The 72,089-nt window shown below is 43.5% G+C and overlaps 1 protein-coding gene across 3 annotated transcripts; it reads left to right on the top strand.

The window, feature by feature from the left end:
• Positions 1-36,440: 36,440 nt before the first annotated feature.
• BCL2L11 (BCL2 like 11) lies at positions 36,441-64,498 on the top strand. 3 transcript variants are annotated; one of them, XM_056853130.1, is made up of 4 exons: positions 36,441-36,513; positions 37,385-37,534; positions 53,308-53,420; positions 64,217-64,498. In XM_056853130.1, the coding sequence occupies exons 2-4, from the start codon at positions 37,402-37,404 to the stop codon at positions 64,304-64,306; spliced, it is 336 nt and encodes a 111-aa protein (XP_056709108.1). In that variant the 5' UTR covers positions 36,441-36,513; positions 37,385-37,401; the 3' UTR covers positions 64,307-64,498. The 3 variants fall into 3 exon arrangements, with proteins under 3 accessions (XP_056709108.1, XP_056709107.1, XP_056709105.1); XM_056853129.1 differs by having other exon boundaries at positions 37,385-37,792; XM_056853127.1 differs by having other exon boundaries at positions 37,385-37,810.
• The last annotated feature ends 7,591 nt before the right edge of the window (positions 64,499-72,089 follow it).

Genomic DNA, 72,089 nt, shown 5'->3' with positions numbered 1-72,089 from the left:
GCACACCCTAATCTCAGGTCCCTTCTAAATTCAATTTAACCATTGTAGATAACATTTATTTGGGGGGGGGGGTTGGCTGTGTTTGCCTCCTACAGCTTTTAATTCTGTTTCACCACACCCTTCATCCTCTTTTCTTTCGGAGTCTGCAGAAGGTGATGTTTGCTGTGCCTTGAGCATTTTTCACTGGAGTATGGGCTTTGTATGATCTAGGAGTAAACACTCAGCAACAATCCACTTTTACCCATGTTTTGCCACCAGGAACTTGAACATCTTCCTTGATGTGTAAGAAGCACAATCCGCAAGACCCTCTGCTGTCACCCTGGTTTTGTTTCAGTCGTATGTGTGATTTGCTTAGAAAATGTTTGTGCCACCTCTCCAGGGAGCTTGCCTGAGGCAGCTTACAAACAATAACAACAAAACATTCAAAGTTCATTTAAAATCCAACATTAAAAACGCAGCCACAGCATGTCTGAGTTTCAGCAAATTTACGAAAGTGGCTGTCAAGTTGGCCCACCACTGGCAATCCTGGTTTGTTTGTTTGTTTGTTTGTTTGTTTTGCAAAATATAATCCAGAACGAAGCTTTCCCAGTTCCAGTGATGCTGTCCTGTAGTTTGCTGATGCAAGATTTGGATCTATGTGTAAGTCGAAGACCCATGTTTGACAACCTATTTGGTATTTTGGCCTTGAAGTAATAGAATCATAGTTCCTGGAATCCCTATTTTTGAATTATGGGCCATAATAGCTCTTGAGAATCTGTGACATCTCATGCCTGGAAAAGATAGCTTTCAAATTAATAATTACATGCTGTGATGTGGCACTCTGTAGCTTGGCTCCCTCGGGGTAATTTGAAGAGTAGCTTGTACCACTTGAACCTTTTAACAGTTTGGGAAGGGGCTTATGGGCTGAGCACTGTACTAATGATGCATCAGAACACAAAGACCATGCCCCCCCTCCACTCACACATGCTGTCCATATGGAGAAATGTTCCATCGCGCAACTCTGCTCCCACCTGCAGGATGAAGATTTGCAATTTGGGAACAGTTTCAGTGGCTGTTGGCCATGTTGTCAGGCACCAAATATGGCAGCTCTGTCAGCCTCTGAGGCAGGACATTGCCAGGAAGATGCCAACTCAACATTTGGCATAATCTGTTTTAAATTAAATAAATAAACACTTTCATTTTGTGGGGGATCCACACTGTGTCAATGTGAGACTAATTGCTGAGCCATTTTTTAATTAACAAAGCATTAAAGTAAGAAAATGAAGCATCACATGGTTTATACTATAAAGACTTATTTTTCTTTATATATTTATATTTATTAGCAACAAGAAGTGACAGAAACCTGTTTTGCTTAAGTTATGGCTCAACAAGTGATGATACCTTGGCCAAATCTGCCCCAAACCAATTATCATGTGCTGCCCCCAGAGGAAAACCAGAAATGTGCCTAAGGAGCATCTGTGCCAATGAGGCTTGGTCACCCAATAGAAAGGTCATTTGGGGTGGTGGAACATAGAGTCTTGGTCAACTACCCACCATTTAATTCACTTTTCAAAGTAGCCTAGTGGCAGCAACAATGGTTCCTCAGTGGAACAGGGTTCCTCAGGAGTGATGAGCTCTTCTTCCCTGGAGGTTTTTAAACAGAGGCTAAATGGCCATCTGTCAGCAAATGCTGATTCTATGACCTTAGGCAGATCATGAAAGGGAAGGCAGGAAGGTTTGCATCAGTGTTTGGCTCACGTGGCCCTTTCTTGCATGCCCAGGGTAGTGCCAATTGCCACTTTGGGGTCAGGAAGCAATTTTCCTCCGGGCCAGATTGGCCAGGGATCCTTGTTTTTTTTTTTTTTTGCCATCTTCTGGGCATGGAGGAGGGGTCACTGGGTGTGTGGAGGGAGATAGTTGTGAATTTCCTGCATTGTGCAGGGGATTGGACTAGATGACCCTGGTGGTCCCCTCCAACTCTGATTCTCTGATATCTTCTACAAATAAAACTCTGTGGCCCTTGCATTCATAGTCCTTGGTCATGATCAGTTTCATATTTAGTTCCCTGAACTTCCAGGAAACAGGCCTCTCTGTACCCTTAGAGTCCTTGCTTTGTGGTATTGCTGAAACTAGAATGAGGCCTTTAACTTTTTCAGTTAGACTTGCCAGATATGATCATCTAACAGTTCATTTTGGGCCATGGAAGTCTATGAGCTAGAAAACCCTGTCAGGATTGGGTCAAGATATACCTAAGAAGCCAACTATGATGTTCCTACTCATTCAACCAGAAATCCTCCAGGAACATCTCACGGTCCACCTTGTTACTAAATAGAAACAATGGGGCTTTTTTGTCACGTTGGTTAACGCTTGGTTTCAGTCACGTGGCTCCTGAGATGCCATTTCAAAATAAACACTTGACTTCATATCTGAACTAGTTTCCAACAGGGATGAGGACGACATCAGAATGGATTTGTTCCAAGAGAATAGTTACCGTGAGTCACCATGGAAGAATGTGGCTAGAGAATGAGAAGTTTAAACAGATGAGTGGTTTGACTCCTTACAAATGGGTTGCAGATGTGAGGAAAGCCAGTGACCCCCATCGCACAGTTTCTGCTCCTAAATTCAGAGTGCAGTGAAAGTCTGCAACCATCAGAGTTACCAGCTCCATCTCTGAGAAGGCAAAGGCATTGTTCTTGCTAAGATGCTAAAAGTGTAATTGGGCGGGATGACTTCAGAGTGCAAGGAGGGTTCATGTGATGGACTGCTTCTCCAAATAAAAAATAATGGTCAGGCAGATGGGCTGTAGTCAGCCTTTCTATGCACTGGAAATTTATTTTTTTCCCGTGGAAGAACATGGAGTGTGGGAGGAAAGCGCTGCAATCACCTTTAGACCATGACATGTCTTTATATGAATGGACATCAGAAACCACAACATTCAGAAACCATTGGGGGGTCATTTTAACCTTCCTGGACATTCAGTTGCTGATTTAAGAGTAGCAGTTTTCTTACAAAGGGAGATTAGAAAGAGAGACTGCTGAATTACAACTAATAGTGAAGCTCAAGACTATGCATTCTCCAAGACTTAATAGAGATCTGGGATTCCTGTCTCATTACCAATGCTGATTTCTCCATGCCTACTATCCCTCTGCATATCATACCTAATCCAATCATGCCTGCTAATGCCATTTACTTGTTTTTAAAATTTACATTGCCATTGTGTGTCTAATTCACTCGTCTCTACTTAAGGACAGATGGAATCACATTCTAGCTGTATCTGAAGAAGTGAGCTGTGGCTCACGAAAGCTCATACCCTGCCAGAAATTTTGTTAGTTTTTAAGGTGCTACTGGACTCTTGCTCTTTTCTACATATCTTTGGGTTCTTAAATATAGGTGCTTTTTGCATGGACTGTTTGCTGCACTGTCCCTTCCCAACTACAGTGAGCTTTTGTTGTGATCTTTTTGCTTCACAGGGTGTCGTCTTGCAGGGCTTTCCCTGTTGGGCCAGAGCACACATGCACACAAAACCCTCACCTTCTTTGCTACAGCTGCAAGGGGAAGCATCAGGGTGGCTGCAGGCTAAGGGCCTGATCCAGAGAGCTGGGTAGAGCTGAGTTCCGATTTCCCCCCTTTAGCCCTTTAAGAGTGGTTTTAATTTGAGCCACAGATCAGCTGTGCAATGAAAGGGACAGTGTGGGTTGGCAGGAACAGGAAATTGCGTGGGTATGGGGCATGCAGATGCTGTCCCTGTACACCCCCCTCCTGCTGGCTTCTGATTGCACTGTGGGGGCTACTTCTCCTACCCCGTATGGAAGCAGCCATGGTGTAACATTATTTTTTTGCATCTCCCTAATGCTATCTATCCTGGAAGATTCAAAGAGCCAGTGAGGATGGACCAAGGATGGGAAATGCAAATCCATAAAAGTTCATCCTCAAGGGCCACTTCCAAACATTGCATTTCTTCAGTGGCACACCTAAGAATTTTTTTTATTTGTTTTTGCATTTTATACCTAAAAATGTAATGTGTGAGTACAAGAAACATGTATATCACCATGAATTCATAACTGGCTGCAGTTCTCTGTTGAATGTGCATTCGGAGTCAGACCCAGCTTTGCTTCTGCGTAATGTGAGAATTGCCCTGCAGAGAAAGGAGGGGGGGACACACCATCATATATTGAATCTAGCAGCTAAGTTTGAAAAACCAGTCAATAGCTCTAATTAAAAAAAAAAACACTGTACTTGTACCTTTGTATCATTGCTTCATATAGAATCACAATTCAATACTACTGTGTAGGCAGGTTAAAGAGTAGCCGTTGACAATATAGTTAAAATGCAAATTTTAAATTTCAGCTTGCAAAGGACAACCTGTTCTATACTCAGAAAACATTTACCCCATAACATTTTGGCTCACATGAACCACCCACACAGAAACCAAAATAAGCTGCATGGGAAAAATAGAAAGAGTATTTGACTGCTGTCCCTTTTAAATTTTAAGAAGAAAAAAAAGCTTATTTGCACTGTCTTGCAAGATTTGGAAAGAAAAACAGGTTTAGGAAATGCTAGAAAATGTTGCTGTCATATAGACATTCTCAGTCTGAACCAGTCTTTTCTCGTACCTCAAAGGCGGTAGATTTCAGTTCATTGAATTAATCTGTAGCCCCCTTGATGAATCTAAATAGATAGGAACCTGATCGCTGTCTTGGATGGGAGACCAGCAGAATCCTCACGTAAGAGCAGGCAGTATATATTTTTACAAGGGGGCAATTTTACAGGCTGGGTCTCCCAGAGAGATGGCCCTATTACTTTCTGTGACCCTGAGGATCTCTCATTACATGTACAGAGCATTCTTTAGCTCACAGAAGATTCCACGGATGTTTTCACCACGGTCTTGCCTATTGCATACCTGGGGACAAGCCCCCACTGGGCTGTGGCTAGAATCTGCATTTGATGAGTCAAGAAAAACACTTGAGTTTACTAAGTGGTCAAATATTGGTAAATTATTTAAAGCATTCATTTAAAAGAACCTTGTGCCAGATCACCATGAGGTCCCCCACAGAAAATGCACCACACCACATCATAGCTCTGATTCCTGGTCTGCTAGGGTTGCCAACCTCCAGGTGGTGGCTGGAGATCTCCTGCTATTATAACTGTTCTCCAGGCAACAGAGATCAGTTCCTCTGGAGAAAATGGCTGCTTTGGCAATTGGACTCTATGGCATTAAAGTCCCTCTCCTCTCCAAACCCTGCCCTCCTCAGGCTCCACCTCCGAAATCTCCAGGTATTTCCCAACCCGTAGCTGACAACCCTACTTACTGCACATAGCAAGTAGAAGCTAGGCCCCATAGCTTCAATAGGAGAGGCCAGAACAAGCCCTCTAAAGGGATTTTCAGGCCATTCGATTCCATGATGTAAATAAAAAAGTTAGGGTGCTTTGTACACAAGGGCATTCTGGGCTATATGGAAAATTTGGCAAAATGACTGTGCTGGAATGGGCCAGTCAATTGGCCTGTCAACAGGCAATGTTTGACTGGTTAACTGACCAACATTCCAATTGTAACTGCATCTGTGTGTCCACAAGTATTCTTCCTTGTGTCCGTGGTCATTTTGCACCACATGTGGTCCTTACTACTTGATCTCTGTCAAAATATTACCAGATTTTTCTCAGGCCCACTAGTTGTTGCTTCCTTCTGTCCTGGAACTTAATAGTATAAGAACATGAGTGAAAGAACACCAGACAGGGGTCCCAGAGGGTCACCTTTGCAGACACTGTTCATATCTGGACCTGCTTACTTTTACTAAGCTTACTATATTGTGTGCCTTCCAACCCATCCACATGCTTGTTGCTTTCTTGTTGAGAATTTTTAAATTGGATGCAAAGTATTTATCCAAAACAGCAAGCTAGAATTTTAATAAATGGATCTTTAACAAAAAAAATTGAAACAGCAAAAGGAACATGACAAGGATGTCCAATATCACTAATATTATTTATTCTAGCAATGGAAATATTAGCTACAAAAATCAGACAAGATATAAAAATCTGTGGAATTAAAAAAAGATAATGAGTATAAAATGAAGAGTTATGCAAATGATGTCATGTTCTCAGTCCCAAAAAAACAAGTATCTGTATATGCACACCCAGAATATGATTAGTTTGTCTTATGTTAGAATAAGGAAGTATTTTGTATTGTAATGTCTTGTATTCTATTATGTTGTATGGTATGTTTGTATTGTTTTGTATTGTACTGTAAGTAAATGGAAAATAAAAACATATTTTAAAAAGCAACAAACCAAGTATCTCCTTAAAAAGTACAATGGAACAAATAAATAGATTTGGAACCTATTCTGGATATAAATTTAAATAAGAAAGAGACAATGATAATGTTATTAATGGCATCAACAGAAGAGGAAGACAAGATAGAAAAAATAACAGAATGTATTGTTATAAAAAAAATCAATAAAATATCTGGGTTAGGGTTGCCAACCTCCAGGTAGTAGCTGGAGTTCTCCTGCTATTACAACTGATCTCCTTCCAATAGAGATCAGTTCACCTGGAGAAAATGGCCGCTTTGGCAATAGGACCCTATGGCATTGAAGTCCCTCCCCTCCCCAAACCCTGCCCTCCTCAGGCTCTGCCCCAAAAACCTCCTGCCGGTGGCAAAGAAGGATCTGGCAACCCTAATTTGGGTATATATGTAACTGGATAAAATTATATTCCTTTGTAAAGATAAGTTTCAAAGAGTCTGGATACTTATTCCAGAAGATATTCAATGATGGGGAAAGTTGAAAAATGTCATGGCTAGGAAGAATCTCGGCAATCAAAATGAATATATTACAAAGGCTGGTTTTTATATTCCAGATGTTACCAATATATACAAATGTAAAGGCTCTGAAAAAATGGCAGAGAACAATAAATAATTTCATTTGGAGTTGAAGAAAGCCAAGAGTATTACAAGATTTAAAAAGCAGAGAAGGACTAGTTGTTCCAAACATCAAATTGTACCATCAAGCTGCAGCACTGGTTTGGATAGCCGATTGGATTATCGATCCAAAAAGGAGAAGCATAGAATTTGAGATAATGGATGCTAAAGAAGGAATTCATAACTATATGTGGAGTAAGAAGTGATTAAGAACAATTAAACCCAAGATGGACGACATATTTTGAGAGATGATTTACTAAGAATATTGTTTCAATGTAGAATCAGAATAACAGTGCATTCCTAAGGAGAGTTATTCCGGTGTAAGTCCATTCATTTTGATGAGCTTAGACTGTAGTAACTCTCCTTAGGAACGCACTTTAAGTCCCTCAAATTTCACCATTGACATCTCCAGTTGATGCTCATTGTGAGAGCAACACATGGCTGAAACGGACTATATAACTTATGAGAACATGATGGACAAACAAGGGAAAATAAAAACTTAGGAAACAGTTAAAGAGAAAGGGAAGAATATTCCATGGTTACCTTATCATCATATGGCTTCAAAACTGAGAGAACAAATAACAAAAGAAGGTGGACATTTAAGAAAAAAAGATGACTTTTGAACAACTAATTGCTGGAAAGTTAAGACATTTATTAGGACAAATTTATAAATTATTATTACAACACAATACAGAAATGGATCAAGTCAAAGATTGTATGATAAAGTGGATGCAAAACTTTGGAGGAAATATGCATATGAGTTTGTGGAAGAATGTTTGGACAAAAGAAATCATGTTTACAGAGTGTCAAGTATTAAGAGAGAATTGATACAAAATATTTTTCAGATGGTAAATCACACCTAAAGATATAGCAAAAGCCAACACAGACTTTAATGGCAATGTTGGAAATGTCATAACACAGATGCAAACATTTTATCATATGTGGTGGACGTGTAGGAAAGCAAGAAAATATTGGATAATGATACATGATGAAATGCAAAAGATATTGGAAATTAAGTGTGTTGGATCCGAAAGACATGTTATTAAATATTTTGCCAAGCAACATTTCAAAAACCCGTAACGAACTATTTAAGTACTCCTCCACATGAGTGGTGGACTCTAATCTGGTGAACCAGGTTGCCTTCACCACTCTTCCACATGAAGCTTGCTGGGTGACCTTGGGCTAGTCACAGTTCTCTTACAGCTCTCAGCCTCACCTACCTCACAAAGTGTCTGTTGTGGGGAGAGGAAGGGAAGGAGATTATAAAGCAATTTGATTCTCCTTAAAAGGTAGAGAAAGTCAGCATATAAAAACCAACTCTTCTTCTTCTACAACATGATTTACTGTGTCTTCTAGGAAATAGTGTAGCTGGCTAACTTGTTTTAGTTGGAAAAAAGTGCACAAGGCCACAGCTAGGGCTGTTGAAATTTTTGGGGGGTAAAATTCTGATTCGGCAAAATTCAGCCCGTTTTGATTCAGGAAATGCCAAAGTCCAAACTCCCCCAATTCGGATCCATGCAATTCAACGTGAGATTCGGAGTTTGGGGGAAAATTCGACCATTTAAAGCCATTAAAAACACATTCGCGCCATTCCGTGGCTCCGGGGGGGGCATATTTGGAGGTAGAGGTCCCAAACTTTCAGAGTAGCTTGAGGGGACCCTTCTTGCAAGAACCCCCAAGCTTTGTGAATATTGGGTCAGGGCCCCCCGGGATATGGGGCCCGGAAGGGGTCCCCCCATCTGCCCATTGCAAAAAAGCCATTAAAAACACATTCACGCCTTTCCACGGCTCCGGGGGGGGGGGCATGTTTGAAGGTAGAGGTCACAAACTTTCAGTGTAGCTTGAGGGGACCCTTCTTGCAAGAACCCCCAAGTTTGGTGACAATTGGGGCAGGGGGTCCCAAGTTATGGGGCTTGGAAAGGGTTCCCCCCTCCGCCTATTGGAATGAATAGAAATAAATAGCCGTTTGGACTCAGAGTTTGCAAAACCATGCAAAGCAACACGTGACTCGACCTTGGGAGTTTGCAAACCATGGAAAGGTACAGAGGTGCGCTAGCTATGCATAAGGAACAGGTGGGGGTGGAATTTCCCCTTTTGCATCGAACTCGGGAGTCGGGACCGGGCAAATGCATTCTTTAAGTCACAATTTGAAAACCAGGCTGGGGGCTACCCAACAACTGTTTACCTAGTTGTAATCTACTTAAAAGTCAATATCCCTTGCCTTTTTAAAGACCTAGCTGAGCCTAGTTTTTGAGAAGCTGACCCGCTCTACAGCGAGGGTTTAAATGCGAGGGCCCTAGGCCAGACGCTGCCTAACCAATCTTATGAATGAGGGAAAACCTGAGCACACACAACTGAAGCCCCCCCTCAAACCAGGGAGAGAGAGACACGAGCGGGCACACACACACCCAGGCAGAACGGGCGAAACCCCCCCCTCTCAAAACCAGTATGGCTCGGCCCCAAACAGAGAAAAAACCAAGGAGGAGGAGGAGCGGGTGTCGAGCGGCGCCGGGGAGAGACTCACGCAAGCCGCACTGTCGCACTCAACCCCAGGCTAGGGGCAAAAAACAAAAGCAGAGCATAGCACACACTCCCGCAGAGGCGAGTGGGCACACACCCTCTGCAGAATGGGCGAAGCCCCCCCCCTCAAACCAGTACGGCTCGGCTCAACCCCAAACGGAAAAAAACCAAGGAGGAGGAGGCGCGGCCCGGGTGCCGAGCAGAGAGAGAACACACCTCCCGCAGAGGCGAGCGGGCACACACCCCTTGGCAGAATGTGCGAAAGCCCCCTTTGGCTTCCCCATCACACCCACAGAAACTGCTCCCCCCCCACACACAGAGACTCTGCTTTCCCCCCACACACACACACACACAGGAAAAAAGGTACAGAGAAAAAAACCCAAAATCAAACTGTGTGGATGTCTTCCAGCAGGAGCACGGAGGAGAAGTAAATCCAATCCTATTCCGGTAAGCACCAGCAGCTTGGCCCAGTCAGGAATCGGATCTCTCAGCAGCACCGCCACCAAATTGGAAGGCAATGAATACAGTCGGGACGGGAGGGGAGGGACAGGAGTTTTTAGACTCTTCTCCTGGCCATTTCAAAAGTGAGAATCCCTGCTCTGATTGGCCAGGAGAAGACCCAGATTGGCCACCATTGGCCGCGGGAGAATGCTGCTTACTAACTGACGGTTATGCTGCTGATTCCGAGCCCCCAAATTTGCCGAATTTATTCAGCATGCCCCAAACTTGCCGAATTCGGCTCATCGTTTTCCCGCGTTTTTTAAATTTGGTTCCATTCGAACTGAAAACCGCCGAATCGGGGAAAATTCGGCTGTTTTTCGGTTTGGGACAAACCGAATCAACAGCCCTAGCCACAGCTGTGACTCGGACATCCAGAAGCAATGCCATATCCAAGAGAACCCTCCAAGCAGCACATCAGCGGTGTTGCAAATTAATAAAATGTGATTTGAGCACACTTTAAAAAATACTGGTGGGGAAATACAAATTATTTTAGTAAATCAGCTTGCTTGTCTTGCACACCCCTCTTCACATCACAACATCCCAAGGCAATAGGAAGCTGGTGCCTTAATGTCAAACCACAAAGCTAGTCAGCTAAGATAACCAAATGACAAATATCCATAGTTGGGGTTTTGTTTTGCCTCTTCACATCAAACATACACACCAGCAATACACTCAAATGTGGTTTAATCCTCTTTAGGATTAAAGGTGCACGTCAGGGTTTAGAGTCATCAATGAGACTTTAACAAAATTAGATTATCATAAAAAATGTCCCCCCCTAAAATTGCAAAAGCAATATTGTTGCAAAATGGTGCTGCTATTATCAGAAGCGATGAGGTTGCCCCTTCTCCCTTGTCTGCATCTCTGCTAATGGACAGAAAGTGGGATCTTATCCTTTCCCCCTCCTTACCGCAGCCCCCTATTCAATTTCCCCATGGGTCCCGCAATCCTGGAAATTAATTTTCTAGTGATTGGAAGAGGCTGATGGGGGAGGGGGAATACCAATAATTTGATATTAGTCAACATCTTCTGTAGATGGATTGCTGGATCCAACCCCACACAAGTATTTATTAACATGGGTTTCGGTAGCCTCAAAGATCCTGAAGAAAGATGGCCATCTTTGACTGTCCCTTTCAGTTTCTTCTTTAACTCCCACAATTTTTTTAGGCATTTCTTCTTTTGAAATCAAACATGACCCATGTTGGATTTTCTGGGCAACACACACAGAACTTCTACATGTTAGCCTCAATTTATTCCCTAAGAGCCAGAGTTTCATTGCATTGAGTTCACACTAGGGCTGCCAGTCCAAGGCTGGCACCAAGTGGGAGACTTACAGGTGTATGTGGGCGGCTCCCCAGCAACATCACTTCCAGTGTGACTCAGAAATGACCTCATTGCATGGGGTGAAGCTATAGCATTCGCCCACAACTCTATGGTTTAACCATAGAGTTTTGGGCTAATGCTAGAACATCTCCCTACATGGTGACATCACTTCCTGGTTGTACCAGAAATGATGTCACCACATTGCCAACAATTTCTCCCCAGCTGGCCTACTGAGCAGCAGCAGGGGAAGAGGACTGCTGGCAGGAGGTCTAATCCAGTAGACCTGACAGCCCTAGACTTCACACCCTGAAATGTTGCCCTGCACAATAACTCTATGGTCCTTTCTCACAATGATGAATTCCCACCCCCCCCCTGTATTTTAGTCAGAGCCCTCTACATCAAAAGTCTGTGGGAATATAATTTGGAATAGTTTGACCAATAGTATAAAATAGGGCAGGTTGGGTAGTTTAAGGATACAAAGGTAGCAGGAAGCAACAAGCACATATCTATTTACACTCCAGTCCAAAGTACCATGGTCCCAATCCATGATAGCTCACTTGCAGCAGTGGACTGTGGAAGCCTTGCCAAATGTAAGGATCTCTTTTGCCCAATGAATGGGCAGTGTTGTCAGCTTTACAAGCACTGATCATGGCGGGTGTGTGTGTGTTGCTGGAATCAATCCATGGTACAGTGAAGTGGGTTTAAAGTCATGTTACAAAGCAATGCTAGCAGTTGTGCCGATTTTGCACATATGCCCACTAACAAAGCACTTGTCAATACAATGAGCTACAGTTTCATTCTCTCATTTAAAACAGCATATTCGGCCTTGAAGCCCTCTGCTTATCCTGCCTCTCTGGATACCATTGGCTGTTTTTTCTCAGATATACGTTGGGCCTCAGCAGAGAGAGGTGATTCAGCTGCTCTGTCATTGGCTTTGGTGCTCTGATGTCATCAGAGGGCTGGCCATCCTAGTGCTAGGCAGAGAAGAGCGGGGAGGATTTTGAATACTTCAGGATTACAAGGCCCCTGAGCAACTCATGTTCAATTAAACTGCATGCATACACAGTCTGAATGCCGAAGTTCGTCTTTAAATGATACCTGGATACAAATCAGGCAAGCAGTTTCAGAACATTTCAGTGGAAAGCCGTTGGTGCAGAAGCAGACAGATTTGATTTGCTGCTTACACAGTGCATTGTGTTTAAGAATAGCACTTCATTCTGTTTAGCTGTCTCCAAACTATGCTCATTGGCAGGAAAGAAAAGAAGATCCAGAGCTGCAGCCGCACACATTATTAATGAAGGGATGTTACTCGAATTAAACAGCTCCTTCTGGGATAGCAACACTTTTAATTGCTCTTAGGGTGAAACTGGACTTGTAGCAAGAAAGCCCATTTATCATTGCTGAATTCTTCCCCTCTGCAGGGATAATCTTGTCATCGGTGAGTAGGAGGGTGGCTGGTTAATGAGCACCACGGCTGTCTCACGCATTTGGGTATGACAGGAAAGTGGGTGTCAACAAGGACTCGCAGGGAATGCAGCTAATTCTCAAGAGAGATCAGCTGGTTCTCTTATTTAGACTTCTCTGTTGGTGCTTAGTTACTGAGCAGAGCTCATGCTTCACTGGGTCTCCCAGGGTAGCCATTCTGAGGATCAAGCTAGCAGGTCACACAGTAGCCGTTTGGAACACTAACTGAATGGCCACTGCCATACCCTCAAGCATCCCCGGGGATGGGATGATGCGCGCCAGAAAAATAGCTCCCCTCAAGCCATTGTCCCTCCCTCTGTAGGGTACCAGAGATGTGCTCGTGAGATAATTAGTGATCTTGATTATGTGATAATGACAGGAAGGGCTAGGACAATCAGTGCCTGTGGAAAGGGTGGAACACCCCCCCCCCCGCTGTTCTGCAGCACATCCTGGGGAAGCTTTGGTGTGAAGACATTTTTTGCATGCAGAAGATCCCTGGTTCAGCTCTTGCCATGTCCTTTTAAAAGCATCTCAGCACTAGCCCAATCTTGCCAGATCCTGGTAGCTAACCAGCGTCAGCCCTGGTTAGTACTTGGATGGGAGACCACCAAGGAACTCCAGGGTTGCTATGCAGAAGCAGGCAATGGCAAACCACTTCTGAATGTCTCTTGCCTTGAAAACGCTATGGGGTTGCCATAAGTCAGCTGCGACTTGGTGGCGCTTTCCACTAGGTAACAGTGCTGGGGGTGGGGGTGGGGGACTGCAAGACATCCTGGAGAGCTGCTGGCAGCAGAAGGGCCAGCACAGTAATCTAGCGCCTTGTAGGGCAACTTCACACAGATTAGGACAATTTACGAAACAAGATTTAGAATGAAAATGTTGTTCTTGTGTTTTAAAAGGGACAGTTTCAGTAGCAAAAGTTATCAAGCTTTATACCACTTGAACTGAGCAATGACTTCCCCCTTTATGCTGTGCCAGAGAAACTATCATAACTATGGATCGTTGTACTGACTTAAATGGAAATGGGTGGGAGCAGATGGGAAATTCTAACAGCTGCTTTAGCAAGAGCCATCTCTATGGTAGTTTTCTTCTTCAACGCTGTTTTACGTGACACATCTCAAGAATTCTTGACATGCTCAATACAAGGTAACAGTAGGAGACCAAGTTAGTGGAAAGGCTAAATGTAATTTCAGATCCGCATGAATGCTGTGCTGGAAAAAAAAAAGTGTTTGTGCTAGAAAATATGTGTATGTGTTCTTATTTATTTTTCCTTTTAATGTGGCTTGCACCTGTTAATTTTTCATAATGTGCTATGACACAAACAGGGTGAAACTTCATACACAAAGGGATGACACATTATTTTCCTTAAAAGAGGCAAAATCAGATGTTTATTGCTCATAGCAGCAATAACCAGTCAGTATATCCAACATTGTCCTGTTGCAATCCTTACAAGAAACCTGTAAGATAGGTCAGTATTATTATCCTCACACTGCAGACATGTGTTCTGAAGCTGACAGACAATGGCTTGCATAAGTCAACCTCCTAGTGAGTTCATGACTGATGCACTCAGAAGAAGAAGAGCTGGGTTTTTTATACCCCGCTTTTTCTCAAATGTAAGGAGTCTCAAAGCGGCTTACAGTCGCCTTCCCTTCCCCGCCACACAACAGGCACCTTGTAAGGTAGATGGGAGATGAGAGAGTTCGGAGAGAACTGTGACTAGCCCAAGGTCACCCAGCAGGCTTCATGTAGAGGAGTGGGGAAACGAACCTGGTCCTCCAGATTAGAGTCCACCGCTCTTAACCACTACACCACTTGTTGCCACTATGACATGTGTTCTACTCCCTACTCTTTGCCTCCCCAACTGGAAACAGATATATGAGATTTTTCAGAGTGTCAAAGATGAGATATTACTGCTAGTTCTGAGAAACAAGCTCTGCAGGATTTTGGTAGGTTTCACAAACCCACACAACCTGTGTGAGGCACTGCAATCACTAGGTCCACAGAGAACATATTTACCTCAGCTGCCCAGCTGGCAGCAAACACAGCCATGAAGGAAGGTGTGTGTGATAAATTCGCTACAGCCTAGCCCTAGAAAAAGGGTCAGGGATACACAGGTGTAGTAGCTTGGATATGGGTGAGGAAAGCATCTCTGCCTTTGCAAGCATCAGATGGCCATGACAGCGTGGCCAAGGAAAAATATATCGTCTGCTAACATAATTTCCCTAGTAACTAATGATGCTGCCTTTATTTCTGATTTCTTTATTGTCTTTGACAGAAACTGCCTCTGAGATTAAAATACTTTAAATAAACAACTGCTTGGAGGAACACTTCCTGGTCTTGGATAAATGGATAACCAACAATTAGGAAGATACTTCTCTTCTAGGAGAACATCTTGGGTAATCTGCTTTTCAGAGATGGTTCATAAGCTGCATGATTGGAAAGAGGTGGTGTGTGTTCTGGCATCCCACATTGCTTCTGGTAAGTGAGTTTGGCAGGGCTTTGTGTTTCAAAAACCTGCACAACCTTTCTGATCAGAAGAGTCTGTGGGACAACACAAATGTGTATACACACCATGAAAACAATGTGTCTCTCACATCCCTTTCAGCCTCTTGTTCATCTAGCCCAGACGTGGGGAACGTCACGCCCGGGGGCCGTTTAAGGCCCGCAAAATCATCTGGTCTGGCCCTTCGTGGGTCCTGGCAGATCTCTAGTTCAGAAGGATCTAAGACTGGCGATCCACCCCCTCCCGCAAACAGGTATAGCCTCAATTCAAGCTGGACGTGAGTTTGTTTTGCCGAGAAAAGGAACCGTTCCCCCCCCCCTTGCAGAAGAGTCGTTAGCTATGGAGCTGCTAGGACCGCCCAAGAAACTGTGTTAACCCTTTCCCACCCGGGCTGTGGAGAAACGAATTTTCTCTGTGCTACAAGAGGGCTGGGGGAGGAAGTGGCAACAATGGAGGGGTTAAAGGGGGCAGGGCCAGAATGCACGGCCCGCGAATGATGTTATAAATATCCAAATGGCCCTTGGCAGGAAAAAAGGTTCCCCACCCCTGATCTAGCCTTTAAAAACAAACAAACAGCAACAACACTTGTTTTCTGTCCCAGTCCTATTATTTGGCTTATTGTTGTGATTCTTATTTCTTTGCATATTTTAAGTTGGTTGAATTTAATGTTATTTTATTAAATTATGTGAGCTGCTTTGGACAAGAATACCTGGAAAAGCAGGCTGAGGGCCCACAAATATCATTGGTTATTTCTCCCCCCTCCCAGAAGGACCCCCATATCCTTCCTTCAGATTTCTTTCTGGGATGTAAACAGGCTGATCTCTCCTCCCTCCTTATTTTTCTCTTTAAGTGACACTCAGCTCACCTCAACATTCCATCCCCCTCTGGAGCATTGTCAGCTCTCATCATGCCAGAGTTTAAGGGCATTTTGTAGTTGTTATTGTTTGATTACAAAAACATATTTTTCTGCTTACCTAGGAAATTGTCTGCATATGTACCTTGCCTACCGGTGGCCCAGTATTACTGCTTTCATCATCCACATGGGTGCCAACCAATTTACTACTACTAGTAGTAGTAATAGTAGTAACAACAACAACAATGCATTTGGAACAAAGGTCCTAATCCTTCAGACCGAGTCACCGCGAACCTGATGTCAGAGCACACCTTACAGGAATAGGGGACTTAAATACAGATTTGCACAGTCTGCTTTGTTACAACTGCATACAAAGAACAAAGCCTTGTTTACTGTTAACATCTTTGTCTGAATCATGATTATCCTGTGCTGATTGATTTAGGTGATTATGAGTGTTACAGAACACTTTGAAAAGGTCTTGAATCTCAGAGAGATAGATAAGCACACTCAGGACGGTACCTAACTCAGCTTCATGAGTTGACGGGTTTTGATGGTTTCCTTCTGAGAGAGGTCACGCTCGGAGCAGAGGGTGCATCTGAGTAATTAGAGCCAATTTGGGTGGATGAGTCAGAGCTACGGCTTTTCAGAGCCAGCTGCATAATGGAGTCTGGGGTCCAAAGTGGAACTTGAGAGACTTGAGTTCCCTCCTAAACAGAACTGCACCTTCTAAGACTTGAGTGGATCGAGAAGGGTGTAACTTAGGATGGCACAGTTGGTACGATGTGAAGCACATACCGGTAGCAGGCTGCTAAGAGCCATCACAGGCCCCCAGATAAAGACTTTTGCTGGGCTGTCTCTCACACAATCTAGATCAAACTCCAAAATCATATGAAAGCAAATTGCATGAGTTACCCAGATGATAGGGGGTCAAGAATTTTGTCCCCCTTTTCTTCACAGCCCTGACTAGCAGGTCCCTCGTGTAAGCTAACAAGCCACTCTAGCTACACTTGTCTCACTGAAACGATTACCTTACTTACTTCTGTTGGCACTGGACAGAGTTCACAACCCAAGATCAAAGAATTTTAGTCATGCCAAATTTGATTTTCCTGGTCATGAATTTTTGATGCCTGACTTGAAGTAAATTATTGGGGATTTTTTGTGAGACCCCTGACTGAACATCTGTTACAACAAGGCAGATATTTTGCCAAATGCTTGCATTTCTTTGCATCAAGTACAGCTCCCTCCCGTGCCAGAAATAATCTTACATGGCATTAATCAGATTTGCCAAGCAATAGAAGTAATAATTCCTCTCTCAGCACAGATTTAACTGGATTTTAACACTCCTGCTATGCAGGGAACTTTGTCTGGTTAAGGTGATACATTTTGTGCAATAAAAAAATACACACTTAAAGCCCTAAATTAAAAAGAACAGAAAACTTGTTAACATTTCTTCTGAACTATAAACCTTTTCTAAACTGTCTGTTGAAGAGATCTGAGAAATTATGCTATATGTTTCCATACTTCTGCAACTGAGGCTACATGGGACAAGTTCTGAGAACTAGGTAAGAAAGAAGTGGAAGAAAAGAATGTGTCTCCAAAAGGAGGAGAAATCTGGTCTAAACTGCTTCTACACTATGATTCTTTTGCACTGCAAAATACATGATAAATACATACGTCCTTAGATCTACTTTGGTTTGCAGTAGGCAGACACTGCAAATGTTCTCATGGTAATCAATATAATTAGATGGTGTTAGTTTAACTGTTATAGAATATATATGACTTACTTAAGATAATATTACAACATACAACAATAATAGACAAATTTTGTTTAGTATCTATAGCAATTAAAAAGGGGCCGGTGTTAAAACTTTAGGGGCGGCAAGTTGCACATATATTTAATCGCAGAAGCGCGGACACAGACATGTTGTTATGTATTTCGCCCAAATTCTCTGTCAGGCTGAGGAAGAATTTTTTTTTTCCTGACATTGTTTCAGAGTTACTCCCGTCCATGGTGAGGGGGCATTACTTAAAACAGGCACATGCTGTTTCTGACCGTCAGAGGTCGCCTTGCTCTTTCCCTGCATTTCCCCACATTTTGCCTGCGTATTGAGGGACCCATTTTATCTCAGATTTGAAAATGGGGGCAAAATACGAGGAAATGCAGGGGGAGAGCGAGAGGCAAGGGAAACAGCCATGCATAAAAGGCCATAGCCTCACTGCAACCCAGATTTGAGAGATTTGTTTTAGAGTGTTGTTGACTTATATAGACACAATTGCATGAGCCTCATGTGACTTTCTTAATCAATATAATTTGTTTTCTTTAAAGGCATGATTTAAGACACCTCTGAGCATTCCAAATAATAATTGTTGCACACTTTGTTCCATTTGTTCTGGGATTTATTCTGGACATAAAGCCATCGATTCATAAATTATCTTTCTCATGGCTGAAGCTGTAGGTTTGCTGCAACAGTGAAAAAATGCATGTTTGCATAGTTACACAAGAACCTAAAAGCCAACTATCAGGCCTACTGTGTCAAAACATCTTAAACAATGATTTACAGTTAAAATCCACAACAATACCTTGCTACATGAGACACCTTTAAGCAGAGATGGCAGGACTGAACATGGGATTCTCTGGGTGCAAAGCAGATGCCCTGCCTCTGAGACACAGCCACGCCTCTTACCATGCCTGTGTGGTTGCAAGAAAGTTACGGCCCTTCCACTTGACTAGGCAGCTGTCATCTGTGTGCCCTCCCAATCTTGATGATATGGCGATATTATGTATTCTACATGGAGAGACAATTGATTGACTGTTTTTTGATCCAGTTCCAAGCAGATTAACTCCAATGTAATTTTGTTCCTATTTAATTTTCCTCTGTATCAAGTACAATATCCAATAGGATTTTTTTTCATTCTAAGCCAGTGGTATTCCTTTATTTCGTTTTCATTCTGCACAAGATTTAAGCAAGCTTAACTTTACATACTGTGAGGAGCCCTATTGGTTTCAGAGGAGCTTACTCCCAGCATGGGACATTAACCAAATGTATAAATCATTGCAAAAAGAGTGTGCTTTGTGGTCTGTTTTCATTTATATATATATATATATATATATATATATATATATATATATATATATATATATATATATATATATACACACACATATTTCTGAACAGCAAATGCGAGAAATTGAAACTTGGAATTAACAGCTAGTAAAACTTCCTTTCAAAAACCAAACTGCTTTTGGTTAGGTATTACATTGCGCTGCCTTGTATTTCTGTATTATACTGTTAGCATTCCAGAGCTGATGTGGATCTATAATTTAGTGCTTTTAATTGAGCAAACATTACCAATCTAGCCCATATTTCAGTAATAGCATTAACAAACATGTTCAACATCTGTGTTTTTATAGGAATGTTTACCTATGCTAGAGTCAGTGGTGGGAGACCAAAAAAGGGATAATAAGTCAGGACTTTCGTCAAGTTTCATGCACCAGTCAACATTTGCACAGTAGGTCCGCAGTGAGGTGTTGAAAAGCAAGTTGTTAACTGGTGATAAGAATTCCACATTTGTAGTTTTGTTAAACAATGGCCACCTTTCTTTACAGTTTGTTTCATCAATATGGCCATTTATGTGAATTTCATCAAAAATGGATAAAAATCTCTGTATCCCGAGCAGCCAATTTAAAATGAGATTCACAATTCATGGTGTTAGTATTGACCTTTAAACCCCTATGCAGCTTGGGACCAACATAACTTAAAGGCTACCTACTCCCATATGAACCTACCCGACAACTGCTGTTATCTTCAGGGGCTCTTCGTTGGATGCCTTTACTGTCTAAAGCTAGGTGTGTAGCAATCTGAGAGAGGGCCTTCTTGGTTGTGGCACCAGAATTATGGAATTCCCTCCTCAGGGAAATTTGTACGACTCCTTGATCACTGTCTTCCAGAAAGTGGGTGAAGACTTATCTGCTTCATCTGGCGTTCCTTCACTGACCCTACTTCATGTTTATGTGGTTTTTAAAAATGTTTGTGTGTTTTGTTTAATTGCTGTTCTTGTTTTTATAATGGTTGTTTTTAAGAACTTGTTTTAATTTTTTTTATTGTTTACCACCTTGGGGGATTGTAAACTGGGTGAAAAAGAAGCATTAAAATGCTTTAAATAAATAAATAATGTCAAAATGGACTGTCCATATGTTAGAAGACTGGCATGTGGATCCAATCCCATAAAGGTCACCACCCTACATGCATGGGATGTGGCTCAGTGGTAAAGCACTACATGTGGGAAATCCCAGGTCCAATCTCTGCTATCTCAGGTAGCAGGAAGTGGGAAAAGTATGCTTGGACAGTTGCTGCTACTCAAAAGTAAATAATAGAGAGTTAGATGGGTCTGGCTGGATATAAGGCAGTTTCACACATACACACACATGTAGCTGTCAGACAGTCTTCAAGGGCAGCTCCATGTAAAGAGAGAGCCAGCGTGGTGTGGTGGTTAAGAGCAGTGGTTTGGAGGGGTGGACTCTGACCTGGAGAACCAGGTTTGATTCCCCACTCCTCTACATGAGCAACGGACTCTAATCTGGTGAACTGGATTTGTTTCCCCACTCCTATACATAAGGCCAGCTGGGTGACCTTGGGATAGTCATAGTTCTCTTAGAGCTCTCTCAGGCCCACCTACCTCACAGGATGTCTGTTGTGGGGTATTGTTTATGAATTCATTGCAGAAAACATGGTTTGGATTTGCAAAAAGTGTGTGTGTGTACATGTGTGCTTTCTCTATATACATTCAGGCCTCATTATGGGGCTGAAATGGCCTTGGCCACCCTTGTGGATAACTTGCACTGGGAGATGGACAGGGGGGATGCGACACTGTTCATTCTCCTGGATCTCTTATACAATTATCACACTGTTTTTATAGGATACCATTCCCAAATTGATTTACAATAAATGAGATAACCCAGATAAACTGAAGATCTTGAATTTAAATCAGTTTAATCCCATTGACTCCAATCAGATTACATTGTTTTATTAAACTGAAATTATCCTTCATAAACCCACTTGAGGTTCAGATATACACCCATATACTTTTTCAATGGTAGCATCCTCCTTTTTCAGAATTCTTTAGTAAGGATGCTCTACTTATCGCCTTTGCTATATATTTTCTATTAGTATTTATTCTCTAATGCTTTTGCCAGCACCAGTGCTAAAGGTAAAGGTAAAGGTTCCCTGTGCAAGCACCAGGTCATTCCTGACCCAGGGGTGACGTCACATCCCGACGTTTACTAGGCAGACTTTGTTTGCGGGGTGGTTTGCCAGTGCCTTCCCCAGTCATCTTCCCTTTACCCCCAGCAAGCTGGGTACTCATTTGACCCACCTCAGAAGGATGGAAGGCTGAGTCAACCTTGAGCCGGCTACCTGAAACCCACGTCCGTCTGGACTGAACTCAGGTCGTGAGCAGAGCTTGGACTGCAGTACTGCAGCTTACCATTCTGCGCCATGGGGCTCCTAACCACCAGTGCTATTTAGGGTTAAATAAACAACACTAGACTATGATTGTAATTTTATTCTGTTATACAGATTTTTCCTGCCGGTTTAAGTGGGGCTTTTAAAGGATTTTTTTTTGGTTTTTACTTGTATGCTGCTTGAGTACGCCAGTGAAAGAGTTGGAAAAGTGATTCATTAATTTCTTAAATTAAAAAAACAAACATTTTCCAGTAAGGTTTCCAGAAACTGGTTCAGCTTTCCTTTTTCCTTTTTTTTTTTTTAAAGGGTCTTTCTCTTTCACCTTATGTTAATTGGTTTCTCTTCCATTGTTCCACCAGGGACAATGCTGAACTTTATCTGTAGAATCAGTCTCCAGAAAAATTGCTGACGGGTCTGTTTACTTGAACATACTGATGCTGTCCCAGGAGGCATCAAAATAAAGCTGCGAATGGAGGAGGGCTTGTGTAGCTGATACCTTGGGGGCCTGTTGTAATAAATGCCCGGCTCTCTTGGGAATCAGAAAAGACAAAGCAAGCCTGAAGTAGAGGCATCTGTGTGTGAATTTTCTCAGTGTACCTAAAGTCCGCTGCAGTCATGTGGCCTTTGTTCCCTGTCCCTTTTCTCTTTTCAGTTGTCAATATTAGCACCAGAAGTGACTTCTGACTTCATGGGAACCAGGAGGGGAATGGGTGAGTCATTGCTCTTTAAGCCACATAAGCGCTCTCTCATGGCATGGCTTTTGAAGACAACACAAAGAATTGGATCTATACAGGTTCATACCAGTCAGGTACTGAAGAACGTGAACATACTTTGTTCCCACAGAAATCAATGTGAACTGATTTCCCATTGGGCTTTGGGTCCAAAACCCTGAAGAACATATTTGGCTAAAATACACATGAAGGAATATATTTTGTTTTATCTGGCCAAGGGCCGTAAATAAACAATCTATCTATCTATGACATGAAGGAACTTACTATACAAAAATGTTGTTACATTTTTTGGTTTCCTGAAATTTGCAAATGGTAAGACCACTTTTACAAAAATTCACTGTTGTAATTTTTTTCTGCAAGGTATGTATTACTTTCCCCTCAAACATAATTTCTTAAAAGAATTGCTGCTTGCATTAAGATACAGTAATACATGAGCAAGAATAGTATACATGCATTCAGAGAAAGATAGATATACTGTCACTGAAGGGTAATGGGAATTGAGGCAGCTTTAACTAGTAATTGTACAATCTGCTATAACAGGCAAGAGCTGACACATTTAACAGGACTGGATACTTTCTGGATATCACTGCAGGTTGCCACAATACACACTTTAGAAAAACCAAACCTTAGCTCGACAGAGGAAGATGCTGTTTAAGAACATACAGTACTATTGCAACATGAATTATATTGTTACTCTCCACTTCCCTGAACAGTGGAAAGTTCCAGGGACAGCACTACATGATTTAGTTTGCTTTGGATAAGACAGGGCTACGGGTGTCTTTGTAATATTTGCTTTATATACAGCCTGACAAGAAAAGCACACTGGAAGCACACTGTTCTTTGGAGAACTGCAAAACTCCTCAGAGATCTCCTGGATCCCAGGATGCTTCTGCTCCAGCCAACTCACAGCATTAAACATTATGTCTCTCATTCTGTCCACTTTCAAGTCATTGTTTCTCAATTCATTTGGACAGACCCCTATCTTGCAGGTGAACTGCCCGTTCAGTGAACCATCCACAGTCACTGAGGGAGAAAACGCATGGTCGCTTTAGCCTCCTTTATTCCGTTTCAGCCAGGATTCAGCCAGGATCAAACACATTTTCGGTGAAAAGCATGCGTTCAATCCTGGCTGAATCCTGTCCTGGCTGACACAGGGAATAAAGGAGGCTAAAGTGACAGTGCGTTTTCGCCCTGAGAAACATTTGCATTTTTTGTCATTTTCCTGCCCAGCCATTTATAGATTGTTTCACACAGTGCTCTTGCTCTGCGTCCCCCAGCTGCAGCAGTTGAGGAAGGTGGCTTCTGCATGACATCATCATACATTCACTCATCTTCCGGGTTTTCCCTGGCTGTGCTCTGCAGTTCTCCAAACCTTCCTCAAAAATAGTACTCAGAGTGGTTTGGAGAATATAGACAAGAAGATGCAGTTTTCTGCCCCTCTTCGCCCACATCTGGTTCAATTTCCACTCTTTTCCCCTTGTGCACGCCATTCTGCCCCCCATCACCGGGTGGGTTTTTTTGCCTTTTAAAAATTGGTAGTAGGTATATCAGTTTAAAATAGTGATATACCTACTACCAACTAAAAAATCTGGCAAAAGCCCACCGGTGATGGGGGTGGGCGGGCTTGAGCTGAAAGAACAATAAAAAAAGCCCTGGTGGATCAGACCAGTGGTCCTTCTAGTCCAGCATCCTGCCTCACACAGTGGCCAGCCAGTTCCTCTGGAGGTGCAACAACAGGCATAGAAGCCAAGGCCTTCTCCTGATGTTGCCTCCCAGCACTGTCATTCAGAGGCTTTCTGCCTCTGAACATGGAGGCTCCCTTTAGTCACCATGGCTAGTAGCCACTGATAGACCTCTTCTTCATAAATCTATCCAATTCCCTTTTAAAGCCATCTATGCCTGTGGCCACCACCACATCCTCTGGCAGCGAATTCAACATTTTAATAACCCATTGTGTAAAGAAGTATTTCCTTTCGTTCGTCTGAATATTCTAACCATCAGCTTCATTGGATGCCCCTTGAGTTCTAGTATTTTGGGAGAGAGAGAAAAAGTTCTCTTTGTCAATTATCTCCACCCTGTGCATAATTTTATAAACTTCTATCATGTCTCTCCTTAGCTGTCTCTTTTCTAAACTGAAAAGTCCCAGATCCTTCAGCCTTTCCTCATAGGGAAGGTGCTCCAACCCTCTAATCATCTTGGTTGCCCCCTTCTGTACTTTTGCCAGCTCTACGATATACTTTTTTGAGATACGGGGACCATAACTGTACACAGTATTCCAAATGAGGCCACACCTTTGATCTACAGGGACATTATAGTATCAGCCATTTTATTTTCAATCCCTTTCCCAATAATCAGCAGAGAGAAAATCCCATGTAGGGGCTCCATTGTTGTTGTAAGTGCTTTTGCATTCGTTGTTGCAATGAGAGAAAAATGGGGAAATGATTCCATGTGAAAGCGATTGTAGTCAGGAACCCCAAATTCCAAGACGCCCTGGTCATCCTGAGGACCAATGGCACTGGGCAAGTCACATGATTTATTGTCATATGATATTTAAGTTAGACCGACTGGGGTCAAAGGGAAACTTTGTCAGAGGGCCTGTGGTGGTTCACAACAATATCAGCGGGGTGGGGGCAACAATATGGTATTGTATGTCCAGATAACATCAAAATAAATGATAGTGTGTATGTGTGTATTGGAGAGAGAGGTACATACATACCAAAGATATTATACTACTGGCACTGGATCCTATAGGACGTGTCTCTCTGTGTGTGTGCTCTATACCTACTCCTTTGCTACAGCTTTGAGCTAATGCAATAAAACAAACTACCTACACCTACCCCCCCGTGGGGATTTTTGCAGTGAAGATGTTCTCAGCACATATAATACCACACCTGTCATAATGACAGGCAGTTTGCTTGTTATCACGTATTGAGAAAAGTGGGAGGTTTGGCACAAGGAGCTTCTTGGGGGGGGGAATGGTTGGGAATCCTGCCACATATGTAGATCTGACAAAGACACTCATCTGGATGATATTTGTTTACTATACCTTAGAGCCAAAGTAATTCTGCTAACATCTTTCTAGGAACCTGCTAGTGTGACTGCTCTCCTATACAGTCTGCTATCAATGCTTGCTGCATCTATCTGGGACAGGTTTCCTTCTTTCATTCTAGGAAGCTCTCTGCCTGTATCAGCTAGCCCTGCAACAGAGACTCAACCCCACCAGCTTCCTATTGTCGCAGCTTGTCCTTCCAGGAGTCCTTAAATTTTAAGGGAGGATGTTCAAGGGACAAGTGATGGGACAAGGAATTGAATTTGGAAAAGGATATATCAGGAGAGGCAAAGCTTGAGCCAAAATACTTTAGTACTAGAGAATGTTGCTCAATAGAGTAAGTAAAGCTCAAAAACAGCCTTCCTCTTGAGGCAATAAGATGAATGTAGACTCAACAGTTGCCATTCTGATTGGCTATAGGCACTTTTAGCCTGGTCAACCAATCTGATTGGCCATTCATGATATTAACACTGCAGGCTACTCAGCTAGCAGCTAACCTGTCTAAGTAAAGTAGACCCTCGCTTTTGAGAGAGATCTGTTACTGGGATCACCACAAATGGTGAAATCAGCGAATACTGGGAGGCAGGGTTTTGCTTGCCTCCCAGTAGCAAAACAACCAATTTTCCTGCAAAATTCAGCAATGAAATGATTAAGATAATAGTACAGTACAAGTTAAAACAGGCTGGAGACTGAATCACATGATTGCACTGTAGACCACAAATTAGTGAAATCAGAAATCTGTAAATGGTGAGGGCCTCCTGTACTAATTCTATGTCTGCAAATGTCCTCTGAAGTGCCTGTACAATGATGCTTTTTAAAAAAAGCTAAAGGCAGGCAGCCCATATTAAACATGAGGTTAAGAAAAAATTATGGGGAACCAGCACTGAGTGTGTTGGTATATATGACACCATTCAAGATGAGAGGATGCCAGAGACCATTCAAGATGAGAGGATGCCAGAGACCTATTGCCTCCAAGCAACATGCTGAGAATTCTTTTTCAGTCTTCTTTGACATGAACTTGGAAAAAGTAACACCCGAAGCATGTTTTAGTGTGTATCTGCATGAGCTCTCTTTCAGGGTCTTGGTTGCATTCATTTAGCACACCTGAAACTTAAAGTACCCTACCTCATGCGACAGATTTCAGATCACCATTAAAAAGAAAGCAAACTGACAATTGTTTATTATTAACTTTTCCCACTATGGGGTTGCCCTTAGGATTTTCTTCCTCAAGTACCAAAATGCCTAGGACTCTCTCTGTTCACAAGCCAAACAGCATCTGTGCACTGTTGACCTTTTAATTATCCTTTCTTATTTGTGTGTGTATAAAGCACCATCAAGTCACAACAGACTTATGGCGACCCCATCAGGTTTTCAAGGCAAGAGACTAACAGAGGTGGTTTGCCATTGCCTTCCTCTGCATACCTGGAATTCTTTGGTGGTCTCCCATCCGAATACTAACCAGGGCCAAACCTACTTAGTCCCTTGCTAAACTGGGGAAACCAGGTAGCCATTGTGGGTGATGAAATCTACATGGAGGAAAGATATGCAAAATTATGTTGGAAATAGCCCTTCTCTTCTGGTACTGCTCTCTGCACTTCAGATTATTCACTGAACTGGATAAGGCTGCCCTGGCTATGTGACCCAAAGTCTGATAGTGACATGCAGTTTGCCTATACCACACCAGACCTTTTGAAGATGGTTGAAGGATTGTTTGTTGGCCCTCCAGGCAGGATGCTGGACTAGATGGATCACTGATCTGAGCCTGCAGGGCTCTTCTTGGTGGTGGAAAGTGCTGTCAAGTCACAGCCGACTTATGATGACTCCATAGGGTTTTCTAGGCAAGAGGTGTTCGGAGGTGGTTTGCCATTGTCTGCCCCTGCATAGCAACCCCGGACCTCCTTGGTGGTCTCCCATCAAAGTATTAACCAAGACTAACCCCGCTTAGCATCCAAGATCTGAAGAGATCAGGCTAACCAGGGCTATCCAGGTCAAGGGAGTGCTTTTCTTAGGTTCTTAAATTTCTTCTTTTTCTGGTTTTGTCTAAAATTATGAATTTGGAATGGGGTAAATTTTCATGGAGATGCACCCTAGAAAAATGAATATGAAATGCAATTGTGATAGGCTCTGGAAAAGCTAAAGCAAGTGATCCATCATGACTCAGATTGTTGTGGACAAATGCTGACTAATTTAGAGTGATGTTGATTTCCAACTGCTGAAGCTTTGGGGATTTCATAGAGGAAGAAGGTTGGAAAGGGATTTCAGCCTCCTCATCAAACGTAGCATTCCCCGGTCTGTGAGCACGTAGACTCATGGGAATGTTTTCTTTCCTCTTGCATCTTCAGTTCTGCAATACTGGCAGGCTTTTTATTTTTACCGTTTTAATAAAAAAAAAAGGTTTAAACATATAGCAGAAAAATAAAGGTGTGTTAAACATGGGAAAGAGAATGGAAGAAAAATATTTTGGTCTAAATTGAGGCTGTTAATTAAAAAACATTACAGTTGTTCTTTCAATTATTTTAACAATCAAGGGCTGCTCCTGTGAGGATATTGTAGGAGAAGGTCAGGGTAGCATCATGTTCTCCATATTGCCGACAATTTACCCTCAGACTAATTAAACTTCAATAGTATCTTTGAAGAGTGGTGTACACTTAACAATACATTCTGTGGTATGAGTCTGTGCCTTAAGTCAAGTGTTTAAGTTAATATAGATTGAGGTATTATTTTTGCTGGCCCTCGCTTGACTTCTGAATGACTTGCTCCAAAACTCTAACCAGCTGAAACCAATGGAGCCTACATCTGAATAAACTGGGTTAAGACTGGGCTGAAAGATCATAGACTTACACAGCAGCTCACTGGATAAGATAGCAATGAGAAGGAAATGCCTGTATATGGTGTGGCAAATCAGGCATCTCTTTTAACCAGGGGGAATTTAGAATTTACTCCACTGGTCCCAGGGGGTTACCGCATTATGTATTCCCAGCGATGTATCAAGAGTTTGAAAATGTTATAAAAAACATCACTTTAAAAGGGGTTTTGGATACCACGGCTAAAAAATGGTTGGAAGATGTCTTCACAGCTAAAGGGGCTAAACAAAGTGCGAACAGTATTTTTTATAACATTTTCAAACTCTTAATACATCGGTGGGAATACACAGAAAGTGCAAACAGTGTTTTTTATAACGTTTTCCAACTCTTAATACATCGCTGGGAATACATAATGCGGTAAAACCCACACACCCACCCCCGTCTCAAGCAGATAGACCTCAGAGAGTTCACCTCTCCAGCTCCACCCCCAGCCAACTAGGATTACTCTTCACTGCCACCACCAGGCCAACAGTCAGAGGTGCATTTGTCAGTAACCATGACCCCAGACCAGAGCCTGCCCATGGCTTTTGAGTGCCCTAGGCTAGGGCACCCAAGGCATCACCCCACTGCAGGGAAGAAGGAAGACTGTGTCCCCGCCACAGAGAGACAGGAAGACAGTGCTTGCCCTGCTTGCCCCCTGCTGCACTGAAGCCAGGAGACAGTGCTTGCCCTTCTCGCCTCATGTGGTGTGGCAAGGGGTAATGGTGGGCTGAGGTACTGGCTGCCCTCCTCTCCCACCCACAACAAGTCATGGTAAGAAGTTGTTGTCCACCTCCATGCCCCCCCAAATGAGCTGGGGAAGAAAGGCATGGTGGAGGGAAGGAGGAAAAATTCCTGCCACCTGCCCCCTAACAGAGGGAGGGAAGGAGGAGTAAACTTATTGTTGGCTGCCCACTGGGGCTAACAGCACCTTCTGGGGGACAGGGGGAAACATGGGTGGTTGGCACCCTTCCACCTAAGGCTTCTTAGCAGACAGGGTGTCGCTACCTCACACCCTTCCATCTTTTAAGAAACTTTTCTCCAAATTAAGAATCACTCTCCTATTTCAAACCATCCTGGAAGTAGGAAAGTCTTGGAAATTTCACACACATTAGAGCTAAGCCGGCATTTCCCTGCCTCTACTCTGAGTGTTGGTACACTTGAGATGAGGTAGGCTTTACATGTGAATGCAGGGACTAAACAACACCAGTGTCAGAAAAAGACAAAAATGTCTCCTTAGCAGTTTCGGTTACAAAAAGAAAAAAATATATACATTCTTGTCAAAGTGGAGTGAACATGATAATTCCACATCATAGACAATATTGTGGTACATCCCTGTTGATGACATTACAAACTGGGACAAATCTATGCGAGGATTTTTCTCTGCTATTGCTCACTCTCTTATTGTCAGAAGTTCCTGTGTTTGCCTCATCTTTATCCTGTATTTTTCAAGACAGATTTGGTAGCCTTTGGTATTATTTCCTGCAAAACCTATTTGAACTTTGAGTTGAAACGAATACATGTTTCCACAGTAGGAAGCAAAACCTCTCTCAGACCACTTTCAATTCAATTCAAACTATTTTGTCTTCTGGCTAAAGAATTCCTTCCTTCCTTCTTTTTCTCCCCATTTGGCCACGGTCAATACTTGCATGGGAGATCACCAAGGAAGATTGGGGTTAATATGTGAAGAAAAGCAATTACAAACCAGATCTGCTCATCTCTTGACTGGAATGCCCCGTGGATGGGGTTGCCATGAGTCTGCTGTGACTCAACAGGTCATTCTTTTTCTCTCCCCCCCCCCCCCCGAATGGACCAGAAGCAGCCTACAAAGGAAAAGCAGCAAACAACATAAGAGTTGGAAGGGTCCATACAGGCCATCTAGTCCAACCCCCTGCTCAATGCAGGGTCAGCCCAGAGCATCCCTGACAAGTGTTCCCTGACATCTTGGGCCAGACCTGCACTTATTGGCTGGCTTGTCTGATGGCACAGGCTAAGGGACCAAAGGACCCAAGGGGTTGCACACTCTGGCCAAACCCAAGAGCTATAAAGCACCTGAGACACGAAGGGAACATCCTCACCGAGATGTTGTAGCTGGTGCAGATGTTTGTCTCCTTCATTCCCTCCCTACAAGAGAGCCTAGTCACCAGAGTCAAAGTAAAACCAGAGTTCAGCAAAACTCAATTGTCCAGAAGTTCTGTTCAAGCTCCTTACTGCTTCTGGCTTTCTATAGATTACACTCTTCTGTTCCAAACGAATCACTGGTTTCGTAATGGTCCTCAAGCAACTCATGTGCTGTGGCTCAGTGGTAGAGCATCTGCTTGGCATGCAGAAAGTCCCAGGTTCAATCCCCGGCCTCTCCAGTTAAAGGGACCAGACAGGTAGGTGATGGGAAAGACCCCTGCCTGAGACCCTGGAGAGCCGCTGCCGGTCTGAGTAGACCATGCTGACTTGGATGGACCAGGGCTCTGATTCAGTACAGGCAGCTTCACGTGGAGTCGAATCCTTTACCGCCCAGACTTCGAAGCAGGACTGGAGAAGCAGGCGTTTTGAGGTGGGCGCCGCCTGGGGCCAGGCCACAGCCCTTCTGGCGCTGGGCAGGACGGGGGGACAGAGAGTCCGCTCAGCCCCGCCGGCCTTGCTCCCGGGAGGGGGAAACCGCGGCGTCGAGGCGGGGCGTCGTGCCAGCGCTCTCCCCCCACGGCGCCTTCCCGAAGCCGGCGGGCGCTGGTCTCTGCCCCCGGCGCGGCTGGGCGGCCTGGGCTGGCGCGGCTGGCCTCCCGCTCGCTACCTGCGGCCGAGGTGGAGTCGCGCCTGCAGTCGGCGCCCCAAGGCGGGAGAGAGGCGAGGCGAGGCGGGGCGGGGCGGGCGGAGGGGCAGCCGGGCGCTTGTTTGCTTGGGGCGCGCGCCGGGAGCAGCGCCAGGCAGGCAAGTGGCGGGAAGTCCCAGCGGCCACGAGACCAGGCCCAGGCTGCCCTTCCCCCCACCCCACCGAGGCGCCGCTTTTGCAGAAGGGAGCGCGCCGTGTCGCTCCGGCCGTGGGCCTGAGGCCCCTTTGGGGGCGGGGGGGGGTAGCGGAGGCAAAGCAAGAGAGGGGTTTGTTTCAGACGGGGCGAGGACGGGGGCTGGGGGGAGGGGTGCCCAAGCGAAGCCGGAGGGCGCTTGTGTTTGCCCTTTGCGCGGAGGGTCGCGGGAGGAGGCCGTGGGATGCGGCGCAGGGCGCTGGGAAGGGCCCAGAGGGCGCTGGGGGCCCCGGGCCGTGGGGTCGAAAGGGGAAGCTGCAGCCCGGGCGGGGCGGGGGGAGCCGGCTGGCGCAAGGCCGGGCGGTGGCAGGTGGGGAAAGGGAAGGGAAATTCCGGGGGGGGGGGGAAGGCGCGCTCAGCTGCTTCGCCCCAGGCTCGCGGCCACCCGGCTCCGCCTCGCTTGTGGCCGGGAGGGAGGGAGGGAGGGAGGAGGCGGGCTCGGGCGGAAGGCGGCGAGTGACCCGCGGCAGGCACGGGTTGTTTGCAGAGGTGACGAGGGCAGGGGCGGAGGGGGGAGGGAGTCCCGTGGTGCGGCAGGCGGAGGGGAGCTGCGCCGGCCCCACTGAGGCAGCGGCCCCGAGGAAGGTTGTGGAGCTCCCTGCCCCAGGAGGTGGGGGTGGCTGCCGACTTGGAAGGCATTGAGAGGGGAGCGGACATGTGCAGGGAGGGATCGTAGAGTCGGAAGGGGCCACCAGGGGCATCTGGTCCGACCCCCTGCACAATGCAGGAAACTCACAACTACCTCCCCCCCCCACACCCCCAGATGCCCTCCCTCTCATCATCTGCCTAAGGTCACAGAATCAGCATTGCTGACAGATGGCCATCTAACCTCCAGGAAAGGAGCGCTTGCCACCTCCCGAGGAAGCCTGTTCCACTGAGGAACCGCTCTAACAGTTAGAAAATTCTTCCTAATGTCAAGGCGGAAACTCTTGATTTGATTTCAGCCCGTTGGTTCTGGTCCAACCTTGGGCAACAGAAAACAACTCGGCACCCTCCTCTGTATGACAGCCATTCAAGTACTTGAAGATGGTTATCAAATCCACTCTCAGTCTTCTCCTCTTCAGGCTAAACATCCCCAGCCCCTTCAATCTTTCCTCATAAGACTTGGTCTCCACACCCCTCACCATCTTTGTTGCCCTCCTCTGGACACGTTCCAGCTTGTCTACATCTTTCTTAAATTGCGGTGCCCAAAACTGAACACAATACTCTGGGTGAGGTCTAACCAGAGCAGAGTAGCTGTCCATCCAGAGGAAAGGGCTATCCATGGCTACTAGTCAAAATGGATGCTAGTCAGGATACACACCTGTTCTCTCCAGGATCAGAGGAGCATGCCTATTATCTCAGGTGCTTTGGAACACAGGCAGGACAATGCTGCTGCAGTGTCTTGTTTGTGGGCTTCCTAGAGACAGCTGGTTGGCCACTGCTGGACTTGATGGACCTTGGTCTGACCCAGCATGGCCTTTCTTATGTTCTTAAGAGGTTTCTGCTAAAAAAGTCTGTAATCAATAGTTTAATATTTTTAAAACACTGGAGGAGAGGGGGAGTGACATTTGCATTTCCATCCTAAGCAAAGTTTATATTTATGCATTTGATTCATTCCCCCACCTTTCTCCCCAACGGGGACCCAAAGCATCTCGCATCATTCTCGCCTCCATTTTATCCTCACAACAACACTGCGAGGTAGAGTAGGTTTAGAGTGTGTGACTGGCCCAGGGACACCCAGCAAGCCTCTGTAGCAGTGGGGATTCAAACCTGTGTCTCCCAGATCCTAGTCAGACACTCTAAACCACTACACCACACTGACTTCGGTGAACTTAAAAGGATATAATTCTGCTGAGGGTGGCACTGCTAGGTTTTTTCCCATGCATCAAAATCCCTGAGCAGGCCTTGCTTGGTCATATTATTGAGGTTACAATTATTTATTTAGACAAAGGTGTGTATCCTGCTACCTGGCCTAATAGTATGATGAATTATTTGTATTTATAGCCAAAGGGGGGAGGAGATAACAAAGTTGCAGCAAATGTGGGTTTTTCTTTAAAAACATTACATACTTTATGGACAGTTTTAGGCAAGTTCAAAAAAGCCAAGGAGCTTTAAACTTGGTGCCAAGTATGGGTGGAGTGCTGGGGTGGCAGAGGCTGATATGTGTGAGATTAGGAAAGGTTCTCTTTTAGTGGTTAGTGTGGTTTGTTTAATAGGAAAAATTTGGGGTTAAGGACAGTGTGTTTCTCAGACTTTAGGAAACTGCACCCACTCTTTCTATACTTAGTAGATCTTCGACAGCCTTCTTCTAGCCTAGACACTTCATTTGCTGTCATCATCTTGATTCACTCTTAATACTGATGAGCTAGTCTAGTGCCTAACAGTAGGGCAGTGAAAGGGGGGCATTCAAGGATGAGTTGGTGCATACTCTGGGGTCTGACTGGATATGCGAAATAGAAAGAAAAGACCCGTTGAGGGCAGCTGAGCATTAGTTAAAGGTTGGGCTTGCTGATCCCCCTTATACTATTCTTGTGGGGGGGGGGGAGGTCTGGATTGAGGGGCAATTTCTGTGTCCTTTGTTCCCTCCCCCCTTCCCCATGATTCCTTGGCTCCTGACTTGTTCCATCACTGGTGGTTTTTAGGCCTAAACTAGACAGAATGCTTTTGCATGAGTCAGGGTTCTCCAGACCTTACCCTACAGCCAGACAGCAGCTGTGGGGAACTCCTTCCCCCACATGCTGCAGGGTCTGATTCCCCTCTGTGCTGCAATTCCAAATGGGAAAAATTAAATAGGAGACAACCCCAGTTTTTAAGAGCCCCTGACAGTTTATAAGAAGAATAATGTGCCGCTGAGTCACAACCGACTCACTTTCCAGAAAAGAGATGAGCAGAGGTGGTTTGCCATTTCCTTCCTCTGCATAGCAACCCCAGTCTTCCTTGGTGGTCTCCCATCCAAGTAATGACCAAGGCCAACCCTGATAAGCTCCCCACCTCTGACATTCTCAGGCTAAGCTGGACTATTCAAATTGCTTGAAAGTTTATAAACCTGTTACTAGTATGACATGCATAATTGTTTGTGCCACCTTCCCCACTGGTTCTCCCCACTGAGAAACTCAGGCCTAAGGTGGTATTATCATTTTTTACATTTGCATCTTTCCCATCCTAGACCAGCCTCAACCTTGTGGTGTAGGTTAGGCTGCGAAATAGTGTCTTCTTGCCCAAGGCCAACCACTGAGCTTCAAAAACGAGTTGGGATATGAACCTGGATTTCCCATATCAAAACCCTGCACCACCATGGGTGATAGTTTAAATGAGTTATGGTCACACAATGCACAGCTTGGGAATTTTAGCAATTGCTACATGTGGTGGAATGTACAATTGTGGCAGTTGTGTTTGAATCTTTGGAAGGGTTCAGTGGTGTACTGGGCATGGTGAATTTGTGACAAAATACTGTATATCCTCTTCGTGAGTCTTATTTGTGAGAGTACAGAGCTGGGACAGGACAGTGGGGAAAGTTTGTGGGGGCAAGTCTGTGGTATTCTATTTGTTCTCAAAGGACGTGCAGTAGGGCAAGATGATTAAGGAGGGTTGGTGTGGTGGGGGCAGGAAGTGGTGTGCTCGACTTTGTGCTCAGCTTTCTAAAAGGAAAAGTGCTTGTATGAAGCTTAAAATGGATCGGGGAGTGAAGGGCCTGTGGAAGGTACAGGTGGAATAGCTTGTGTGTGTTTGAGGGTTCTTCAGGTTTCTAAAAGGGGAGTAATGTGGAGGGCTATTATGGACAAAGGAGGGCATATTTGTCCCCATCACAGACTCCCCAGTATGGTTAGGTGGTATTGGTATTCACAAGAACAGAGTACCTGCCTGACAAGTAGACATGGGATAACAGGTGGGGCTTAGGTGTTGATGATGTGAATGCCGCTAGAACAAGAACCCACAAGGAGGTAAAGTAAAAGGGAAAGAATGGGGGGGGGGATACTTGAGAGCAGGTAAGCTGAGTTTGGAAATGAGCGGTGTGGATAGACAGGGAGGCATCAGTGGCTGGATAGGGTGGAAGGGCTGATGCGCGTGAGGACGGCTCTGGGTAGTTTGGACTACAGAGGGTAACATGAATTCTTCCAGCGCTGTGATTTGTGGGTGAGGGAAGTGGGGGGGGGAGTGGATGCCCTCTGAGGCCAGAGGGGGATTGTTGCCTGGTGCTGAAACGGCAGCTCTGCCTAAGTCTTGCCTAGGAAGGCGCTCCCCACGCGGTAAGCCCGTTGCCAGTCCGCGCCGGAGATGCCCCGAGAGAGCGAGTCTCTTTGTAGCTTTTCGTTAGGAATGCGTCTGGCCGGGGCTCCGACGGCGGGCGAAAACGTGCGTTCGATCCTGGCTGGATCCTGGCTGGGACAGGGAAGAAAGGAGGCTCAAGCGACCGCGCGTTTTCGCCCGGCGGCTGCAGAAAAGGGCTGCGATACAAGCCGCCCGGCGGCTGTGTCTCCAGGAAGCTCCTGGGGACCGCGGGCTGCCAGGGAGGGCTGCGGCGGGCTCGTGCCTGAGCGCGCGGCTCTCCTCCTCCCGGGCTGCCTCGGCTGAGTTTGTAAACAGTGTCCTCGCGTTGCGGTGGGTGGGGCGAGGCCGCCCCCGGCGCGCTGCGATTGGCCTCGGCCCCCCATGCGTGTCGGCGCGGCGGGGAGGGCTCCTTCTCCCGCGCTCCGAGGCAGGGCTGCAGAGAGCGCGAGACGTGCTGCAGTGCGAGCGGGGCTGTGCGCGCGGCGGCAGGTTGGGCAGCAGCGGAGAGCGCGCCGGACGCGCGCGCGGGGGGCTCCGTGCCTGTGCGGCGGGGTCCGTCCGGGGGGAAGTGGCGGGGCGGCGGAGAGCGTAAGTGGCGGCCCCGGGGATGGGCTCGCGGGGGCCGGGGGTCTCTCGGCGCGCGCCTCTGTCTCCTCCCCCCCCCTCCCCCTCCGAGTGCGCGTCTCGGTCTGTTATTCTCCTGCCTCCTCTCGCTCTCCCTTTGTTGGCTGCATGTGAGAAGGGAGCCCCGTCTGTCCACGCTCCGGCGCGCTTCTCCCGCTCTGTGTCGCTTTGGCAGCGCTCTTTGGGCGAGAGCGGAGCGGCTCGGACTGCCAATTGATTTGTTTTCAAGTCGCAGCGGGGAGGGAGGGGGTCGCTCCTCCCCCCCCCCCATAGCCTTCCCGGGCATTTGCTAGACACGACTGTTTTTCTTTTTTGTTCCTTGGCGGTGATGATTTTTGCTAATTTGGCGTGTGTGTTAAAATTGGCGTGTTTTTTTTTTTAAAGTCTCTTGCCGCTCGTGTATATATATATTAACCCGGCTACGATCGAGCTCTTTGCTTAGTCAAGCCCCATTATACATTTGAAAGAAAGTAAATAAAGGTGAGTGGGGTGAGGGGGATTGTCTCCCGTCTCGTGCCTCTCGTGGTCCGCTTCTCGCCTGTCGCCCTTCCCCCCCCCTCTGACTTTGCAGTCAAAACAAACCTAAGAAAAGCCGCTCGGGGTTCGCGAACGGTCCGCCCCCCCCCCCCCGCGTCTCGTCGTGGTAGCAAGGAGAAGGATTTGGTGGCGAGGCAGCCTTAAAAGGATGAGGGGAGGAGGAGTGAACGGAGGAGCACTTTGCAGTGTACAAACTCTATTGTGACGCACTTTACTACAACTGATGGCTCTTGCCAAACCTTCCAGACTTGCTGTGATCAGCATATTCGGCAGAACAATGGAGCGAGAGCCTGGCCAAGTTCCCTGTCCTGCACAATCACGGCATCGACTCCTTCAGTTAACATTTCAGCACTCTATCCGACCCTCCTTTCTAATGACTTGGAGGGAGGGGGGGATCGGAGTTTAATGCCTGCTGGCTCTTTCTCTCCTGCTCTCTCTCTCTCTGCCTTTTTTTTTTTAACCAAGTGAACCAATAGGTGTTTTTTTCCCTTTTTGTTTTCCCCCCTTCTAAATATGGTCAGACTTGGAACAGTACTGAGTTGGCTATCAAGTTTTGTTAAAACTTTTTTCCCACCCTTTTCAGCGCTTTTCCTGAGTGGTGTTGGACTGGATAGCACTTGACACCTTTAGCAGTGCTTGATGGGAGGAAAAACAGGGTTTGAAATCCTAAGGGGATGTAAAATGCAAAGCGATTTGCGCTGTTAACAGCCTAGTGAGTTCTTAATGACTCCCCTTCAAGTCATCGTTTTTATACAGCCTAACTGGGCCTTATAATGTAATTTACATTGGTTTTTTCTCTCTCTCTCTTTTCCAGGGGAAAAGGCAGACCAAATGGCAAAACAATTTTCGGATTTGAATTCTGAGTGCGATAGAGAAGGCAGACAATTGCAACCTGCTGAAAGGCCATCTCAGCCTCAGCATCTTCGACCTGGGGCTCCTACCTCCTTACAAACTGAGTATCAAGGTAATCATTCAGGCGAGCGGGACGGCTCTTCGCCCGGTAGTCCTCAGGGATCGTTGGCACCACCCTCCAGCCCCAGCCCGTTTGCTACCAGATCCCCATTGTTCATGTTTGTAAGAAGATCCCCACTGCTGTCCAGATCCTCCAGTGGGTATTTCTCTTTTGACATCGACAGGAGTCCTGCACCTATGAGTTGCGACAGGGCCACGCAGACTCCGAGCCCTCCCTGCCAAGCCTTCACTCATTATTTGAGCGCAATGGGTAAGCAAGATCATGATGGTAAGAGAATTTCCCACTCATGTTCTGAATACACGTCTAACCCCCCCTGTGAAACAGGCATTCCCTTTTTTGGAATTGGTATGTCGATGCTGAAGGAGTTTATTTGTGTAGTGTGTGGCTAAGAGATGGGAGTGAATCATGAAACACCTTAGTTCAGCTTTGGCTTTTGCCATGAACTCGCTGGATAGGTAACCTCATGCAGACCACTAACATGGCTCCATTTTGGTCACAGGTCTTTCAAGCATAAAGTCTGCTGGCCGGATCCAGCCCCTTGAGAGCTCTTATCTGGCCCGCGAGCCAGCCGAGGCAACCACCTCCCTTGATCTGGCCTGGCGAGGCATGGCCTGGTGTGACCAAGTGACACTTAAGTCATATCTGGCCCTCATAAAAATTGAGTGCGACACCTCTTATTTAATATTTATCTGCCTGATGGGGTTGTAGTGCAGATTGTTGGGATATTGTATAAAAAGGATTTTGAACATTATGATATTAGAATAATGGGCTGTGTGTCCAAAAGAGAATGTTTTTTGAGAAAACCAGAAAGGTGTTGTCTGGTCATCTACTGATAGAGGCAGTGATACTTGTGTCCTCCTACTTAGAATATTTCTATCAATGGTAGTGGGACGGTTCTGGAGAAAGAGAGTTGAAGATTGTAGCCAAAACATCTAATTGGCTTCTGAGGCTGTTTCCAGACATTGCTTAGGAGTATGGGAAGATACCCTCTGAAGCAGAAAATGCCCCTTGGAAGAATTACTGCTGCACGGTTTTCAGAGAGAGCTCTGCAACTTGCTCGTGTCCATGCCCTTGCCCTTATTTGTATTAGGAACACCCTCCTTCCACGGGTGCTGTGGAACACAGGCAGGATAATGCTGCTGCAGTCCTCCTGTTTGTGGGCTTCCTAGAGGCACGTGGTTGGACACTGTGTGAACAGACTGCAGGACATGATGGGCCTTGGTCTGATCCAGCTTGGCTTTTCTCATGTCCCCCCGTGTCTAGTTTTGAGATGATCAAAGTCTCTTTGAGAGTGCAAGTCACCTCTAAGTTAAAGCTCTGGAAGCACTCAAGTTTTCATACCAGACTGGTCTACCATTGTTCAGTGATATATGCAGCTATTTTGAATACAGACTTGGTAAAAGTGAATACTGACAGTGTGATGTAGAAACCAGTTAAAGCCATGTCAGGTTAAGCTCCAGCATAGGAGCTGTATAAGCTGGTGCATTGCATCTTACCCCACAGTCAGGGTATTTTGCACGATTGGCTTCTTGCTTTGAGTGTTTGGGGGGGAGGGGGGAAGGTATTTTCTTTTCTTGGGATTCTTCCACAATGCTTAATTATGTTATATTGCACCGGACCAGGAACACAGGAAACCACTAGATGGGCAAGCTGTTATGCTAGTTTACTCTCAATTGCATGTACACCCTTTTACAGTGGATCTTGGTGTAATATTGCAGGCACGTTTATCTTCCTGTTTTTGCCATGGAAACTGAAGACACTTCTTGAAAATTCCACCAATCAGAATCTAGAAAGAAATCCATTGGGTTGTTTTCATAGGCTCAGCATTGATGTTTTAAAATAGCCTGTAGAATTTATTGAGGGTTTCAAGGTGTGTGTGTGTGTGTTTTGCATAGCTCACAACACATTTGGGAAAATATCTGTGCCACATTTATTTTATTAGGGAACAGATTGTAATGAGGTATCAAAACACACACACACTATGGCTTACCTGCATGTGCCTGTTTGTAGGATTATTGCTACAATATGTACAAATTAGTTATCACTTTTTTCCGTAAGAAAGATTTCATGCTATATGGCAGATAGAAATTTAACAGCTTTTCCTGGCATGGAGAAGAGTAGAGAAAATTGCACCTCTCTGACATAGATTTTTTTAAAAGCACAAGGGAGTCCGGGAGGGTTAGGGAGGAGTAAGTAGCAATCTCAGCAAAGAATTATGTTAACAAGTGAAAAGCCTTTGTACATTATTGGAGGTACAGTGATTGTGTGTTTAATTGGTTAAGGAAACAGCTTGATCAGAAATGACTGTACCCTTGGAATTTGTTTACTTTGGTTTATTTCTGCCCTCGTCCGTGGAGTGCGACTACATCTTAGGAGGTAATAAAATATGAAATACATGAAACAAGAATGCACTTTGTCTGCTTGAATACTGCTGCTAAATGCCAACCCAGGTGGCATTCTTATGGCAGATGGTCAGGAGGGTTTAGTAGACCTCCTGTAGGAAACAAATTCCTTAGTCCTCAAGCAGTGATCAAAGATGCCTTTCTTAGGTGCCTTTAGGTTGAATGACTTGGCTGATCTTTGATCACAGTGTGAATGTGCTCAAAACATGTTTAGTGGGGGTGTTACAGCATGCATGGAAGGAGGTCCCACTGAGTTCCTGTTCCAAGGTAAGTATGCATAAGACTGCGGCATTGCATAGAACTGCGGTCTTAACAATGCAGTCCTAAGCAGAGATGCACCCTTCTGTGTCTATTGAAGTCAGTTGGATAGCCATGATGGTCTGCAGTAGAAGAGCTACATTTGAGACCAGTTGCACCTTAGATCAACAAGATTTCCACAGTATAAGGTTTTGAGAGTCAAAGGTCTCTTCATCAGATGCAAGACATCTTGCATGTGATGAAGGGATGTCTTGTATCTGACAAAGGGAGTTTTGACTTTTCGAAAGCTTGTACTCTGGAAATCTTGTTAGACTTTAAGGCGCTACTGGACTGGAATCTAGCTCATTGAAGTCAACTCTTAGACTTGTGCCGTTAGTCCATTTGGCATCCCTGCCCTTTCTCCCCAGCAGAAGAATTCTGCCCCATTGTGCTGTTACTTTAATCTCCCTTCTCAAAAGCTTCATTTTTTATGTTTCTCATCCTCTCTTCTCCTTTTTCTTTCTTTATACTCTCTTTTTAAAACCTTGTAGATTTTTGGTGTTATATAGTTCGGTGTCATTGCCTAGATAAAATGTGTTCCTCATAAAAGTTAAACAAGGAGTGGGGGATGGAGTTCTCAAAGTGTTAGGTGGACCTCTAGGTAGGTGCTGTCAAGGTATGAGCTTCTCTGCAGTGCCGCTCCTGCCTTCGGTATATGCACCTAGAACAAGACAAGAGGTTGTCTTTCCCAGTGGTGTTAGTTCTGACGATCAGTATACCAACCTGGTTTTTCTCTGCAGACTTGGGCTTTGTGGTGCCAGGTGAGCCCTTAGTCGGTGGTAAATGTTAATATGCTCTGGGTTGCTTACTATCAAGTTGAACATTGAGGTACCATTTTGGGAAAATCTGGAAGTCATAAGGTAGTTTCTAGCAACACATGTCTGCATAAGGTTCCCAGAGGTACTTTTATGTGGCCTGCAGCTTCTGGTTAGAATCCAGAAAATCCAATAGCTGACTTTTGTTTTGTTTTATTTTTAATGTAGGTTTCTGGATGTCATGATTGCAGAGATGAGAATAAAGACTTGGATCCAGTCTAAAGTTCCTGTGGGTAGAAGGATTTTCACCCACCCAGTGTGACTTTCCTTCCTCCCCCCTTTTTCAGCAGCCTGAAATGCCACCTGTAATCTTGATTTTGGGGAGCATTTCAGGCTTCACAGGAGGGGGGAAATCACACTGCATGGGTGGAAATCCTAGTGTGTATAGTAATGTTACTCACGAACCAGCCCCACAAAAAGCAAACAGGGAAATAACTGTAAAGTTTTTCAAATTTGTTACATGTTTTAAGAACATATCATACGAAGGTAATACTTTAACAATACTGTAGAGCATGCATTTCATTTATTAATTAATTTTCTTCTTATATGTATAGAATTTCTTCATATGTCTATATAATGTATGCCGTACCTTCGCCATAAGGCAGTTTAGATCTGCCTGCTCTAATTTGGATTTCTGAAAATGATTCACAGTGAGACACGTTGCAGGGACTTGCTTTTGAGTAGACATCTGAATGATTGGACTATAAGATGTGCAAACTGGCTGTCACTGGGGTTTGTTCAAATGTCAAGTTTTACCAAACAGCATAGAAAATGAGGTTGGAAGTGCAAGGCAATTTTGGCTTCAGCTCTGGCCATAGTGGGTGATGTTTTTGCCTATTTACTTATGAAAAGTCTCCGGTTCTCTTTGTCTGTGGATAACTTTTGCTAGTAGTGCTACAGTAAAGGTTGCTCACAGTTGTTGTTTACCATCTATGCATGACAGATCATGCAGAATGAACCATTCAGAATTAAGTAGGCTGGTCAGCCACAAAGCTCCTATCAGAAGTAGTGGGGTTTATGAAGCTTGGTACAGTGGGTATTTGTGATGACTGTACCCATAGCAGAGGTTTTACTTAATTGCTTTTAAGGGTGGCTTGCCCTCTTCGGGACTAACTTGTGGGTATCTCTTTTCCCCATGTAGCTTCAGACAAAGTTGAAATCTGAGTTTACCGTGAGGCAGGGGAAGTTTTCTGCATTGAGCAGTTTATATGACCACTTCCCTTTCTTCATATTCTAGGTGAAAGTTGATTTTAAGTTTGACTTGTTCTTAACACAGGTCCATTTGTTTACATGTCTGTGCTTAAATAAAAAAATAGTGTCATGTTCATGAAAATGGGATACAGTTACATATTGGAAAGGTCCCTTCAAATAATAAGCACACAAATGAGGGTTGCAATACAAAAAATATGTACACAACAGCTGCAAAGCTACAAAGTTGTTTTAATGAAATGCCCCCTTAGAAACATTTTTTCTGTCAGTTCTATATTTTTTAGAAATTAATGAAAGTTTCACTAGTTCACTGGGCAAATGCTTGTTTTAGACAAGAGATGTTGAGGCAAAGGGAGCACTCTGCAGAGATCTTGAAGTTAAAATGCCAAATAATACTTACGAAATCAACAAGAGTTGTTATTCCATGGTCAATACTAACAGTTTTATTGGGGCATACGTTTTCAGTAACCGGAGCCCATTTAATCAGATGCAAGATAACACTTGTGCAAAATTTGTACACCACATATTGTGTATTTGAAAGGGGGAAGGAATCTGTGTTGTCATCTTGTTCTTGCTTGTTTTTAAAAAAACTTGTTAAGAAGGGGCACCTGGTTGGTTCTGGACTAAATTTTTCAATGTCAGAATGGAAATTTCCTGCTTCCCACCTCTCACAGCAGCTCACTGATCTCCCCAAAAACGTTGTTGCTGCTGGGGGATAGGGGACATTGAGGAATGACATGGGGGATCTGCAGTGGGCCGGGGGAATAGGTGGGAATTACCAGTTTAGTCTGGATCCCATCCAGCATTTTGAACATGTTCACAACTTCCTAGAATATGATTTATTACTTGATGCTAAAGTTTCTAACATATGGCTATTCTCAGAATCTTGGCAGATAAGGCTTGATGACGTAGAGACCTTTCAAGTGAAACACTTCCTTTTGTCATAATGGTGACATTATTAAGAACCTGTAGGGAAAGCAGAAGTGCAGGTGGCTCCTGCATCCTCTTTTTGCAATTCTGGCGTAGCATGCAAAGAGGGAACCTGCACATCTCCCCACGATAAGACGCATGGTCACTAATATCTGACACCCATATCTAACTGGCTTTCTCTTTGGATATTACCTTTCATTATCATAAGATCTGAAGCCACAGGGTGATTGAGTTAAAGATTACTAGGTAGAGGCCTAACATTATTTTGAGTTCCACCTTGGTGGAATCCTCAGAAATGCGATTTACAGAACAATCCACAAGGGGGGGGGGCTGAAAGGGGATAGGAGCCGGCATGACCCCTGCGCTGGTGTTAGTGCCACTTGTGCTGGCTGAACTGGCACTAATGCTGGTGCAGAGGCCACTTAATGCAGGCTCCGGGGAGTAGCGTGGGAGTGTGAGCAATGGGTGCCATGTGCAGCCTTGCTGGCAGTGTTTCACTGGCGCAAGGGCTTGTGCCGGCACCAGAGGGGGCATTCCTGGGGGCAGGGGTGGCTTTAGTTAGCACCCTGAGCCCTCTCACCCTGGGAATGCCCCCTTTTGCTGGTGTGAATTTGCACCTGCAAAAAGAGTCGTTTAGGCCCGTGGAACTGTATGGAGTAGTTCCATGTTTTCACTAAAATTCCATTTTTGGCTTCCTGCGCCTGGCAGCAAGCCAATCAGGAGGTGGCCTGGCTGCGCCATCCGTGGGCCCACCGCAACTATCCCCCCACTCAGGATTATGCTCTTATTTAGATTAGAATCCACCAGAAGGTAATTGGAGAGAGAGTGTGTGAGTAAACTTAGTAGGTGGCTGTCTGTTAATTGAAAGCTCCTCTGTGTGTGGAAATATTCATTCATCCTTAGACACAGGTTTACCCTCATTGGTAAGTAGGTTTAAATGCTTTGTTGTCAGAAATGTATTCTAAAGAAAATGTATGTTCATATGGACTGTTAAATAACTTCTGCAGATATTTATGGAACTGAACTTGCACTGAATACAGCTGGAGAAGTGTTTTGCTGTCCCATTGGTGGAATGCTGCTGCTGCTACACTTCCTGGAGTTCACTAGAGGTCCTTCTGACTCCAGTCCAACATGTGCCGGCAGTTGGAAGCAGCCACCGTAGTGCTTGCTCTGCAGGCAGCTAAATGGCGTCTCTGCCAACTCTCTCGCTATTTCTTGCTCCTTCTGCTGCCTTGTGCTGTGGAGAACAGGGAGGAGACGGCATGAGACAGAGAGCTGGTTACTCCCTATGAGCGGTTGGCTCAGCTGCCTGCACGTTCAACCCTCAGCACACAAAGAAAAAAACATTTGTCCTATCCTTGGCACATTCATACTCTACTAAAGTGCCTTGGTTCCTTACAACAACCTTGGGATGTGGCAAAACTATAATGGGTGACTGATACTAATGCTGGATTATTTGAAAAATGAAGTATGTTTGTTTTTGGCTTTGGGAATTAAAAAATAAGGATCACATCTGGGATTTGAGTTTGTATTCTGAAACGGTGAAACTGAAAATCACTTCGTGGCTCTAGAATTGCAGACCAAATATATCAGAGCAGTGTTACAGTTATGTAGTATGTGTTGAAGTATCTACATTGCTAGAAAGCGATGCACGGTATAGTGTCAAGGTTCTGGCCTTTATTTCAGAATTATTGCATATGGGGAAATCATATGGCTGTCCTGCCTTGATTTATGGGAGAAAATGAGCATTTTTTTTAGAACTTGAATTGTTTGGAAATGTTGATTACGTTGAGTGTTTGAACAGGGTTTTTAATCCAGCGTGCTGACTAGTAAGTTGTCTTCCATAGCAAAAGAACTGTTTAAGAAGGAGAGGAGGAGAAAACTGTTGCTTCTAGAGAATAGCATTTGGTTGTTGTGTCAATTTAGAGCCATCCTACGCTATCCTTGTCCTTCAAGTGGTGAAGTAGTCCTTCAAGCCACTTCAAGTAGTGCTTGCAGAGGATGACAAGCAGTCTCTGAAGCACTGAACAAGAAAGGGTGAGCTCTTTCTTCCCACAGTCTGTTGAATTTAGTAGCTAACAGCTACTTCCAAAAGCATCTGAAGCCAGATTGTGGGCATGGTACCCCTGTGAGGAGATATAAGCAACAGTAGCTGTTTATGGTAAACAGTAATCCTTTTTGGTCTTCTTTAATGCAACCACAGACCAGGCTAACTTGAATACATTGCATACCTGTAGCAACAGGGGAAAGTTTTGAGCTCCTTCCAGAAGTGCTTTCAGACGTTCATGTATGAGGTTAACATCTTCAGTGCATCAGTGACAAAAAGGAAGACCAGCGTACATCTGATCATTTCTCGACCAAACATTTGTCAGAATTTTGTTTAAGCGTTTGTTTAATCCAAACCGCAGCTTTATATGGTATACGAGGTTTTCCATAATGGGTTAGTTTCATACTGATACTGTGTTGTCAACCTCAAATTTTCAGAAACTATGAGTCAGGCACTCTACGAAGAATGAGATTATATTTGGTTTCTGTGTTGCTGAAGGCACTCCATGGTCTCTTTACGGTCTCCTCAGCAATTGCATGATTTAAAACTTTTTTTGTTTAAGTGTAAGTTGAGATTCTCTCACTTTCAAATCAGGGACTTTTAAACCACCAAATATTGCAGTTGTTGTGATGGCAGTGTTGTGAGATTATGCAAATGCTGCCAAATAATATTGTGTGAATCTGAAAATAGTTTACTTTCTTTACATCTCCTCTGCTTTTATTTTGTCACTAGTTCTCTGACATTAAAGTAGAAAACTGATGGAAGTAATTTGAAGTATTAGTAAATGCAAGTAAGCAATTCATTCTGGAAGCATAAAGGGCTCGGCTGCATTACTCAGGATTTATTACCTATGGCATCATATTCCAACAGCTGTTCTGTGTGCTGCTGTCTTAAATTAATGTGACTGATTGAATTGTCATGTACTCATGTACAAGTATACTAAGAATGTTACAGGCTTCCTGACATCGCTTTTTATTTTTCTTCCAAGAAGTGAAAGCTCCAATATCCAGCTGGGTTTTTTGTTTTTTGTTTTGGTATGTGTGTGTTTTGCATTTTTAAAATCTGATTGCCAACTATATATTTTTTTCCAATTTGAGTTGAGTCCACACTCTGTACTTTAGAAGTGATTGCTACGCACAGCTCAAAGAGCACAAAAATGCTGTCTGCTACTTTCCTAATGGTGACTTCCATGTTATGTGTCTTGAGGATTTCTTCCACAAGTTCCAGTTTATTTAGGAAGAAACCTTTTTTTATAAACCCATTTAGAACATTCCACCGCCGTATGAAGTTTACAGAACTTCCAAATCTGTGAATTTGCCATTATTAAATTTGCCATTATTAAAAACGACCTTTACCGTCTAGTTTGTGTTCTTTAGTTTAAGTCTTTTACAACCACAACCTAAACACATGTGATGATGTGTATGGTTGCAATGTGGGAGTAATGTCTTTGCATCACTGGTGTTCTGTTTTTCATTTTGCCTGTAAATTGTTCATTTCTGTTGGCACATCAGGTTGTAGAGTTCGACAGTTTAACCTGAGGCATGTTTTGAGTTCTGATGGTAACACAGGCCCTTTCTTTTTAAATGGGAGTTAAGATGTAAGAATATTTGTCATTTAATAAGAAAAAATCTACTAGTTATTGCAAGACTGCTTGATATTGTGAGTTGGCATTGCTGAAAATGTTAATAAAACATTACTCCATAGCACAAATTAAGCTTTCTGAATATATACTCTTGCACCAATAATTATTTAAAGACCAACAAGTCTAAGGACAAGGCATCCCTGGTAGAATAAATAAGGATATAGAAAGAAACCCTTAATTAGGGTATAAAGGTCTGTGCAGGGCAGAGAAATTTGCCTGACCACTGTTGGAAACAGAATGCTGGACTGCACTGAATAGTCTGTGCTAGCAGGTCTCTTTTTGTGTTCATATGTTTAGGCCATGTGCACTTACTCAACCAAGTCACATCTGTTGCTCTAAACTGTTACTTGAAACCTTCTGTAACTTGTTGCAGATTTGAAAATTAACAAGAAGTTCAACAGAGTTAAATAAGATTTTGAAAGCATTCTGACTAGGAAGATCTTAGAGATGATACTGTGCTGTATGACATGAAACTATTTCAGTTATGCTTTTAAAAAAAAGATTGATGAATTGATGGTGCCTGAAGACATGGGGTAATTTTTTATCTTGTTTTGTTGTGGTAATACTTAAGTTTTCTAATAAGCTCTCTCTCCTCTACCTAGGAGTTAGAAACGCATTCTGAAGTTATTTGTCTAGCCAATGTTGACTTATTACCAGATATATAGGGTTGCCAACCTCCAAGTACTAGCTGGAGATCTCCTGCTATTACAACTGATCTCCAGCCAATAGAGATCAGTTTACCTGGAGAAAATGGCCACTTTGGCAATTTGACTCTATGGCATTGAAGTCCCTCCCCTCCCCAAACCCTGCCCTTCTCAGTTTCCGTCCCAAAAATCTCCAGGTAGTTCCCAACCTGGAGCTGGCAACCCTACTGATAGAGCATTTTTGTTTAATTTTTCTGATTGCTTCTATCCCTGGTTTGATGGAAGTTGTAGTTTGTGATTAATATGTGGGGTGGGTCAGGCTTAACTGTGTGACTGCCCTTGAAAAACTTCAGTGAGGATTTTGGCTATGTGGTTGAGGCTTTGTGTTTTTTGTATTTCTGCACTTGCATTTATTGGGGAGCCTGGTTTTCACTTCATGGTGGGTGGTAGTTAGAGGACATGGAAAAGGTTGCAAGGAAGTCTTCTGTAGGGAGGTTGGGGTTTTTCTAGTCTAATTGGAAATCTCCCCAGATTTGTTGTCCTTCTCTTGACTTGTAGAACTGCTCACTGTTTCCTGTGTAGACAGGTGCACCTGCCTAAGGGGCACTATAGATAGTACTTCATACTGGCCTTACTCACTGCAAAAGATACCAGTACTTCACTCTGAATGATATAGATCAAAGGTGAGCTGTCTTCACTCTGTTTTTATTAACAAATTCTTGTGATCTACCATTGTGGATCATATTCTTCTAAACAAGAATGCATACTTTGCTGCCCTTGATTAAGGCAGAGATAATCTGTGTAATTTTGAATATGCACTCCAGTTTAAGAACGCAAGTCCCTTGCCAAATCAGATCAAGGTTCACTTAATCCAGCATTCTTTACAAAAATCAGCAGGTTCTCCAGAAGATAACTAGATCCATCAGTGGACCTCAGTAAGGTATCTAGTACCTTTTAAGGGCTGTCTGAGAAATTACTGAGCAATTTTCAAATGCTTATAATGAGAGCTGTGTATGTGGAAGGATATCTCTGGCTCTTTCTATTTGAGTGGTATTATCAGTTTGTATCTGCTTTATCCTAAAAGCTCAGAGCTTGTAATATGGCCAAAGACTGGTGAAATAAATAAATGTGGAATCCAGTAAGTTTTCAGGGTTGTTCCTAAGAGAAAAGTGCTGCATGGGATGGATGTTCACCATCTTTGCCCGGCATCAACAGCCACATTTAAAAAAAAGCTTTTGTTTATTATTATTAATAATGAGGAATTAAAACATGATAAGTATTATTCGAACTGGGTTGAAGTTGTGTGTGTTTGGAATCTGGAAGATATGAAATATGAATGTTGAAAATGTATCTCTACTTTGCATAACTAAATTACTTGACACTCCTGATCTTTTTGACATCGCAGTACCACAGAAAGTCCTTTATGAAAGCCTCAGATTGATTTCACTATTAACCACATGAAACAATATTTTAATTTCTTGACTTGCAAAACTTGTCAACTGAAGTCACTGTAAGTTCTTATGTACACAGTCCCATCGGTCCCAATACAAGTTTATATGTTTTGGTATCTGCTTGCACAGTTCTGCTTTTGGGTGCGTATGTGAAACTAACATCTTGTTCGTCTTTGAAGAAAGCTTGTGCAGGTGGTTCCTTAAGAGAAGAGAGAATCTCTTCATGGTTTTTTTTAGTATTTTGCGATATCCATGTACTGTGGGAAAAAAATCCCATTTGCTAGAATTCCCTGATACAGAATTTAATTGGGAGGGAAATGACATTTCTTGCACATGATTATAAACATCATTGATTATCCTGTCAACTGTGTTTCTTTGCAGGATATGAAATTTCCTACAGCGATTGGAGCTTCCAGTTATATATGCAAAACATAAAATGCCAATATGTATGAGTAAACATGTGTCAAATTTTATGAGATGTTAAGATGAGATTTCAGTGCAGAAACTTGCTTTTCTGTGACATGGTCTCCTATCAATGAAATAGCATAGCACACTCTTCGGCACAACAAAAGGCAGTGTTTCCTTGATTTAATTAGTAAGAACATAGTCCGAAACTTCTTGGTTAATCCCAAATAGATTATGAAGGAAACGGGAAGAAACTATTCTCAAGCGATGCTTTATTTGTCAGGCTTGAGAGGCACCATCCATGTGTGAGGACGTTTCCGTTGGCAGAAGAAGTGCTGTTCTTGGCTAGGTTGCTTGATGATATGGTTCTACATGGTCCTCTGGAGGGAAGCACTAATGGGTAGTTTGAAGTCCCTTTTCACCACATTTGTGGCTGTGTAGTGCCTCCCAGCTTTGCTATTTTGTTTTTGTGCCTTGGGCTCAAAAATGTTTTGGGTTGGCATCGATATCATGTATGTCAGTTGCATGCTGCACTGGATGTCAGGGTTTACTGGAGTGGCATTTATGGTCTTTCTCTTTTCTGCTTTTTCTGGGATTGGCTTTACCCTGCCATTGAGAGAAATGGGTTTGTTGAGTAGGCATGGGTTTGGGTGTGGGTGGGTGTTTTTTTTTAGCCTTAATTGGCATGGGTGTGATTTTTTGTGCTAGATCCCTTGCCTTCTCTCAGTACAAAGCTGTACAGGATTGTCTGGTGGTGTGGTCCCCTACCCCTGCATATTCTGGAGAGTTGGCTGCTGAGGTATGCCTTGTGATGGTGTAGCATGTAGCAATCACATTTAGGGTCAGTGGAAGAAGAAATTCTGTAGTTTTGCAACATGCCATCATGGAGAGCTTTCTGAGATATACCGTCGCACAGTCAATTCTGTCAGTTGGTTCCCGACTCCTGTTCTTACAATAATCAGAAGATTAGGAATAGAGCAAGCCAAATATTGAAAGGACTTTGCTGAATGAAATTCAGCAGCTAAGCAAGTGACTAAAATTGGGCCCGATACAAACTCTGTTTTGAAAACTGATAGGGCCTTTCTCTACTATAATGTGAAAACAATACATTTGTAAGCCAAGCAAATGCGAGTTTGGCTCTGAAATAAATTTTCCGTCCAGATTGGAGCCAGGCACATTTGCTTAACATTTTCACTGCTCAACTAGCTTTTGACTGTTGCAAGATTGGAAGCTGTATGTATTCCCTTGTGATTCCTTTGCATTTTAATGCCAAGTTTGTGGAAAACTCTGGGTAAGAAATGCTGTCATGCCTGCTTACATTCTCAGCTCATGTTTGTTGAAGAGGGAAAAAAGTCAGCTCAGCATCGTAAGAACTGAAAAGCACTTAAAAGTAATCCTGTCAGACCCCCTGCAGTGGTAGTATTGTGTAGACTGAAATAATCTCTGATAGGTGTTCATACAGTCTCTTCAGAATCTCCATGAGAATGCTGCCATTTAGAAGTCAAAAGTTCTTCATTGCATTCTCCCAACTGTGCAGTGTAACTGTACACTGGCTTACATTAACAGCGAACCTTGCTTCTTAAAACTGATTATGATTTATTGTGTAAAATATCCACTAGAATCCATTCTTTGTATAAACCCTTAGGGATGTGCGGGAGGCTGGGGAGGGACACGGAGGGGCAGCTGTCAGCAATGGTGTGATGTCACTTCTGGGTTTTCATGGAAGTAATGCCACACCTCTCCAGGAATTGCCAGAAACTCTGTTTTTACCATATTTTGCTGGAGTAAAGGTTGTTTTTATTCAGTGGTAGCTATAGGCAAACTGTAATTCCACTACTAAGAGATCACCTAACCTGGTGGCTGTCCCAGCTTATAGAAGTTTGTTGGAACCAAATAATATGTGATGGGCATGCACATTTGTTTAATTGTCTGCTTTCTTAATATATACAGTGGATGGAGGATTAATTTTTATGACAAGAGAAGCACATGGGCGAGGGAAACTGAACCCTCTTTCCTCCCATGCCTTTTGCCATGCTTTATTGCTTCAGACAGTAGAGCTGAATACCAAAGGGACAGTCCTGTTTAAACTCAAGCAGCATACGGCTACTTTCCTTTTTGAGTAAGCATACTTGTGTAGAGACAGTAATACAATGCTAGAAGCAGCACTCCTTTGTGCATTCTTAGTAACAGGTCAACTTGAGAAGCAGCAGCAGCACACTACTTAAAAGTCACATTACTACACCTTGGAGATACTGGTAGAAAGATGAGAGATATTGTCTTTTGATGTACTAATTGTTCAACAAGGAAACCTGGCAGTGAAACACTAAACAGGGACAAGAAGCACAGGGATAAGGGGCACAGAGTACACTAGCTGCTCGTTGTACAGTATGTTCATGGGTCTACCATGTGAAAGAAAGACAGCCAGCCAGAGCAGACATATTTAAAACTACAGATATTCAGGTGTACTTGTAAACATTATGTGACCCAAAGGTTGAATAATCCACAGCTAAATGAAGGTGGAACTCCCATAATAATTCAGATTTGTTGAGCCTTTGCTATACATCATTTTGATACCACTGGATCTGAACCATCAATGGAAGAACCTCCCTACTGAGGTACTCCTGGTTCTGATAAAGTCAACAGAAGTTCTTTTTCAATTCCTTGGCCCTCAGTGGCAAAACCTCTTGGTGAAGCAACAAACCTACCTATGGCAGTCAAAACTTCCTCTTCTGAGGAGATTATCTGTTTACCTAGAGGTTTGTAATAGCAGACCTACAATCCTCAGTTTGTTTCAGTACTTAACACTGCTTAGATATTGCTTAGTTATTAATTGATCAAACTGCATTTTTATACTGTCTTTATGCCAATGTTGTCAGGGTAGTTTACACTTAAAACTCTAAAGCAAAAAATAAAGGATAAAACTATGAAATACTGGTATTTTCTTAGGTAATCTCTTCAGGATGTACTCTGGATGTTAGGAGCAGATGTCAGAAACCAGATTCAGATGTCTGCTTGGCTATGAAACTTGCTAGGTAGCCTTGAACATCTCATCTTAACCTGCCTAGCTGCGTTGTTAATCATCAGATACAGTAAAGAACAAGATGCAAATGTAACTAATACATAAAGCTTTTGTATGTGGGTCAGACTAGACATTACAGTAAACATACATCTGGCACCAAAAATAGCAGAGGCATGTCTAGTTCCTCCTCCTCTAAAATATCTACTACAGTTTCCCAATGTCCCAAGTGTCATGATGTTCTGTGGGGTCTCCCGGCCCCATTTCTCTGACTTTTGCTGATGTTGGCTGGCAAGGGAATATCATGACACAGAGGCACTTGGAGATGCTTGTTTGAGGCATCTTCACCTCAATCTTTTCATCATAATTTCTTTTTTGGAGATAATCCTCTGATATTTCCATTTTTCCTTTCCATTTATCCAGGGGAGCCAGTGTGGTGCGGTGGTTTGGAGCGGTGGCCTCTGATCTGGAGAACCGGGCTTGATTTCCCACTCCTCCACATGAGCGGCGGACGCTAATCTTGTGAACTGGATTTGTTTCCCCACTCCTACACATGAAGCCAGCTGGGTGACATTGAGCTAGTCACACTTCCTCAGCCCCACCTACCTCACAGGGTGTCTGTTGTGGGGAGGGGAAGAGAATGACAGATTCACTGATGTTTTGCTCAGAAAGCTTAAATTAAGTAGATTTAATAAGCAAAGAATTAGGTGTAAAGCATAAAACATAATCTCAGGTTCCTTGAAATATTCAATGAAAAAATCCTGTGTATCTTTTATTACAAGTTGTCATTCTCACTTGATTAATTTGGAGTGAAAAATATAGAAACTCTTTATTAGGAAGTAGGGGTGGTGGGGAGTGAGAGATGCTTTTTGGAAACTTACTTTTCTTTATGTTGCTTTGATCTAGCTTCCAGACGGCAGTCACAGTCAATGCCTGAAGATATACAGCCAGAAATATGGATTGCACAGGAATTACGGCGCATTGGAGATGAATTTAATGCTTCCTACTGTCCAAGAAGGGTAATTTTAAATATTTTTATTTTTTGGCTGTAATCCAGCAGTGTAGCCTGGCACCCAAACAAGGGGTTTTCGCTTTTGACTTCTGCAGAGGCAAGCACCCAAAATTAAATCCTCTTAGCCTTTTTGTAAGGCTCAGACTTTACCTGAGTGTGCTAGGTTTCAAAAGAGCAACCTTTCCCACTCACTTAAATTGTTGATTACAGCATTGCAACAAACTCAAGCAAAGCTCCAGGTAGATTACTCTGTGAGAGAGTCAAAGGAGGAAATAAGATAGTGACACAACCATGCATTTCAAGTATATTTTGCCAGAAGTGTAAATCATGTTAATCTCTCTAGCACATCGCTAAGGCCTGATCTGTGCATTTTGTGAGCCATGGGAAAAGTGCTTTCCATTTTGCCTCTTTTGATTCTGCCTTTTAATATCTCTTACATAACCATCGTCATGAAACTTCATCATATTCATAATCATAGAAGTATTTCTGCACAGTCATACTCTTCAGTGTTTAAGCTACATACTTTTTAGACAAGTTTCTTTTACGACCAGCCTTAAGATTAATTTCATCTGCATTTCCCCTTCCCCTCAATTATTCTTTCTTTGCATGCAGTCAGTGGTGAGAAGTGCACTCAATCTTAAAAGTGTTCAAAATGGGCTGGCTCGGAAGATTAGCGTCTGATTTCAGCAGAGCTAATTCCTGCTGGGAATTAAGAGCTGAATGTAGTAGCCTCTAATTTGGCAGGAGGTCATGCAGCATGTCAGCTCAGGCTATCGGGCCAGGTGAATTCACAGCCTAGGGCTGTGGGGTATATAAGGATTAACATGCATTATGATCAGAGGAAGAATGGAAACAGGATATTAAAACAGGGCTGAAGAAGAGTTGGTTTTTATATGCCAACTTTCTCTAACACTTAAGGCTGAATCAAACCGGCTTACAATCACCTTCCCTTACCCTCTCCACAAACAGACACCCTGTGGGTTAGGTAGGGCTGAGAGAGGTCTAAGGTCACCCAGCAGGCTTCATATGGAGGAGTGGGGAAACAAATACAGTTCACCAGATTAGTGAATGTGTTCACTAACTGTTCTGTATAGGTGATTCACAGTGGGTAGCCGTGTTAGTCTGTCTGCAGTAGTAGAAAAGGGCAAGAGTCCAGTAGCACCTTAAAGACAAAAATATTTTCTGGTAGGGTACAAGCTTTCGTGAGAAGAAGCTCACTTCTTCAGATACAGCTAGAATGTGACTCCATCTGTCTTTAAGTAGAGGAGAGTGAATTCAGACAAGCATTAGTATGTAAATGTTAACAGTATGTAAATGTGAATAGCAGGCGTGATGGGATTAGGTGTGGTATGCAGAAGAGTCTGTGATGTCCAGGGCAGAGATGGGTGTGGAGAAATCAGCACATGTTCACATTTCAACCTTCCAGGACATTCTGTTGCAGAGTTAAGAGTAGCAGTTCTCTTACAAAGGAATTTCAAAGGGAGATTGGAAAGAGAAACTGCTGAATTACAGTTGATATTCAAACTAAAGTCAATGCATTTACCTGGGCTGAATAAAGACCTTGCATTCATGGCTTATTACAATGCTGATTTCTCCACACCTATCTCTCCCCTGGACATCACAGACTCTTCTGCATACCACACCTAATCCCATCACGCCTGCTATTCACATTTACATACTGTTAACATTTACATACTAATGCTTGTCTGAATTCACTCTCCTCTACTTAAAGACAGATGGATTCACATTCTAGCTGTATCTGAAGAAGTGAGCTGTGGCTCACGAAAGCTCATACCCTACCAGAAAATATTTTTGTTAGTCTTTAAGGTGCTACTGGACTCTTGCCCTTTTCTACTTGTTCTATATAGGGTTGCCAACCTCCAGGTACTACCTGGAGATCTCTTGCTATTACAACTGATCTCCAGCTGATAGAGATCACCTGGAGAAAATGGCCGCTTTGGCCATTGGACTCTATGGCATTGAAGTCCCTCCCCAAACCCCACCCTCCTCTGGCTCCGCCCAAAAAACCTCCCACCGGTGGTGAAGAGGGACTTGGCAACCCTAGTTATATATAGATCAGTATTTAAGTGGGAGTATGGTAGTATCATCACTATGGGAAATAAAAACATGGTCAGGGTGAAAAAGAGTCTCCACTTTCCCTGTTTTGAAATTTTGGGGGATTTAGGAGAAATTATGAGGGGTCCTCAGTAGGAACACTTCAGAATCCGTTTCTAATATGCTTTGTCAGGTAATAGTGTCTGCTGAAGAAAGAATTGAATTAAACTAATAGCAGCCCAATCTTGAGGACCAGTGGGGTGGGGGGTGGCAGCCAACAGCCAAGTAATAGCAACTGTGCTGGGCAGATCCCTATGAACATTCTGCAGGGGGCGGAATCACATACTTCCCCACAAAGCTCAGAGCACATAATGAGCATGCTGGAGTCCATAGAAACCTCTGCAACACCCACCAATCAGGCAACAATGCCCAACGACAATAAAGTTCCTCTGAGTGGCGCACACAGGTGCAGCCAGTTACCATCTGCTGATGCAGCCACTGCCTTTCAACATCACTCCCCCCATAGCACTAGAGAACAGTGAGGAAAGGCCCAGCAGCAGCACAATTCCAAGAAAGGCACATGCCTTGAGTGTCCCCCCCATAGCCCACAAAAGATGGTGCTCACACAGTGCACTGGACATCCCCCCTCCCCCTGGCAAGGGTCTGTCTGGCAGCAAAAGTACTGCCCACATGTAACCATCCCTGCTGTTAGCCACATACCTTCTTCCCCCAAAAAGTAGGCGAATAAAAGGTAGCGTCTAGCTCGAACTCGCACCCAAGACCAACAACCTAACCTCTGGCCCTGAAAGGCAGACCTAAAAGAGGCATGGCATTAGGCACTCCACTACAACTCCTAAGTGTACTTGTCTGAAAGTCTGCTCCAGTGCATGACATGGGGGCATATAATGTTCAGTGCAGCCGCATCTGGTTGCTGCCATATGCATGCACCACTAGCCTTGGCTGTAGGAGCCTGTTGAGGTGCCACCCAGGATGCATATAAGGGGAAAGGGGTAGGTGGGTGCCAAGACTCCTGGGCCGAGCCTGCTGGGCAACCACAGCTGCTTATGTGCCAGCACATGGTGGGTCTTTCAATTTTGCATTTCCAGGGATGTGGTACCTGTAAGGGTTCTGAAATGAACATGTTGATCACACAGTGAGGAGATCTGCTCCCCCCGGGTGAAAATGCTGAGTGCCCCCTCTGTGCATGTCCCACCACCCCGCTATATATTGTAAGCATGCAAGTCAGAGACCTCCTAGGCAGATTCCAGTGCTGCTCACCCTATCATCAGAGCTATGGGATGTCCTGGCTCAGGTTTATTTGGTATAGGGTGGGTATGATTGGGTGCAGGGGAGGGGGATTGGCCACTGCTGGGGGGGGGGAAACATGATTGGCTGTAGTCAGTATCCTGTGCTATGCTGGGGCTTGTGTGCGGGACTATGCCTGTGTGAGGCATTTTGCCTTTTCTGTTGTATGGGGGGCACCTGTGGGCTACGCTGCGGTTTTTGATGGTGTAACTACACTGGTTCTGAGGGCATTCTCAGACTGGGCAGTTAGGGAGCTGACCTTGGCCATGTCCCTGCCCCCCCTTCCCCCACCAGCACATGGGGTTGCATGAGCAGTGTTCTGGCAAGGGTTCACAGTGTTGCTGGGTCAGTGGCCAGCCAGAGCACAGCTGCAGCAGGGCATTATGTCAGCGTATCTCCAAGGTATAACAACATACCTCTAAGATACACCAGTGTAGCGGCCGGCCCGCTCCCTGAGTGCTTTCGCTGCCCCTCCCCCTCCCCAGGATTGTGCTTACAGTCAGGTCAGTGACTGGTTAAATTAGACCATTGCTACTTTTAAGGTCAGACACTCCTGAAGTTCAGCATTCCAAAGTCCTGAAGTGAATCAGTAGAAACATTGAAAATAGCAGTCTTTGGAAGATGGACATAGTTTTCATTTGATAAAGGTTTTCTGTCCACATTATTCTTCAGGCTGGTGCTGCCTAACATCTTTATAACAAAAACAAAAAAAATGCAAAATGTACTCCAATATGCAACACATACAAATAAGCTCAGGGTTTTGAAACCGCAAGCAAATTTAGTGAGGTTTGGAAGGGTATATCTGTACCATCCGAAGAAATAGCAGACAGAATGTGTGAACTGATATATTTCTCTCTTCCATAAAAGAAAGTGTACATAGCTTTAATGGGCTGCTGTGAAGCAGACGAGCAGGGCCAGTAACAAAGCTGGCCAAAAGATAGGCATACAGGTAGTTAGCAAAAGTACTCTTGTTTTTACTCAAAGTGGAGGGCAACATCAAATTCCGTGTAGGCACAAACACCTGCAGTTTCCATGAGGCTGTCCATGACAGACAGTGGCTTCAAACATGTAAATTCTCTGCCTTACTGGTGCAACAGTCTGGGGATAATAATTCTGTGTGATTCAGGCAAAAAAAGTTCTTCTTTTTAAGACTCTGTTGGAAACCAGTGCTTGGATCCAAAAAGCCACAAGGAGTACATTTCTGGCAGAACAGATCCTTCACACCTCCTCACAATCTGCCCCTGAGGGACAGTGTGGGGTGCAGTCAGTGGACTGCAGGTTGTGTAAGAACTTCAGGGAAACCACCACAAGAGTGGAAGGACCCTCGGTTTATGGAAGAGTACCTTTGAATCCACCCCAAGTCTTTCGTACTGTTTGCTGTCTTTTGCTACTGACTAGAAGGGCAGGGAGGGCACTGTCTGTCTGTCTGTCTGTCTGTCTGTCTGTCTGTCTGTCTGTCTGTCTCTCTCTCTCTCTCTCTCTCTCTCGAAAGGTTACAGTTCCTGCTGTTCTGCTGGACATGTACAGACATGTACACACTGATTCTTTCTGTTTTACAAATAGTGAACCTATTCCACTATGGTTCCTTTTGCATAAATTATAACATTTTTTTAAAAAACTGTTTAAACTTTTAGGATTTGTTTCCCCCTTTCCCCCCAAAACAAGGAGTGTTTTATAAAATGAACTCAGGGTCCTCTAAAACTATTTCTTTTGCTCTACTGTTCCTCTGGACTTGTGTTTTTGTGTTGCTGCCGGGCTTAATAACTGTACCACAGACTGATCATGGAAGTGACAATGAAATCTCTCTCTCCTTCCCTCCCTCTCCTCTCACACACACATGTTTCTGCCCCCCCCCCCCCATATACACACTCGCTCAGCAGGTTTCTTCCTAGTCTCAAATTCTGGCTCAGAAAAAAAGGGAGACAGAGTGGCATGAGTCAAGTGGTAGGTTGGGGAAAGGGTTAAACTCCTCTCTGTTGCTTCTCCCCCACAGATGCCCCCCACATTATTCACATCATTGGTTAAACCTATTTGAGTTAAATCTCGATTTTTTTTTTCCAGGCTGCAATTTTCAGCTTAAGAAATATTTCCTCAATACTGTTTTGCTTCCCGTTGGCTATTTGTTTTGGCTAAACCTCTCTGGCTGTTTGGTTTGTTTTATATTTAGCTCTTTCCCGTTTTTCACGCCTTTATTTTGGACTATGTGACTTTTTCTGCTCAGCTGGCAAAGCATCACACACCTGATTTGTCACACACCAGAATAACGTGCAAAAGGGTTGTTCTGTAGTGAAATGTTGTGATGAGTCATTTGGTTTATGCGTGAGTTGGGTTTTAGACAGCTTTTTGGTTTCATCATTCATATCTGGAAAGTTAAGTAGAAAGCTCAGTGAAATGTTACTACTATAACAATAGTAAATTCACAAGAGACTTCAGAAAGAGCAAGCTGCTGTCAAGGTCTGTTTTGCTTCCTATGCACCTGCTTCCCTGGTCTGAACTCACAAATTGTTTTGATTTGGGTATTTCTTCATTCTACTGTGGTGGCAGTCCAGACACTTATGTCCGTTCATGTATCGTAGAGCTGATTAATGCACAGAAATAATTAACCCACGGGAGGCCACTGACTTCAAGAGTATAAAAACTGTTCTGGTGCGGAGTAGATGTGGGTTTGAGTGCTCCTAGAGCATCTTTAAAATGTCCATGCAGTGCAAATTCTGTACGGTCTGTGTTATCTGAGATGGCCACAAGTTGTTGCATCAACATAGGTATGTAGGATGTGACATTGTTGATCAAGGTTGGGCTCCCACTTAACCCAGGATATGAAAGCACAGTCTGCCAGTGATAGAATCCCTAATCTAAGATCTGGTGAGGGGAATTAAAGTTGTAGCATTCAGAATCATTTCTCATAGTTTTATCATTCTTTTTGTCTAGAACCTGAATGATAGTACTGTTATCTAAGTTTGGCTGCATTCAAATGCCATCTATCTGCAGTTAAACTCTAATTGGGCACAGGGGCAGCTTGTTGCTGGGTTTCAGGATCCAAGTTTTTGTGGAGCAAACAAACTCAAGTTCATTGTGGTGCCTGCATTCGAAAGTCACAGTGAATTGGAGCTTGATAAAACTGGGAAGTTTTGTATCAAGCCGTGCGCATGAAGGGAGGAAGCAGAAGCGGTGTTTGTGCCCCACCGGAGTATAATTGCCATGATGTGTGAATGCAGGCTGAATCGCAGGGTTTAATAGATGTATTCCCAAGTGTATACCACATTTAGATTACTGTTTTATTTTCTGCTGCCAAAACGAAACTTTCCTAGCATCCTTCGTGGCAGAATACTTAAATACAACTGCTGTGCTTTCCACAACTTAACTTTGATGTTATGGAGATGTTTTGATCTTTGTTTTGGACTTGTGATTGCATTTCTAGATTGCATTCAGATGTCCATTATAACAACAGTTAAATAAAAATGTGTATCAGCTTGGCTTTCGTCAGGCTTTATTCATGGAGGACGGGTCCACCCGTAGCTACTAGCCATGGTGACTAAAGGGAACCTCCACATTCAGAGGCAGTCAGCCTCTGAATCCCAATGCCAGGTGGCAACATCAGGGGAAGGCCTTGGCCTCTATGCCCTGTTGTTGGACCTCCAGAGGAACTGGCTGGCCACTGTGAGACAGGATGCTGGACTAGACGGACCACTGGTCTGACCAGCAGGGCTCTTCCTAGGCTTGCTTATGCGCTAGCCCATCCCCCCTTCCCCCACTCCCTTTTTTGCACAAGGAATGATGCTTTAAGAGTGACTTTGGTTATGTGTGACATGAATGCAAGTGCACATGGGGCTTAACCAGAATTTGTAAAAAAAAAACCACATACACACATGTTAAAAGATGGGATTCTTACCCAGAGTGTAATCCTAGTTTAGGATCCCAGTTAATGGGAGGATAATTGTCCAGAACTCATGTGCTGCAGTCATGTATTATGGGCAACTGGAATTAGTCCTAAACCACTATTCCATCACTGTGTTCTGTATGAGAAAGGAGGAGGGAAGAGAGAGGAGCCAGGCATATATAGGAGCCCAGCACAAGCCAGGTTAATGTACAGTTTTGCTTAACTGCAGTTGACCTGGACAGATGAACGCAACCCTAGTTTTGATGATCCAGGACAGACTGAAAGTGGAAGGTCATCTGTTGTCTCTTAATCTTTAATATGTTGTGTCTAAATGGATTCTCAGGTGGAGCTTGTAGTTGGTTAGTTGGTCTGGGAGACAGTGTGCAAGTTATTGAGGCCTGGCTCCTCAGAGTAGCTACTGAATCTAAAACAGTTGTACCTGTTTGATTTTTCCCCCTCTTGCATTTTGCATCAGATAAGCCTGTTAAAGAAGCAAAACCTTGCAATTTGGGACTTAGACAAAGAGGCAATGTCAGTTTTTTATGTGGCAGTAGGTTTGTCCCCTTCCTCTTCTTTCACCATGTGGATGATATGGTGGATGCTTCCTGAGCTCCCTATGGATGTCAAATTTGCATGATGCTTCCACTTCCAAAACAGAGGTGAGATCATAGGAGTTGGGTGCCTCAGCAAACTAGTGTTTGTGCCACATGTCACATTATCTGTTTGTGCCACATGTGACATTTATCTGTTGAGGGGAAATAACTTAAGGAAGTCCCTACTCCTACACTGTGGGAAGGCTATTGAGTGACCTATAAATACCCAAACTAACAGTGCAATGTTACACCCTTCTCAACCCATTGGCTTCAGTAAGGGTAGAAGGGTGTAACTCTGTTTAGGGTTACACTATTAATCATATATTATTTTGGACTAGAACATTTTAAATTTTCCTTATTTATTCCTCTTTGCATCAGTTTTTGGTGGCATCCCACCGGAATTTCCCAAGTGTGAAGAACAAACTGTGAATTAATGGGGGAGGATTTTTTCCGCCACTGATTCTATTTAGTCTTTGCTGTCTTTGATCTTCCTATTAGGTTTGCTTTGAATAGCAGTGCAGCCTCCTCCCATTTTTTTAAAAACCAGGACTTGAAATAAAACTTTTACTGTTTTTAAAGTAAACTTATGAAAGGCTAATTTTGGAACAATCCCATACATCCGAGATAAAAATCACAGGCTGTTATTAGAGTGCCTGTACAGGAATCGCAAGCATGAAACTGATTTCCTCCCAACTTGTTATGTAAAGATGGAGGGGAAGTGTCCCGGTCTTATCGCAGTCCCAGGTGAATTGGGGCAAGGGCTTGGCTAGACAAACTCTACAGCAGCTGTGGCTGCTACAGCTGCCTTCTGTGTCTCTGGGAGGATCAGTTGCATTCTCTGTGCAGCTATACCATTGCTTTGCTTGCAAACTAAAGGGAGGAAGGTCACGTGGCATGTAACTTTTTGGCCTTTAGGTGAGCTGCACCTTCTCCTGCTGGCTCTTTCCAAGGACCAGTGCAATTCTGTAGTAGCTGCAAATCATCTATCCTGGGTAGGACAAGAATTTCAGCACTAGCCTCTATACCAACATCATACAGCCTGCCTCTCCTTGCCTTTTAAAGCTCCCTGTTACCTGTATGGTGTACATGTGTTACATATTGCAAAGCTATATAAACATAAATGAGTGAACCGGCCAGTCATCCTAAGTGGGAATGGAAAGAGGATAATAGTTGTTGCAGTTGTCCATCTTGTTAGCCTCCTGGTTTTCCACACAGCATAGGAACGTTGCCTAAAACTGAGAGTAGCTGGTACGTTAAAATGTTAATACCATGCTTTGCATTAGACGTCTGCCTCCTGTCTCGTTCATCTGTGTGCACAATTTATCGGATAGCAAACCGTGGCCCTGCAGTGTGGATCAAAAAAAAATCTGCAAGGAGTAACCCACCCAGGGCTAGGACTATGTCTTTCTGCAAACTTGGAGTAAGCCCCAGGTTTACACAAAAATATTTTAAAAACTTAAAAAAATAATTAGGACAAGCCCCCCTCCCACCAGCAGCTAGCGGTACCCAGAGTCGCACAGACAGTGCAAAAATCTCCAGCTGTCATGCAAAAAAGTAAAAAAACCCCAAACAAACCTAATCCCCAAATTAAAGATTGGCTGAGGGAGTGGTCAGAAATCACTGATTGTGTCGGTTGGGGAGGGAGGTATACAGGTGGTTGGAGAAGATTGGGCAGGTTACAGAAGGGAGCAGAAAATGGGCAATTGGGAAGGGAGAGGAAATAACTAATGATTGGCCAGGTGGGCAGAGGTGGGGAGGAAACAGGACAAGAAGGGGAGGCAGTGGGGCCAGCAGCAGGGGGATGGTGTTTCTCTCCCATGCAAGTCCTTGTAGATCCTCCTGTTGTGTGTGTGAGATACCTAAATGAACCAATGAGTGTTTACACAGGTGGAGTCACTTGAGAATACTGCAGAGGCTCAGTAGTTCATTAGCTTTGGCACAGATTGCCTATAGCTTTATTTAGGTTCTTAACACAAATTACACCAAATCACTGGTTTCTCAGATAAATTATAGCTACCAGATTTCATCCTTTGGGAATCTCTAACATTTGTGAAGGTCAACAATTTAGACAATGATACAATTATACTCTGAGAATACCATCCTGTTTTCGGTTTCTCCTATTTTTTCCCCTCTGTCTGCTATACTAGATCTCATAAATTATATGCCATTTGTTTGTTGTAGTAAACCTCATGTTAAACTCAGCAACAGTGAATTAAGCAGTGCAGAACAATATCAAATACAACACCAGTGGCTCTAGAGCCAGTGTTAAAGTGCCTAACCATTCTCTTTAAAAAGAAAAGAAAAGTATTTCTTCTAGTTACCAGCAGGAATGGTTAGTTGTTGTGGATGGGTGGTGGGAACCAGTAGAGTTAGAGACTCCGGTAGTGTGTGAAATTGTGAATGTGAAATAAGTTCCATCAAAAAGAACATGGCTGGCCATGGGAAAAGGGACTCGTCGGTGCCAGGGAGAATGTCTTTTCTTGCTCATGTTTTCATGTTAAAATTTTAAAAGTAGTCCTCATCTTCACTTCATATTTTTATTGACCTCATGCAGCTGTACGTTACACCTTTACGGTGTGTAGCCTACTTGTGATCACACATATACATGCATTTATATATATTTTTCAAAAAAGTTAAGTCTTATGAATGCAGCCAACCAACTGAAGTGTGTCGGACGTATAGAAAGTCTGGAATGCAAATATCAGAAATCAATTCATTTTATCATCACAATGTGTAACACATCAGATCTGTCCACTTGTTCTACCACCACATGTGTCTGTGGTGCTGTCAAAGTAGTGCCATTCTAATCTCTCGTCTTGCAGCATGGCACCAACGCAGCTGTTGCTATTTCCCACCCTTAGTATCTGCATGCCAGCCCAGAGAATCCTAGCATTGGCCTACAAATTTGGTGACTATTAACTGCCAGACAGGAAAGCTGCATGGATGAAAATAACCTCTTGTTTCTTCTTACAGGGTTTCTTGGATTACCTAGCAGTAAACCACCAGATTGTAATTTTGCGCCTGTTGCATTACATTGTCCGTCTCATATGGAGAATGCAGTGACTAATGCCTGGAGAGGCAACTGGGATTATTGACTCGTTTCCAGCGACAGCAGCCATGAACAATGTCTCTGCATGCAGCTAGCAGGTCCTTCCTGACTTCAAAGGACATCCAGCAAATGAAAGGATCAAGAGGACTCCATATCAGACAGTTTTTGCCCTTTTCTGAGGAAAAGTGAAATTTTTTAAATGGAAGTTTGTTGTTATAAAAAAAAAAAAACAGACACCAAACTTTTAAGAAGCAGGATTTTACGTTTTTGTTGTTGCTGAAACCTATTTTGTTTTTGTTTTTACCTGCTACATAAAGCTTTCAAGAAAATAATTGGATCATATGGTGTTCACATTTGGAAACTTGTACATTGCTCTTGGTTATATCCTTCGGTGGAACTGTCTGAGCCAGCTGTTTTTGTAAAGCTGCCTTAGTTTTTATATTAAAAGATTTACTGTACAGCTTTTTTTTTCTTCTGAAGCAGCGAGCGGCTGGACTCTGGTAACAGGCGCTCTGTTCATTGCAGATCACTTTCATGCACAGGGGACGTAATCATAAGTGAAGCTGGTGGAAGCAAGAAGGAAAGGTTTTGAGCTGATACTTGTGGTTGCTCTGGAAAAGAATCCCGATGCCACCTGAAATGCAGATGTCCTCGTGTATCTGATACAGAAATAAGATTGCAAGAAATACACACTCATCTGCTGTTAAACATACCATTTTGGATCTTCCATTGCTTCCGCATCTTGCATCCCAGAGGGAGAAATCTTGAATTTGCTTTGAAACTGTGAAAATGTTAATACCCCAAATATTGACACCAGGTTGCCTTTTCAATCTTCTTCCTACTTGTACAGATAAACGTGTGTATTCTAGAACTTGTACTGAACGAGGGTGGGGTGGGGTGGCAGTGTAGCAATAAGTCATTGCATGTGGGTGAAAGCAGTTCCTACACCTGTGCAATATTGCCCCATTGTTATAATGGGGACCTACTGCATAACTTCAGGCACTGTTTTGATCCTTGATTTGGTTATTTTACTGTTGTTTAAATCCAGTTTGGGTTTTTCCTAACAAAAGAAGAAGAAAACACTCTGGATTTGGTTATTGCTGCCTTTCTTTAAAAATCTGTAGTAAGAAGAGGTGACTTGACAACCATAATGTGGAATGTATATGGACTACTGACTTGCTGCATGGGTTTAAGGTCAGCAACAGCACAGTATTCAGATTAATCACAGAGGGTCAAACAATGAAGCAGGAACAAATTTTCTACCAGTGTGAAAGATGGTGAGATCTTTTACCTGTGGAATACACTTTTTCTTCTAATGGTGCCAGCTTCATACGAACAGTGCAAGTGACTGGCTATGTCGATCCAGTATGGGCTCTTGGTGTCTTGTGATGTTCTTAATCAGGGCTATTTGTGCTTAAAAACAAACAAAAACAAAATGGAATTCTGAACCAAGGAGGACCCAGACTAGATTGTACAACTGGAATAGATTATGCAAATTAAGGACAATGATTCTGTAAATCACAGGGAGAAGTAAGGATGTTGATTCTCAAACAACAGTCCAGGACACAACAGAGGCTAAAATGTATCTTGACAAATTTAACTTCCATATAGAATGCCTATTAGGCCAAGGAAGCCCTCAGCCATTAAACGATTTCTCCATATGCTTCTCTGCCAGTATCTGGGCAGTGGCTTTGTGAGGGAAGGATTAAGGGTGCACTGTGTACCCTTAAACAGCCATACAGTTGCAGGGGAAACCCAGAAGGAGCAACATTGCCCAGAAAGCTTGGCCCGATCCCTGAGTCCCAACTGGGCACAGGAGGAGGGCGGGAAGCTAGAAAGCAATGTTAACCATGCAGTTCTGCAGTTGGAATGAGGATGGCCACCTGTTGCTGTCGTGGAGCTGGTTTGAGAATGAACATCGAGATAATGTAAAGAGGTACAGGTACGTGCCTCTAGAAAAATACCCTGTGCCCCAGGGTTCCAAAATTTGGGAAGCACTAGGTGTGAGGTTCTGCAGGTCCCTGAAATTCCACGCCTTGTACTTTGGAAATTTGGCCCAACCTTTCATTGGCTTCAGAAACTTGCTATGTGAGTTTGAGGTATCACACCTGACTTGGTGAAGACATTTCCAGGTTTATCTTTGCAGTTGCAAGGGCTAGAAAAATTACTTGTTTTATCTCATTTTCTTAAATTCTCAGGAGAATTCTGTGCCCAATGCCAAATTTGAGGCTTGTGCAGAAGCATGGATTTCACACCTCTGATCTTAAAGCAAACCCCTCCCTGCAAAATCAAGTAACATTCCACTAAAGCAGATTGCAGCAAGCATTTAGCGCAGATGTGCATGTTGACTTCCTTTTTCCACAGACGAAGAAACCATTGCTTCTGTGAAATCCCTCATCATGACACTTCCTGGTTCATTGGTAATAGACTAAATTGCTTCAGCCTTTAACTTTCCAAACTAGTAATAATTCTGAATGATTTAATGGGCAATGTATTGTGGAAAAATCTGAACCAGGAAGTGCATTGGTTTGCTAGGATTTTAAAAAATCCTAACCTACCAACCTGTGCTGCACCACATTATGGTCAAGTAGTTCATTTATGGATTTGACTAATTTTTTTGCCATGGGAACCAACTGTGAGGCTAGCTCCATGGAAGTGCATTGTTGCTTAAAATATTGTGTATGCAAGTGGCCCTTATTCCATATTCTGCCCACATCATTTTATCTGGCCATTTTAAGTTCCATATAATGGTGCGGAGACTTTGCATAAAACAGTGGTTGATTTGAATCTTGTTTGAAACATGTTTCTAAATGCTAAAGCTCCTATTTCTGGTTTCACCAGCACCACTGAAAATGTCACCTCTTTCCAAAACTTGCAGCCTGCCTTGAGCTGTATCGAAACCTTCCTAAGTGCTATTACAGAATTTCTGAATTTTGTCAATTACAATTTTATAATCTCTCCATATTGTACCATATATTACACTGGACATCAGTGCCTGCTTGGGACACAGGGAGCATTTTCCCACTTAGTCCAGACAGCCTCCCTACTACCCTGCCCTTCTATAGAGACTGAGGGCCAAACTGCACACTTTGTACTTTAATCTTAAAAAGCAGCCAGGACAGGTGGGTGTCTGTGTGAGTGAGAGAGAATGATCAGGGCCACATTACCAGAGCAGCTGGATTTAACCCTTTCACCTTGTGCCCTTTTCCCTACATCAAGTTGCTGTTTGCCACAGCAGGAGGAAAAAGACCTATTGTGCTTATCCTTTTTTCACCTTTGCTGGGGCTAATAACAACTAAGAGGGGATTTTTTTCCCCATGGGAAACAGCCTGGTGGGAAAGGGTTAACACCCCCATCCCAGCACTGAAGCCCTATTCTGAATAGCACCCTTTCCCACAAATGCTTTTTATCATTATAGTACATGTTACGAGATCTGATCTTGGATTCTTAACATACAATGTAGCTTGGTCCACTCTCATCTTTGATAACAACAGTTGCTTTTGGATGACGAGGGAGGATGGAAAGTTGTGCTGGATTCAGTTTCCTGCCCTTCCAAACAGAGAGATGGAACAATCAGAGTTCACTGCATGTACAGTTCCCCTTTCACTGCTGGGAATTGCACATACATCCTCAAGAGAACTGAGTGCCGGAAACTGTGCATGCAGCATTATTGTATAGTTGCAAATTCAGACCCAGCTAAGGAGGCATAGAGCTCTAACCCAGGATAAGCTTACAAGGACATGTTCACTTTCCCTCCTTTGAGTTTCAAGCAGAAACTTCAACAGTGCTAATAGGAATTTGGTCCTTCTGATTGCACGTTTGTATATTGCCCCAAAAAACTGGTTTAATTGAAAACAGTGAGGAAGTGGGTTGTAACAGCTAACACTATACTGCTCAAATTGATACTCTGCAGTAGGGACTTTTCACTGCTTCTAAAAAACCTGGGACCTATAAAGACATCCTTGCTGTTCCAAGTTTAGCAATGTTGATGCACAGCTATTTTTAAAAATCACTTTCCCCCCCCCCCCACCGCCCCCTAGGGTTTGCCAGTGATCTTGTCTATATTCCAGGGACTTTGGTACACCTTGTTACAGTGATCATGTTAATGATCAAGAGATCTCTTTGAGGCCAAACGGTCATTCTTTCTACGCTCCGAATTCTTTCTGAACACACCAAAAGTGTTGTCTTCTGTTCATAACGGAATTATTTGCTCATACTCCCACAGTTGGGGCACTTTAGTTTGATTCCTTTTAACATAAAAAGCCTTGTGTAAGGCACACTATCAGTGGTTGGGATCCAGAGAGCTCCATGCCAGGCTCCTGAAGCAGAAAGGGCTTCTTCCTTTTCACTTACATGGTGACAAGATGTCCCTCCGCAGGATCTCCTGACCTTCGAGAATGATTTTTTTCCGGGGGGTGGTGGTGGTGGTTTTTGTTGTTGTTGGGATTGTTAGAGGAAATAAGCTGCTGTGGAAATGGGGAGAGGGAGAGAGCCCAGTCCCAGTGCATGAATGGAAGTATGTATGACCCATTGGACAACCCCCCCCCCCAGTTTTTTTCTCTTCCTTCCCCCATTTGAAGGCTTGGCTGGTCCAGAGCCTTGAAATGTGTACACATTCTTATGTGTTATAACTGCTCATATGGGATTGCAATTAGTTTGCTGCCATGGCTTTAGGCAAACTTATTGTAAGTCTAATAAATATTTAAAAAATTCTGTGAATTATAATGTAAACAGAAAAAAAACAAGATATTGGCACTGTGTGGCCCAAACCCAAGCTCTCTTGTTTATCAAGAAATCTCTGCCAGACATTTATTTAAAAAATATATACCGTTTTTTTTTTTTAAAGCTAAACAAAGCAAGGCCCATTTGGTTTGTCGTAATTCAGTGCAGGTTATGTGCCTTGACTACCCCACTGTGTCCGCAATAGACTTGTGGGTTTTTAAAAACTTTTGTCAGCTAATGGATCTAACATTTTGTCTACTGGAGAGATTTTTTTAAAAAAACTTTTCTAGAAATCCTTACTTTAAAAAAAAAATCCTGATAAAATGTTTTATGAAGAATTTTCTTTGGTAGTGGAGAAACCAGATTTACATTTCTTCCTAGAGGAATTGCATCTATTAAGACTTTCTATGCTTTTTTTCTTCAATGATTGTAAATATTGACTATTTATTAGAATAGAGCCGTTGTTCTTTTCATCTGAGCCAAATGTTACTTGTGTGCAATGTTTCCTCTCTTTTTCTATGTCACGTAAGATATTTTTGCATAGCTGCAGAAGTAAAACTGATTTCTCTAAACTTTTTTTTGTAGAATTGACCTTGTTAAATACTGTAGAATCCTTTTCTTTGTAATTAATGCACTCTACTGTTCCATAATGCTGTAACTTGTAGAAATGGTGTATATTTATTTTCTGCTTATTTAAGTTCTTGTAAAGTCTTTTTTTTCTTTTACGTTTTCTTAGTATATATGGAATAGTGATTGATCAGTTTAGAGCACTGTCTACTAATCAGGGGTAGTTGAGGCTATTTTAGATGTTGTTTTAACCCCTTGTTTTTTACCAGAGTCTCTTGCCACCTGCCCTATCTTATTAGGGTGTTCAAACATGAAATGAAGGCAAGGATTAGAATTTCAGTGTGTAATTGGAGACAGATCACACATGCTCAAAAACCATATTCAGCATGTCACTTGTAGCTTTTGTTATAAATTTGTTACAGATAACTTTGTGGACTGAAGGTGATGTACCAAGACATTTAGACAGATTGAAATACAGTGCTCTGAGCTGGTTTTTAAGAATGACAAATGCCCTGAAATGTCAATGTCTCTCTCTCTCTCTCTCTCTCTCTCTCTCTCTCTCTCTCTCTCTCTCTCTCTCTCTCTCTCTCTCTCTCTCTCTCTCTCTCTCACTCACTCACTCACTCACACTCACACTCACTCAAACATACCGTCCATACAGAACCAAACTGCCTCCAGCATCCCATCTCAAAATTAGACCGGTTTGGGAAAATTCGTTAGATGCCAGTTCAAAATCTTGTTGGTGCTTTGTGTTTCTTCCTTCAATAGTGCTTGTATTAAGGGCTGTTAAGACCTCATCCCTTGACCTCAGTTTACATAGAACAGGTTATGACTGTTACCTCATGAACAAGAAGCACCTGTAGTTTGTTCAAGAACTACTAAATTTTTAGGGAAAGAATGAAATTTTGCACCCTGGTTTAAAGACCACTAGTTACTGTATGGCAGTGCCTCGTCATCAGGTACAAACATCAATGTAGCACTGATCTTGTACTGATTAATCACTAATGTGTTTCATAGAACCCAGCATATGTAGCATTTTTATTGCAGTTTCCCTGGCTTACTTGTGTTTTGCACTGATGAAATTTTGACAGGGTAATTGCCACTTTACTTGTGCAATACTGCTGTAAATAACTGCAGATCTTTTTTAAGATGCAATCTTTTATGTTCTTAATAATAAATTTTATATGAATAAAAATTTCAACTATTTATCATGTGTTTTCTTTTCTTTTGTGTAACAGTTTCATAAGGTTGCCTTGTTTTTACACTTATATAATACACAAACATACACACAACTATTTTCTTGGTCTTGAATATAGCTGGAGAGTGTATTTATGTAGAAATGTATTGGCATACCCCTCCCTTAAAGCATACTCAATGCATTCCTATGATGGATGATTCTAATCACAAGCTGTCTAGATGCCCATCTTTGAAGCACGTAGTATTTGCTGTTGCTGGAGAAATCCTGTTCTACTCTGATTAAAACAATAACATTCATTGTTCTCTTTTATAAATAATTTATTAATTGTAATTCAGTGTTGTAACACACAATACATTTTTATTTTGATTCGATACTTCCAAATTATCTCAAGGTTAGAACATCTTTTACAAGAAAACTGATGGCTGGGGCTTTTTAGTTTAGAAAGATGATGATGGATGAGAAGGAGAATGACAGAGGATAACAGAATTACGAATAACATGGAGAGAGCGGATTATTTTTTTTCTCCCAATCCCTCAGTTATGGAACCCTTGGTCGCCAAGGAATTTGCTTAGCAGCAGGTTTAGGACAAACAAAGAGAAGCACTTCTAATGTGGACACTGCCTAATTAAAGAATTCACATGCATATAATGCAATGGCTACTGCCTTAGATGCCCTTTTTAATGGACTAATTCATGGACCCATAAACCAATATTAGCCAGGATAGCCAAGTGGAACCTCCACATTCAAACGACAATATACTTCTGATTATTGGGGGCAAAGAAAAGGAGCTAGCTATCATTTGATGCTCCTGCCTGTGAATTTCCTAGAGGCATCTGGCTAGCCACTGCTGGAAACAACGCTAGATGAGACAGGTGTTGTGGTTGATCCAGGGGGACACTTGTGTCCTTATGAGGTTCTTAGTACCTCAGCCACAAATGAGCCTGCAGTTTCATTTTCCATCTGGTCCATTTGCTTACTTCATTTCTGATCTGCCTGTCCCATTAACCCAACTTGTGTCTTTTTATCTTTTATTAGGCATTTTAAAACAAAGCTACAACAGTTTACCAATACATTCCCTGCTCCCCTAACCACCCAAGTACAGTCTGAAATGTTCCTGACGCCAATATAAAAGTCTACTTTGTAAAACAAGGTAGAGTTCAAGCAGACAAAGGTTACCCACACAAAGAGGAAAAAAGGAAGGGGTGGGAGATAAACAGGAAAATGCAGAAATGATAGCAGTAGAATGTAACAATTCACAAGGTGACTGTATCGTAGAAAACAAACTAGAATGCCCCTCTCCATACATTTCT

This window comes from Euleptes europaea, chromosome 7 (assembly GCF_029931775.1).
Source record: "Euleptes europaea isolate rEulEur1 chromosome 7, rEulEur1.hap1, whole genome shotgun sequence".
Taxonomy (NCBI): Eukaryota; Metazoa; Chordata; class Lepidosauria; order Squamata; family Sphaerodactylidae; genus Euleptes; species Euleptes europaea.
The sequence above is the reverse complement of the archived record's forward strand: the minus strand, read 5'-3'. Positions and strand labels throughout refer to the sequence as shown.

What these genes read in the sequence shown, in the direction of transcription:
- BCL2L11 (XM_056853127.1), top strand. Translation starts at nt 37,402, where the DNA reads ATGGCAAAACAATTTTCGGATTTGAATTCTGAGTGCGATAGAGAAGGC. An exon ending in GGGTAAGCAAGATCATGATG is followed by an intron (nt 37,811 to 53,307) that starts GTAAGAGAATTT and finishes GCTTTGATCTAG; the next exon opens with CTTCCAGACGGCAGTCACAG. An exon ending in CTTCCTACTGTCCAAGAAGG is followed by an intron (nt 53,421 to 64,216) that starts GTAATTTTAAAT and finishes TTCTTCTTACAG; the next exon opens with GGTTTCTTGGATTACCTAGC.